The 72,089-nt window shown below is 43.0% G+C and overlaps 1 long non-coding RNA gene across 5 annotated transcripts; it reads left to right on the top strand.

Moving 5' to 3' along the window:
• Nucleotides 1-21,226: 21,226 nt before the first annotated feature.
• LOC132348195 (uncharacterized) lies at nt 21,227-55,931 on the top strand. Of its 5 annotated transcripts, none has more exons than XR_009497376.1 (5): nt 21,227-21,782; nt 24,259-24,368; nt 32,360-32,407; nt 33,147-33,246; nt 55,789-55,931. It is a non-coding gene; the product is annotated as an uncharacterized LOC132348195 (long non-coding RNA). The 5 variants fall into 5 exon arrangements; XR_009497375.1 differs by lacking the exon at nt 55,789-55,931 and adding an exon at nt 44,775-44,823; XR_009497374.1 differs by lacking the exon at nt 55,789-55,931 and adding an exon at nt 39,743-42,233.
• The last annotated feature ends 16,158 nt before the right edge of the window (nt 55,932-72,089 follow it).

Raw genomic sequence — 72,089 nt, 5'->3', positions numbered from 1 at the left:
GAGGCTCTACCACCCACCACAGCAACTCCCTCCCTGCTGGATGAGAGCGAGGACCACATCTGGCCCAGGAAGCCTCAGGCCATGACGATCTTAATATATTAATACAAGTACATTCTAGATCATCAACAAGACCACTTTAAGTAACGGAGGGCTCGCCATGATTTCTGGGGCTAAAACTGGTCTTGGTATTCATGATCGAGAGGGCATCGGTAATTCCACTGTGTGTCCAGCTAACAAGACTGATGTGTTTGTGCTCCAGCAGCACGTGGTATAATAGAAGTCTGAATAATGGGAGTAAAGGAAAACAGAGTGAGTAACCACCACCTGGCACGTGGCAGGTCAGGAGAAGAAAACTTGGCCCAGCAGCCAGGACTTCCTGAACACAGATGACAGATGCGGCTTCAACAAATCAGCATCACCTGCCACATTAAAAACCATACAGTTAATTTGAACTGAATTAGGTGGGGAATGGGATGTGTAATGAATCTGTGTGTTGGTTCCAGTGATAGTTATGGTGATAGATGCATTATAAACACATTCATTCCTCCTTTTATATTTGGATATATTTTAAGAAACATTATAATAAAAATAATTTAAGTCAACCCGTGAAGTTCTCATTTATGTCCTTTCTCTCAAGGGGGTGTACTTTATTCAGCCTTTAAAAAAACACTATATAATTTTTGCTTGCTGCCTTCCCATTGCAGAAACGGAGACCCATGATTAAGTGTCCTTCCCAAGGCAAGCAATATTAGAATAAGGTACCCCTCATCGGGAAATCTTGAAGCAGAAAAAAAAAAAAGAAAAAACCTAAGCCCAATCAGGTAAGCACTGGGTAAATAGTAACATTAATATAGTGAATAAAACATTTGTTATTTTTATGATTATTCTTCAATATTGGGTTAAATTTAGAAGTGTTCTTCTAATTGATCGCCCCTTCAATTTTTTTGTCAAAATGTCCTATTACTACTTTCGTGTTATACGTGTAAATCTACATAAGGAATTTGAAAAGAAAAAAACCACACTCGAGTTCAACGTTGTATGTAGTATAATCCAGGCCAGCAACCAGCACACTGTGTAAAGTTCAGAGTCCTCCTTTTCTCCATTTTTTTTTTTCTGATGTTCTATGAAAACATGAACTCCCACTCCCCTAACATAAAGCTGAAGGCCCTGCTGTTTGCTTACCAAACTCCTGCCCTCCTAAGCTTCTGATTTCTAGCAGAATTGGCATCAGATTGGAAGCTGCAGCAAACAGCTTTCCCCCAAAGAAGCATTGCCTGGATGCAGGAGTCCCAGCACCTCTAAGGACAAAGGATCCGATAGGTAAAGGACAGAAGCTGCACCCTCATCCAATGGTCCCAGCAGCCCAACCAAGCACCAGGGCGCTGTGAGGCCAGACACAAAACAGGACTTAGGGTCAACACAAAGACTGTTTTATGCAGAGAAATCACGCCCACAAAAACCTACCTCATCAGCAGGACAGCCTCATTCAGATCACCATCGAAAGACTGTATCTTAAAATGCATAACCTTGAAAATACCGGTAACATGACATTACAAAGAGTTCAACTGTGGAAACCTTGTCCCTAAGCCTCTACTATCACGGGCCACCAAGGAAGGCTGCCTGGGAACCAGATAATAACCATTAAAAGCAGACAGCAGCTGACAGAATTCTAAACCCCACACTCTCTCTTTTTTTTTTTTTTAATATATTCTTTTTTTTAATATTAATTAATTAATTAATTTTTTTTTTTTTTTTTTTTGGCTGTGTTGGGTCTTCGTTGCTGTGCGAGGGCTTTCTCCAGTTGCGGCGAGCCGGGGCCACTCTTCATCGCGGTGCGCGGGCCTCTCACTATCGCGGCCTCTCTTGTTGCAGAGCACAGGCTCCAGACGCGCAGGCTCAGTATTTGTGGCTCACGGGCCTAGCTGCTCCGCGGCATGTGGGATCCTCCCAGACCAGGGCTCGAACCCATATCCCCTGCATTGGCAGGCAGATTCCCAACCACTGCGCCACCAGGGAAGCCCCCCACACTCTCTTGAGCTATCAAAAGCCCTCTTGTCATCCAGACCACACTAAAACAAACTGATTCTCAAAAGGGCTCCTTACCTCTGGCAAATCAAAGTATTTTTAATAGTTCTGCTGTCTTTAAATCCAGAGCAGTCCCGAATGACCCTCCCAATCCCTCCCCCAAGGGATACTCAGTAATTAAATTACTGAGAAGCTGCAATGGTTAATAGGCACAGGGAATAAATAGGGCTTAAAATGATCATTTTCACATTTTATTTTACCTAAATTTAACAGTAGTATTTTTCAAAGGAAAAGATGGTACATATTCATATTTGCAGGAGAAAGCCGACATCTAGACAATGATAACTTCTGTGAACTCCCCGCTGTAAGACCTTCAGGACTGGAAAATCCGATCCTGTGCAGAGCTGCGTATAAATAACCACCTTCCTTCCTGCCTTCTCCAGTCTGGAGCCAGCACTACAGAAAAAAGAGCCCCACAATTCAATGTGCCTCTTCCTTTGCAGCTCTGCAAGGAATAAAACAGCAGGAGAACTGAAAAGGGCACGTCTACACTGGGACATACAGAAGACCCGGGTTCAAATGCCAACTCTGGCACTTACTAGCTCTGTGGCTTTGGCCAAGCCACCCATGCTCTCTAAGCCTTGGTTTTGTCATCTGAAAAACGTGGAAAAGAGTATTTAATAATCTCACATGATTGGTTAATGGATTAAATTAGATAACCACGTAAAACTGGTATATACTAGTGCAGGGCTTCTGCACCTTGGCACTATTGGCATTTCGGGCCAGATAGTTCTTTATCGTGGCAGCCATCCATTGTAGGATGTTTAGCAGCAGCCCTGGCCTTACCCACTAGATGCCGGTAGCACGTCCTAAGTTGTAACAACCAAAAATGTCTCCAGGCACTGCCAAGTGTTTCAGGGGGCAGGGGGCTTACTCCACAGTTTAAAACCATTGTACCAGGTATTTAGTAAATATTTAATTTTAAAAAGGGTTTCTCCCTTCCTCCCATCCAATAGTCTTCTGAAACAAACCTGGGTGGCGGGGATTTATTCTAGACTGTTCCCTTTTTCCTCACCTAATCAATCAGTAACCACATCCAATGCCTTCCGTCTCCTATATACCTCCTGCATTTACCCCGCCCCCCCAGCTTGGTTGGTTCCACTGTCATCACCACCAACTCTGCCCAGCCAGCTGCAGGACCTCCCCCTGTGGTCCAACCTCACATCCATTCTCCCGGTGCTGCGTGGTGAGCATTAGAAAAGCACAGATCTACGTGGGTTCTCAAAGTGCTTCAGAGGATAAAGTTCCAGTTCCTTGACAAGGTCCACAAGGCTGTTCACACAGAGCCACTTCCTCCTGTGACTTGGGCCACCCAGGCCTCCGCTGTCCTTCCTCCCCACTCCCTGGAGAACTGCCCCAAGACACCGCAAGGTGGTGGTTCCACCCACAGGCTCTGCAGCCAGAGTGCCTTGGTTCGAGTCCTGGCTCTGCCACTTACTAGCTCTGTGACCCCCAAGCAAGTTAGCTAACCTCTCTGTGCCTCAGTTTTCCCATCTGTGAGATGGAGATAAAAGTACCCACCTCCAAGAGCTGTTGTGAAGATTCCACGAGTTTTCGTCCGATATACACATCAGCACCTAGCACATGAAAAGTGCCTGAATTTTAACTACTGGCTTATTTTAATCTAAAACTCAGCTCAGATGTCAGTGCTCGAAGCCGGACACCAGTGTTTTCCACCCACCTTCACAGCCCAGACTCAACAGCACCGTCCTGCACAGTTATTGCTACTACTTCACTGACCACAAGTGATTGCTGTTCACATGCCCGTCTCAAACAGGTCAGACCCTCAGAGCAAGGGCTGCGTGCCAGTGGCCATCTCAGTCCCCGGCACAACATCAGGCCCCGTGCACGGCTGCTCCACACGAGCCAGAATCTCAGCTCAGACAATCTCATCAGATCAGCTGGCCCAGAAAAACCCCTTATTTGCTCATGCCATACAGATTACCCCACCTTTTTTCTAGTCTATATCATTACTTACTTAAAATTTTCTTAACTATCCTCCTTCCCTAAAATTCTAAAAGGTCTCCTGCTTCTCTAAACCCCCTGTAAAAGGCAAACACATTCCAAAGAAGAAGGGCACAGACTCACCTTTGATCATTTTACACTGGTTTTTAGTTTCCACAGATTCTTTAAAAGGGCAAAGAAATCCTTGAAACTGCCACTGTCCAGACCAGAGCATCTGCTTGAAACCGTCATTTTGCAGACTCTAGAATTAAGGTCACTTGGCAAAGAAGGGCAATGTCTTTGTTGCCCAGGTGTTAAAATCACCACAACAAGACTGGGAAACTGAGATAAAGTAGGAGTTTGGGATTAACATATACACACTACTGGGTATGAAACAGGTAAACAAGGAACTACTGTATAGCACAAGGAACTATAGTCAACATCTTGTAATAAGCTATAATGGAAAAGAATCTGAAAGAGTGTATATATATACAAACACACATCTATGTATGTATGTGTAACTGAATCACTTTGCTGTACACTTGAAACTAACACAATATTGTAAGTTAACCATACTTCAATTTTTTTTTTTTTTTTTCCTGGCCGCACCGCACAGCTTGTGGAATATGGGATCTTAGTTCCCCGACCAGGGATTGAACCCGGGCCCTCGGCAGTGAGAGCGCAGAGTCCTAACCACTGGACTGCCAGGGAATTCCCTATACTTCAATTTTTTTTTAATCATTAAAAAAAAAAAAAGACTGGGAAACTAAGAAGTCCCTCCTCCCTGGAGTGACAGGATGTTACAAAATTTGGGAGTTACCAACTCACCTCATCCCATCCATCGAATTGTCCATTATTGGTCACTCCTGCCCCTTCCTGTACTTTTTAATCTTCTTTTTGTGTATTAAGACCAGCCTCATTCTAACAAGACTGAAGTTGATTGTTACAAAATAACAATATACAAAATATAAGACTATAAAAGGGCTTCGAATGGAGAAATAAGGTCCGAGGACCCCAGAAAGTGAACTGTGGTTCTCAACCACTCATTAGAACAGTACTTCTCGGGGCTTCCCTGGTGGCGCAGTGGTTGAGAATCTGCCTGCTAATGCAGGGGACACGGGTTCGAGCCCTGGTCTGGGAAGATCCCACATGCCGTGGAGCGGCTGGGCCCGTGAGCCACGGCTACTGAGCCTGCGCGTCTGGAGCCTGTGCCCCGCAACGGGAGGGGCCGCGATAGTGAAAGGCCCGCGCATCGCGATGAAGAGCGGTCCCCGCACCGCGATGAAGAGTGGCCCCCACTTGCCGCAACTGGAGAAAGCCCTCGCACGAACCGAAGACCCAGCACAGCCAAAAATAAATAAATAAATTAGAACAGTACTTCTCAAGCTTGATGCTCAGTTTAAAAGGTTAAAAAATTCTCAAATCTCCTCTCTGTGCTGTCTGAAATTCTTTGATTGATATTTCATTTATAGAAGCGTAAAACTAGGTCTACGGTCTATGGCACTCGCTGCCACCAAGCTGGTTCCTTGGGGTTCCATGTGGCTCTGCTACCAGCTGTGTTTGATGTCAACTCAATTCTCCCACGCCTTTTTAACTGCAAATGGAAACTTCTGTTCACACGGCCAGGCACACGATTATTTGGCATTCACTGGGCAGCAGGACATCGCTGGTGTATTAAGTCAATTTTGGTCTTATTTCCTTAGCTTGAGACACTGAAGGATCACTTACGGTGACACCAAGATGATGTCAAACGTAGGCCCAGAAATTCTGCAGCTGTGATCACCTAAGAGCTGGCTCCTCGGCCTTCACCCCAACCTCACTGCACGAGCAGATCCACTTTCTGCATCGCCTTCTCCCTCTCTGCCACAAACACACACACACTGGTATCTCCCAACTGGAGAAAAGAAAACATCCTCCGGGACCCTGGTCCCTGCTTAGCTGCAGCCACGTCTCTTCACTCCTGTTCACAGCAAAATTCCTTTGAAGAGTTGCCTCTGCATGCCCACATTTCTTTCCTCTCCTGCCTGGGGCATCCCTTCCCCCCGGCTCCTGATCACCAGGGCATCCGTCTAGCCACATCCACAAACACCCGCTGTCCTCCTGTCACCGGATGCCGCTGACCACTCCCACTCCCGCTGACCACTCCCATCCCCCCACCCCCGGCCTTCCCGAGGCCACACGTGGTTAGAGGCCACGCCTCCTCGCCCAGACCTCCAAAGGCTGACAGACCCAGGGCCTGCGCTCTCCTCTCCCTAGTCCTCATTTCTCCGAGTTCCCAGGCCCCACAAGCTAACCACATGCTGAGGACCCCAGCGTCCCACCCCTGCCCCGATAGCTCCACTGGGCTCCAGATGCTTATACCTACCTGCTCGCTGGCATCACCTGGAGGCTGAGTAGGTATATGACTCTTAACCTAATCAAAACAGACCTTTGGATTTCCCCATTTCCCCTTAATCTTATTCCTCTCGAGAGCTTCCTCTTGGTAACAGACCACCTAATTGCTCACACGATAATCCTGGGTGGTAACTCCATATCTGTTTATCAAGACCCAGGCAATTCCTCCAAAATACACGCCAAATCCATCCACGTCACCACACTGCGCCGTGCCCTTCCTCGGACCCCAGCCCACCACCACCTCTCGACCAGCCAGTACTGGAGTTTCCGGACTGGTCTCCTTGCTTTCATTCTTGTCCTTCCCCCAACAGTCCTTTCTCCCCAGAGGTGCTTCAAGTCACAAATCAGATTCTGCTACTCCTCTGCTTAAAACCCTCCAATGGCTCCCCAACTGTGCTGAGAAAACCCAGCCCTCTGGATCGGTCCCCTGTCCACATCCCCGACCACTGCCTGCCAGTACACCCACCCCCCATGCTCCAGCCAGGCTAATTCTCTCTCTGTTCCTCAAGCTTGCTGCCTCTGTGTTTGCTATCCCCACTGTCTGGAATATTCTGTCCCCAAACCTCAAGGAGCTGTCAACACCTCATTCAGGTCTCGGCTGAACTGCTGTTACAGTATATTGTAGGTTCTTGAAGAGCAGGTGCACACCCATGGCACCCGGCGGGGGGCACTTTGCCCCCCTCAAGGACGTGAAATTTGCAAAAACATGTCAGAGCCTCTCCCTGATGCCGGGATGGCAAATGTTCATACCACCCAGCCTCACTGCTGCAACCCTTCATTCACCACGAAGGGCCTGATTCATGCTTAGAGGGGGCTGCTTCTGGGAAGAGGAATGCTGCACTTCCCAGCATCAGACAGCACTTCCTGTGTTTGGGGATTCCCACAGTGTGAGTTCTGGTGGGAGGCTGTGTCCATCTCCCACTAGAGAAACCAAAAGTTTAAAAGGGGAAGAAACAGACTTGTCGCACCCCTCCCCCAGCAGCAAGGGTGTGAGCCCATGGTTGTGGTGAGCTAATTAGAGGCTCCTGCCCGAGTTTTCCCACTAGGGACGCAAAGAGATAGTGGGCAGAAAAGAATCAGTGTAGCGGGCCTGAGGCTGCTATCCTTAGAAAGCCCACTTGCTCTTGGCTGGCTTCCCTCCACTGATATAAACGTTCCCTAAATGGTAAGTGTGCCTCAGCGTGCCCAGACTGTGCAAACACCTGCCTTCCTTCTGGGAGCCTGGAATTTTAGTACATGGTAGGCAGAGGGCACTTACACAATCAGTCCCCAATAAAAAGCTTGGCCACTGAGTCTCTAATGAGATTCCCTGGTAGACAACATTTCCTATATGTGGTCACAGTAGCCGCTAGAGGAATTAAGCACATCCTGTGTGACACCCCTGGAGGAGGCCTCTTGGAAGCTCCCGCCTGGTTTCCTCCGGATGTCACTCCGGGCATCTTTATCCCTTTACCGATTTTGCTTTGTTACCCTTTCGCGTAATAAACTGTAACTGTCAGTGTACCCATTTCTGGGTCTTGTGAGTCCTTCTGCTGAATCATGGAGACTGAGAGTGGCTGTGAGGAGCCACAAGTAGGAAATAAGAGAGCTGATGCAGCTACAGCAGGTGGAGCCCTGCCACACGGAATCCAGAGACGGGTGGGGAACACCGTCGGAGGTGGCATTCAGTGTCTAAGAGCCCTGGGAGCCCTTGTCAGATGCTTCCTGCAGGTTCTCTGGCTGCAATTCTGGGTGTCCAGCCTCCCTTAGTCCCTGACCACTGCCCAGGTTTGGCTTTCCAGCTTTCCAGGTACTTCTGTGCTATGCAAAATGCCTTCAATAAATCCCTTCCTGCTCAAATTCATCAGAATTGGTCGCTGTTGCTTGCAATCAAGAGCCCTAACTATCACAGATTTTGTGATATAGTAGCGTTATAAATAAAATTGGAATGCCCGAAGTGGGGTGGGGTAGGTGGAGGGTCCTGTGAGTCCCACAATACCAGGCTGGAGAAGTTGGTCATTCTGAGTAGGTAAAGCAAAGGGAGAGTGAGTTTAAGTGCCCTGTTGTCTGTTGGACCCAAACTTTGTGCCTCTTCATTGGAGGCTATTTTTCAAATCACCCTGAGGCAGAAACAATGGGATGAGTAGGGCATAGAGACCTGTCACTAAGACACAGAAATTCCCAGAAGCACCGACTTCATCTAGATAAGATCACTGGCTGTCACTACCAGCCCACGGAATTGACTGGAAGCAAAAAAACCCGGAACCTAAGTTTTCATGGGAGCAATACTGCCACGTATTCAGCTCAGATGATGCCAGCCTATGGCTGCTCAACTCCCAGACAAACCACCCTGAAGTCCCAAACTCACACCAAGCAGGACCCAAGAGGAGGCGCTTTGCCAGTTCCCATCCATCCAGGTACGGCTGTAGAAGACAAGGACCAAGGAGGATCCTCACACTGGACATAATGCAGCAGAGCCGGAAGCTGCCGGACTGGCTGACCAAGGCAAGAACTCCTTATTACTCCTGTTCCGCCAGCAACTATACCCTGAGCTTCCCTATTTTCTCCCTCTCCACATGGGAGGTTTATTGTAATAACCTGTTCCTTCTTCACCACTGGAGGCTGGATGGTTTGGGGGGAACATAACCAGTTAAGCCACAGTCACCAGACCAAAAAAAAACCTTCTTTCAGGTGGAAGAGAAGTGACAGTGTATCACCCAGAGATCCCCGCAATACTTAAATGAATATTTGGGTTGCCTCCCTGGGGAAAGGGAGCATGTGATTTCATGAAGTCATGGACATTTCTGAAGGTGGGTGAATTATCCAACAGGTGCACTATGGGCTGAAACAGTAAGGCAATAAAGGTAATTCCACCCCCTCTTTCCCACTGGCTGGTTGAGGGATGAGCAGATCTAAGCTTCCGGGGGCCAGTGAGACACAATGAGAGATTTCCTGGGTGATTATGGGAATGAGATTTCCTTTATCTTAAGCCAAAAGCCACAGGAAGCGATTATCTTTTCTCTGCAAGGAGGAAAAGAGAACAAAGCTCTAACTGCCACTGGCAGCCACCCTCAGACCAATAAGGCCTCTGAACAGGGCCAGGCTGTAGATAGCGGAGGCGTGAAAAACGAACTTGATTCCTCGATGATATCATTGAGCTGGCACTTGTCCTACGGTCCAGGTGGGTACTTCTTAATAGACACATCATAACTGAACAAGAGAGATGAGGTTGGAGTCGCCATGACAACTATCAAGAATCTACCATAACACACAAGTTGAGATTGGCCAACTCAAGTGCCACAATTCTAAGATACCATCACCTGTAAGCTGTAACTTTGGGGAGGATGGGGGATACGGAGGAGATAAGTGTGCAAGGAACCTACCACCACATTAAACACACTTATCAACTGTAAGATGCATCCTTATTTCAGAAACACTAAAAGGCTGATGGAAGGGAGATAGAGCCATGTCCCAGGTTAGATGTAACATAATATTTGCCAACTCTGTCCTTCCGTTCAGGAAGGAACCACCATGAAACATATCCTGGGAAACACTGACACTTGAGGGACGTTACTCAAGGGACGTTACTTAGCTTGAAGGCAAAACAAAGAAGAGCTTCCAGCCACTCTGTTATGTGTCCCTATGACTATAGCTATTCATAGTTATCACCTTGATATCTAAACGCTACTCAATGCTGCAATTAGGTAATGACAAGACCTCTCACTCAAAATCCAAGAAAACAAAATACAGAGAAACAAATTTGAGTTTGATCACAGGCCACAATTTTCATAGTACACACATGAAAAAGTCAGAACACTACTAAAGATTTAAATGACTTTAATGCAACTGTAGTGCCCTGAAGGATGAAAATACAAATCATACGTGTCTACAGTGGAGAAAATGAAACATCTAGTTTGCAAGCTGCTGGTGAAAAAAAGATCAGATTTACCAGCCACTTTTTCTGAAAAAATAACCAACCTTTTACCTCTCCCCTCCACTTACCACCTTGGGACGCTACTAAAAGGCACAAGTGGCAATGCAATGACCTTGATGTCCTCAGATACAAAGCACAAAGCAGGGCGTGGATAAAATGTGCTCAACTGAACAAACACTATAATATCTGGACGGAACAAGTGCTCTAATTTTTACCCAAAGCCTGAAGTACATGCATTTGGGAGGTTTCTTTCTACCTCATTTTCAGACTTATTCTTATGTTAAGAAAACAAAAAGTTTGTTGTAGAAATATAGAAAACATTAAGCAAGCAAAAAAGACAAGAAAAAGTACCTGTAATCCCTTTGCTTAAAGATAACTGCCATTAACATCATGGGTTATATTCCTGGTCATTTTTCCTATGCATAAACACTTTTAACCACAAAAAGATTCTACTGTTTTGGAGAAACAGCACACCAGTGTTTTGTAACCTACTTTTCCCACTTACTATTATATTACTGTCATCTCCATGTTATTAAATATTCTTCAATATCTCCCCACCCCCTCTCCCACCCCTGTGGCTGCACAGTAAATGCCCTTCTCCATCTCACTTCTCCCAGCAAAGGAGGAAAAGCTCTCAGTTCCAGCTTAAATGTTCTCTTTCACTAAGAGTGGCATGGACATATATACACTACCAAATGTAAAATAGCTAGCTAGTGGGAAGCAGCCGCATCACACAGGGAGATCAGTTCTGTGCTTTGTGACCACCTAGAGGGGTGGGATAGGGAGGGTGGGAGGGAGACGCAAGAAGGAGGGGTTATGGGGATATCTGTACACGTACAGCTGATTCACTTTGTGATACAGCAAAAACTAACACACCACCGTAAAGCAATTATACTCCAATAAAGATGTTAAAAAATATATTTAAAAAATCATCATGTTGTAGACCTTAAGCTTATACAATGTTATATGTCAATGATATCTCAATAAACCTGAAGAAATACCATTTAAAAAAAAAAATGTTCTCTTTCACTAATAACATGCACTGACAATTAAGACCTCTATTCCAAAGGCAGGCAGCGCAGCCCATACCCACTTCTCAGTTATCAGCAAAAACATACTCTGGAACTCAAAATCAACAGAGTTCAGCTCACTCTAGTTACAGCTTAATTCAAGAACCACGTTCATTTATCCTCAGGAGTTAACAGGCGAGGAGGAAATACAGCCAGTTCCAAGTTTAAAAACCAACTTACTGTTAATTACAGCTGCTTCCTAATCATCACACACAGTATACAAAGCACAAAAGGAATGAAAAGAAAGGATAGAAGGAAGCAAACTGATGCTCGGTTTTGCTTTTTTTTTTTTTTTTTAAACTTTGGGTTTATTTATTTATTTATTTTTGGCTGTGTTGGGTCTTCGTTTCTGTGCCAGGGCTTCCTCTAGTTGTGGCAAGCGGGGGCCACTCTTCATCGCGGTGCGCGGGCCTCTCACTATCGCGGCCTCTCTTGTTGCGGAGCACAGGCTCCAGACGCGCAGGCTCAGTAATTGTGGCTCACGGGCCCAGTTGCTCCGCGGCATGTGGGATCTTCCCAGACCAGGGCTCGAACCCGTGTCCCCTGCATTGGCAGGCAGATTCTCAACCACTGCACCACCAGGGAAGCCCGGTTTTGCTTTTTTTTAAACCCCACACTCCTTCCCCTTTCCTTATCAAATTGCCAATGAAGATGAAGATGAAGTTAGCACTCTGATGACACCCAAAGATAAACCACTGATTAACTGAGAGAGGGAAAAAATGGAGACTTAGAAAAGAAAGCACAGGATATTTAACAGATTCCTATTCTTCAAGAGCTGAAAGTAGCTGGGAGAGTCAGAAGTATGTAGAGTTTCTAATTGAGCGGGATACACAGCCACCCACTTTTTCTCATGAATAGTTAATATTGAGTGCTTATGAAGCAAAGTAAGTCTCTAAGTGCATCGGCTTGCTTTCATTTTCTGGGAAAACCAGACCAAAGTGACTTCCAGCACTAAAAAACAAAACTTAATACATGTAAATAAAAACTAACCCTTTCGATACAAACATCTTCAGTTAAACAACAGGAGAAGTTAGTAGAGAGGATCTTCGTCGTCTGCTCCATTACCTGGGACCCAAGCCTGTCTTCCCTGGAGTCCCCACATTGGTGACACCTAACGCGGTGACCAATATGTACATTAAAAACTTTAAGTCAGGGCTTCCCTGGTGGCACAGTGGTTGAGAATCTGCCTGCTAATGCAGGGGACACGGGTTCGCGCCCTGGTCTGGGAGGATCCCACATGCCGCGGAGCAATTAGGCCCGTGAGCCACAACTACTGAGCCTGCGCGTCTGGAGCCTGTGCTCCGCAACAAGAGAGGCCGCGATAGTGAGAGGCCCGCGCACCGCGATGAAGAGTGGCCCCCGCTTGCCGCAACTACAGGAAGCCCTAGCACAGAAACGAAGACCCAACATAGTAATCAATCAATCAATAAATAAATCTTTAAAAAAAAAAAAAAAAACTTTAAGTCACACAGATCGCCAAAAACCTGTTTAACTTTGAAGTTTAAAACATTAAAACAGATGCTCAATTGGGGCAGCTCCGTGTGACCTCCAGCCAGGTGGGAGTGCACTGTCCATCTTTCTCGCTGCAGCTGCCTCACTACTATGATAACCCACAAGGGCAAGTCCAGCTTTACAAAGTGCTCTAAAAGACACGAAACATGATCCAGAACTGCGCCTGAGGAGACCAGGAAGAGCCGGGCCTTGAATAAGGCTGAAAATGGGAAATATAATTAAAATATGAAAACTGTATTAACAAAGGCAAGACCAAGAATCAGAGGCACCAAAAAAAAAAAAAAAAAAAGAATCACAAGAGGCACAGCTCAGGCCCTTGTCGCTGTTCCACAGGGTCCCCACCCGGGTCTGCTCCCTCAGTCCGGAGGGACCTAGTCACACAGATGGAACACACTGTCTCCATCTGGAAGACAGAGGTGGCCACGGAGGTGACCTAAGCCACTCAAGTGATCCATCAAAATTTCACTTCAGCATTGTCTGGGAAGCCCTGACAAGTCCCGGGTGATGGGCCACCACCCTAACCAGCAATGGGACTATTCCCTGGGTGTGTTCATCCCCTGCATGGGGCCACCATCCCTACAAACCCCGCCAAGGGGCATCTTCACAGGATGGCTTTCACATCGTAGCATTTTACACTAAAAGAAAAGTCATTTTTGAACGGCCCTTTTTTCCTGGTGCATAGGAAGCATAAAAAGAATACGAAATCTCTCAGTGGATGCTTGCCTGCCAAGAAGTCACCAAACAGTGCATTTGATGACAGCAAGGGAATCTGATAGTCTCATCATTAAACTTGGCCAGTTCTGAATCAATACGGGACTCTGAACTCAGGGACAAAAAGTCGACCAAAGCGTCAAATTTAAGCTCATTACCTGGGACGTGCTTATGTAATACAGCTCTTCTCACCTAAAGCCATTACAGTATAGTCAGCATTCAGGCCACACGGGTTCAGAATAAAACATTATGACTATAAGGAGATCTTATATTTTCATGAAATAAGTGTCCCAGATCTCTACGCACTGCTTTTCTCTCTGCCGGAACCTGAGCCGCTCCACGGTCTTGCCTCAGGAACCAAGAATATCTCCAGCAATCCACTACCCGGGAGTAGCGATGATTGTTAGTTTCTCTCAAAGTCAATGACAGCAATCATGAAACAGTCTGTACAACACAAGTAGAATTATTCAGAAGTCCCTACGCACCCAAGAAGAAAGGATGTGACAGTGGTTCTCAAAGGACCTTTCCTGTGTGTTTGTATGTTTTGGGGGCTTTTCCCCCCAAATCCAAATGCCTGTCCCTCCCCCAAATTTTAATATGTTCTGGATAAGAGGAACCCTGAAAAACGTGGAAAACAGATGATTCCTGATACTGCCCACAATGAGAAATATCACTTTAAGTGCTTTTAGTAAAGAACTGACTTTTTTTTTAGTTAATAGGAGAATATTATTTTCTAAATCTAGTTTCTTTATCCTCATCTCTAAATTATCCTCCCATTTCTATATTCCACCAACAAGCAACTCCCAAGCCAACAGTAACATCATTAAACAGAAACAGTACAAACGTTGCCACCTATAGTCGGAAAATGAAATACATTTGTTTACACTGTGACCTGGAAGAGAAACAATATAAAAACAGAAAGTAACCCTGTCACACTTCTCATGCTCTTCCTTAATCCTACGATCTTAATACTTACCATCATCATATGACTCGTTTATTATTTTAATCCTCTTTTACATGGATTGTCAAAAGATCACTATGTAGTCAGGTTTATTACCAATTCCCAAATCTATCAGTTGGACAGAAACACTTATTCAAAGACCTACCACATCAAAATGCTTAAAAGCTCCAGCTAGGGTCTCTTTTGATTGCTGCTACTTGTCTAGGACCCAAAATTCAAGAGCAGCAATAAAACCTGTTTAAACATCTTCTTAACTCAAAATTAAAAATTTAATATGATCTCAATCTATCACAGAGAAATTCATTTGTTTCTTCCACCAGTCACACACTACCATGTTTTTATGGTATTATATAAATAACTGCACAATACAGGAAGGTTATGAATTATCAATGAACATACAGTTTCTTCCCTTTGGGGTGCGTGCAGAAGCAACGTAGCAGGAATTCTGAAGTATTGCCGTGATGATGTCACATTCCAAAACCATTCTTAACGTCAGGGGTTTCTTCCTTGAGATTATTCATATTTCTCCTGAATGTATACCAAGCATACGGATGCTCCCACAATTCCCAAACAGCTTTCCAAGGAAGTTTCCTGGTGATGTGGGCACTCGCTGCATTGAAGAGACAGGTGCCCAGGCCCCATTCAATCACTTCCCTTTAAATTGCGTTCTGGGGACTTCCCTGGTGGTCCAGTGGTTAGGACTCTGCACTTCCACAGAAGGGGGCACGGGTTCAATCCCTGGTTGGGAAACTAAGATCCCGCAAGCCTCATGGCGAGGCCAAAAAAAATAAAATATAATAAAATTTAAAAATAAAATTAAAATTAAATTGCATTCCGCATGGAAAAGAACTTGCAGTATCTGAGGATTCCCATTTGCCACTCTCCTCATGCCTTTGACCAAAAAATTGTATTCCTTAAGGAAACTACTTTTCAGTGACGACATAATTCAAAAACATTCTGACTATAAAATTCAGCAGACTATACATTAGAATGTCAATTTCTTGCAAATTCCATAGACTCCTTGAAGCAAAGAAAAACCAACAGAGAGGAGAATTTAAAACAATACATAATATTGGCCGATTTTAAAAACTGCTTTCAAATGTCACCATAAAACCTAGGCCCTTTTAGGGTCTGTTTCTCAAATGTTAGCAGTAATGACACAGATGTAACTGGGGTAGCCCGTGTCCTGGGTAGAGAGCTCACCGACCAGCAGGGATAGGCCTGACTCAGGCAGGCACTTGGAGCTGGAATGAAGGGACAAGGCTTATGTTCCTCTGAGAAGTGGCCTCTCGGCATCCTCCTTCAGAGCCAAACAATACCTAAACTGTAATTTCTGAAAGCAATCTTGTGACCATTTTTTGCACAACTGCAAAGATGGCCTGCAAGGTTTCTCAAGTAATCTCTAGAAAACACACGTGGACCACATTCTATAAATTAATGACTATTCTCAATTACTCACACGTGGCTAATCAGGTGGCCCAGCAGCTAGGTTCCCTGTTTCTTCTCTGCTGATGTCCACTTAAGAGCATTTCCCTTATTCTAGCCCTTTTCTCTGAGACAGAAGAGCAGAAATTTGACTAGCAGTTGACTTTAAATTATTGACTGGACTTTCCTGGTAGCACCGTTGTTAAGAACCTGCAGATGGGGTTCGATCCCTGGTTTGGAAATATGCCTTGGAGCAACTAAGCCCGTGCGCCACAACTACTGAGCCTGCACTCTAGAGCCTGTGAGCCACAACTACTGAGCCCATGTGCCACAACTCCTGAAGCCCACACACCTAGAGTCCATGCTCCGCAACAAGAGAAGCCACTAAAATGAGAAGACCGCGCAGCACAAAGAAGAGTAGCCCCTGCTCACCGCAACTAGAGAAAGCCCACAGACAGCAACGAAGACACAACACAGTCAAAAAAAAAAAAAAAATTACTGACTGATGGGGCGTGGTGTTTGAAACTGATGACCCAGGGTTATCCCAGGCTTCCAATTAGAGTAATTAATGAATTCTAACACATCCTTGTTCTCATATTTTAACATCTCTGAAATAATGATGCTTCATGAAATCAACAGTATTATCACAGCTTGACAGCTTTTCTTTTCTTAGTGGTCGATAAAACAGTGGTGCATCTTAAAATTGACAGCATCTTGGAGTAAAGAAAATACTATATCTATGCCAAAGGTTAACCTGAAATGTTTGTTACGAAGCGGGTAATTATATGCAAATGAGCAAGAAGACTCCTAAGACTATAGGGAGAAGACGAGACCGTGGCAACTGTAGCACAGCTGCCGCATCTCAAGGGCCACAACTCAGACCCATTAACTTGCCAGGTGAGAATGTGGCCCCAATGAAGTCAGATTTTTACCATTTTCCATGAAAATTCCCAAGATTTAAAACACTATGGAGACAATACTAAGCAGGGTCCCTGGTCAATTGTGGCCAGAAGCCATCAGTTTACAACCCCTGACATTTATCTCTTACATTATCCTGAATAACTTAGCTATGAAGACTTTTCAAGTACTTGGAAGAGAGGGAGCATGTTAAAAACTAGGGTTGTGGAATCAACAGAACTGGGTTCAAATCCTGGCTCTACAACTTAACTCGCTCTGGGTCCTTATGCAGGTCACTTAACCTCTCTGAGCCTCCACTCCTTACCTGTAAATCATAGCATACCTCACTGGGTTCTTACAAGAATTAAATGAGACAGTAAGTGCATAAAGGCTTAACACAGTGCCAGGTGTAGAGAAAACATATGAAACGTTAGCCAACTATCCTTATTTGCATAAAATAAAAAGGGAGGGTGTCAAAGTACCATCCCACGTCAGCCTGGCCTTCATCTCTATGCCATTTGTCTCATTCTAACCGCCAAAAAATGTAAATGCCATATCTAAGGAAAAAGTTATCGAACTTTCACTCACCAGAAAATCTTTTAAATAAAGGATACCTTTCTGAGATGCTGTAATAAAAGATTTCAAAAGGTTAACAGCAACATTCACGAGTAAACTATGCCAAAATGTGCTGCAGCTTGCCAAAAAATAAACAAAAACAAAAAACCACCAAGGAACTAAGCCAAATGCAGAAACTAGTCCAAACTGTTCTGATTCCAAATCAAATCTGATCCTGGGCCCTGAATCAGAAATTTGGTTACTTTGCTAATCCCTCCAATACCAAAAGCCCTTCGTCTGATAGCAATTTCAAATTTGATTACCTAAATGGACTTAATTTGAATCCGGGTGAATATGAACTATAATTCACCAGAGGAAACCCAGCCAGAAAGGCACAATAAAAAATAAACAGCACATGCACTCACACAAGCAAAGCCCACATTTAATCTCTTTCATTTGACAAGCTGGACAGACCTAGGAACAATGCCCTCTGTCTTGGCATCCCGCGATTTTCTGGGTTAATGCAATGCTTCATCACCAGCAGTACTTAGAGCTAAAGAGTCTTTCTGTGACGGGATACAACTAAGTGCATGCCAAACACACAATAATGCTTTTCACCAACCTCCAATGAAAATACAAACTTTTATGAAATTTGCTAGGTACGAATGCCTATTTAGCTAAGAGGTTTATAAGGTGACTCCTCCACACAGCAATCAAAATATCTTTGTTTGTGATGATCTACAGCACACCAACTGTACGAGCTGAAGTGAACGCCTTGGGAAAACAACCCTGCTGTTTGTTTCATCAGGCATCTACTTTAAGAGCCTGTTAAAATCTTCCATTTGTTTTCTTACACAGACTAATTCAGGAAGACAAAACAAGCTGTTCAAATTCAACAATTTCTTGTTAATATTCCACGAAGGCCATCCCTGATCTTCCGAAGGGCAACCTGACAGCATGAAACCTCCCATAAAAAGCAAATACCATAAAAATGTGAAGTCATCAAAACAGCCCTGCCTTTTTTTTGTCCTCACCACTGGTAGGACAAGCTGAAAAGGGAAGACAGATGTAACCTGTCCTTTGGAATAGTGTGTGGAACTAAATAGTACGACCAACATGGCCACCACTCAATCAATCAATGTAATGTCCTCACCACCTCTTGGTATTCCCTATACAGCCCTAAATACCCCTCCAGCAACATACAGGAGTGAACCCAGTCATACACAAACACACACACTCACACACCCTGATTCTGTTTACATTCCATCCTTCACTTTCGCCCTAGACACCAATTAAGATCATCAGTATTAACTCACCTAGACAAAAGTGGTAAGATGCGCTCTGGGTAGATTCTGACACTAGCTGTAAATGCAGACAAAGCAGAAACTACACTGACATGCATGTGATTCATTTATCCAGCTGCATTTCCCAAAACGCTCTTTAAGAATTCTTTTTTCCGGGGATTTTTAAGAATAATCATGTCATTTTTTAAAAAGACCTAAGATGAAAGGCAGCTGTCTTCATGCCCCTTTGTTTGGGAATGTGTATCTCACCACCTTTCTAAAAGCTCACTGCCTGCCCTCTACCGCTACTAATTAAATGGAGAAGTAGAGAATGAAAGAGAAAGCTCCTCAAAGAGAAAACAGGGAGAGGAGATCCCCCTGGGTAAGTGAAACAATGTTACTTTTCACCCATCCTCAGGTAAGTGCACAAAAGGGGGGGAAATATTTCACAAGAGCCCAGCATGGCAAAATGATCGGAAACGCCAATCACATTATTTGCATTGCGATCATTCTTTGATAAAATAAATACCACAGCAAGCTTTACCTAGCACCATTAACGGGGGGAAAAAAACATACCCACAACACCTTCTCCACCCTAAGACACCTATTCCATTACACACTTACGGAGCGCGCGCGCGCACACACACATACACACACACACACACACTACCAGGGTGGGAGAGAAGCCATAACGTGGTCGTGTCTATTAACCCCACCCCTATCACCAGAGAAAGAGGGGATCTCAGAAAAGAAAGGAGAGGAAGAAAGAGAAACCCAGATATCCTTGAATTTCCAGGCATTAACTTATCATGAAATGCACAACCAGGATAGGAAATACCTCCCCGCTGAGTAATGCCTCTTGGGTTGTAAATTCACCTCTCGAAAGGGGAGCCAGACCTGAACGCGCGCCCCGCCAGACGGTAAACCCCTCCTACCTGCTCCATCCAGCCTGCCCGTCACGCCGCGCCAGCGACAGCCGCCCACCCCCCTTTTGGCAGAGCAACACACTAATAAGAGCCGAGCGTGGCTGGTCGGGAGAGGTCTAAGCAGTGATGTAGCAGGATCTTCTCAAAAGGGGGGAGTGGGAACCCGCGAGGAGAGAGTGAGGGTAAAAACAAAGCCCTTTCCAGGCGAACCGACAGCCTCGGGGGCGTGGCTTACTTAATTCGCTTCATCAATAAAAAGGATCAATTGAGCTTTTGAGCTTTCCTCTCTCCACCCACCCCGGAGGTGCTGGATCCTAGAGAGGAAAAAAAAAAAATGGCAGGGCTGCAAGCTTCCCCCAAGTTTCCAGCAGCACCTGCCCCCATCCTAGATCTCCTCCCCCCACCAAAAAGACCCCGAAATCCACACGCCTGGCTTTAGACTCTGCAAGACAGAGGGTCGGACACGCACAGCTCAGAACGTTTCACTCTCTCCCACCGTAACAAGCACACACGCATCAGAACACTTGCTGACACCATCATTAGAAAGTTCCAGGGGGAGACAATCCAGGTTTTGCCGCGGCCCCGGGCTCCCCCGCGCGGCGCGGGTCTCCAGCCGCGACCCAGACGTGACACACGTCATGGACTCCCGGGCTGCAGGGGTGAAAGGCGGAAAGTTGCCCCACAGCCCCAGGAGACGCGGCTTGGAGAAAAGGAACACGCGGGCCGAGAAGCGCACGCGCCCTCCTTCCACCCAAAGGCGGGGAGCGGCGAGTGAACCCCAGGCTCGCTGGGCGTCGCGCCGCTTTATTTACAAACAATGCGCAGGGCCGGAGGGGAGGGGCGACAGGCGCAGGGCGGAAGAAGCGAGCGCCCCACCGGGACCCCGCTCCCGGACGCTCCCGCCTTTGGGGTCCCCCTGCAGGCGCGGGGGACGCGCACCCAAGGGGTCGTCCCAGTCCCCACTCCCTGCTGCCGCCGGAAAGGAACCTCCCGGGGAGCCCCGTCGGGAAGAGGGCGCCGCTCACCTCGTCTTCTGAAAGTCCGTAGACCGGCTCCCCAAGCCCGGTCGCCATGGAGCCGGCCCCCCGCGCGGGATCAGACGCGCTCCCGGGCTGCTGGGCTGCGGCGCGGGCGGCCAGGTCTTCCCTCCTCCTCCGGGGCCGTCCGGCCCTGCGCGCGTCCCGCCGGGCGCCGGCAGGTGAGGGAGCCCGAGCGCGCGCGCCCCGGCCGCTGCCTGCGCCGCTTCCTCCCGGAAGGCTGCGGGGCCTTGCGGGCCGGCGGTCCCGAGAGCGCGCAGTGCAGCGGGCGGCGGCGGCGCAGCGCCCGCCGGGCTTTCCTTCCCTCCCAGCTCGCCCGCCGCTCTCCGCCCCTCTCCGAGCCTGCTCTCTGATCTGTGGAACCCGGCTCGCCCGCCCCCACATTCGCTCCCTCTCGGCCCCCGCTCTCTCCGCCCCCTCCTCCACCTCCTCCCGCCCCGCGCTCAGAGGGGATCCTCCCCGCCTCGCCGGGGCGGGCACACGCGCCCCCCAAGCCAATCACAGGCCGGGCTGGGGGGCGGGCCGCGGGCGCGGGGGTGGTGGAGTTCGGTCCCAGCGCCCACCCCACCCCCTCGCTCCCCTGCGGCTCCCCGTGGACTCCCCAGCCGTGAAGCGGGTCTCCTCGGAGCTGACCCACCCTCCCCTCCCGCTCCCGCTTTCCCTCCGCTTCGGGGAGCGGGCGGGCTGGGCATTTGGGGCCGCTGAAGGCATTTTCCACAAGTAAGTCCATTTCTCTTCCCCGAGGTCTCTTCACCAAGACGCCTGAGCTCGCCGTAATTGTTAAAGGGGGGAAGATGGATGTTTCTGGACCCCTTTAAATTGTTGGCAAGCCCAACTTGGGTGCTTTGTCGGCTCCCCGGAGCCGATCCGTCCGGCCCGGCCGCCAGCCGGCAAGAGGCTGCCCCGGTGTGGCCGCAAGTCGCCACTGCTTTGTCAACCTTACACGGAACAAAACCAACGCAGCGCCCGCTCTGAGTACACAGCCGCCCACTCGAAAACAGCGTGGTTCTTCGAATAAAAGGCAGCTCTTTTGTGAGCCGCAACGTGAAGTCTCAGACTCAAGTTTAAGGTAATCCTCTGCATATGCAAACCATTAAGACGTCCTATTAGGCACGGTAGGATTCTTCCCACATCCCAGCTACTGTTTCTCTAGCAAGCAGTTCATTTAATCCATCAGATTTATAGGAACGCCAGAGACTAGTTTAAATAAGAGAGAAATTCGTCACTCGACTTTTTCAGGTAGCCTTTCCTTAAATTTAGATGTTAAGTACAGTTGTGGGTTCAAAAAGAAAACAGAAACAACATGCATTTGCCTCTGAAAAAACATCAAAGTGCCCTCTTTGGTATTCACAGGGTGCCTTTAGGATTTTCATTCAAGTTAGTTGTTTCAGAAAGCAGAACTCACGTGATCCAAACCGCAGCTACTTTGCTAAGTATCTGTTTGTGCCCATCTAGATCATTTTCGAAAGAAGGGAAACACCCATCCTCTAACGTAAGCTCTCCTTTGCCTCCCTGCGACATTACTGTGGCTTAAATGTGTGCCATACTCAAGATTTTCTTTCAAGACAAAGCCTCTTGAAGTCAACCCCGTACTCAGAAGCCTTCCCCACCTATCTTGAGCCATTTAAGTCCACAGTACTTAGATGCCACAAAAGCCCAAATGAGAAAAAAAATCATCTTTAGGGAGGCACAGTTCAAAAGACAGTTCTCTGTACATTCTGTCCAGACCAAAGTTTTTCAACCTTTTCAGGCCTAGAATATCTTTCTTTTCATAAAGATTTACAAATACACACACACACAGGCGCACACCCCAATTCTAATATGCTCTTCACCGTGCCTGTGACTTACATAGTATAGGAGTCCTTGTGTCTTTATCCTCGCTAGCCAGGTCTTTGTCAAGTTCTGTCCAGTTTATATTATGGGAGGGAGGGTAATCTTTTTAAAATTTTTCTAATAGAAAATTATAATTTCTAATTCCACAGGACACCCTTCCTACAGCCCTAGAGGAGCACAGTTCTGGACTTTACCTTTGGGTGAGGCTGTATCATCTGGGAGCTGTAGGAGGGTGTCCTACTTCCTCTCCCTGTCCTGTTGCCATGATTCTGCTCCAACAACCCCACCAGGGCAGTCTACACCTGCCTGCGCTCTGGGGTCATGCCCTTGGCTTTCCCTAAAGGATGATTATGAGAAACTACACTATGAAACTTGCCTTATGTCATGTATCGTAGAGGTGTTTATGAAATCATGATCTTTGACGTTCAGTGTTTCCTGTAAGAAGACTCAAACAAGACATTTATTTCAGACCTAGGAGGAAAAGCTTTCTTCTAAGGAACTGGTAAGCTTTTCCATGACGGATGACAAGAATTATTTCACCTAATTTTGTTTTTCTATTAACTTTAACCACCAGGAAACTCAGGACCCATTTTATGGCCCTAAGTCATAAAAGAACCCCGTAAACAACAAAATCAATCCCCTGTGTAATTATGTACCAGCTTTCCCCCAGTACAGTGGTTCTCACCCCTGGATACACATTGTTATCATCTGGGGAGCTTTAAAATGACCAGGCACCCAGTGGCCAGCCTAAGAGAATATGATTTCATTGGTTCACAGGACCGATGTAACTTTCATAGGAGCACAGGCAATGGTAGTTTCAATAGCTTCCCAGGTGATGCTAATGTCCCTGTAAGATTGAGAATGGCAGGCCTGGCCAGTGGTTCCCAAACTTGGCTGTACAGAGGAACACCTGGGGATGTTTAAAATCACTGCTCTGTACCTCCCACCCCCTACACACGCTCATTTAATTGCTGCGGGGTGCCATGTGGGCATCAGTTTTAGAAGCTCCCCAGGTGATTCTAATGCACAGCAAAATCTAGGGATCTCTGGCTTAGACTGATATTCTTTACGTTTTCCATGATCCTGATCTTTTCATTTTTTTTTCAGTTTAGAGGTAATTACATGTTTTAAACATACTCAAATCCTTTGTGGATGTAAACAAATATACTTGGTGTGACTAGTATCAGGGAGCAGTTTTACCCACCCCCTACCACTCTGAAGTCTCAGATTAGTCCAATTTCTTGCAGGGGGGTAGTTCAGGGAGCACAACCCTTAAGAGAAACTCTTCTGCAGTCTTATCCAAAGCAAAACTGTCCTTTCATCCTCCAGTCAGTTTCACGTCTACTTAACAATTATACAGAACCTAACTTGTAGATTCATCTCTGGAATTTCTTCCATTTTGTTGCCTTTGGAGGCTCCCTTTAACATCTTAGATTTCATACTGTGGGTGCTTGGTAAATGCTATTCACTTGGATCACCAGAAATGAAAAATTAGCAAGAACAATTTTAAAGTACAATGGGTAATCACAAACAGGGAACATTTTAATGCTAAGCCTCTACAAATGACTGAGTTGGCTTAGCAAGCTATGTATATCTTAAGTCTGGGAAGTGCCCAAAGAGAACACACAGTGTCACATATCTGCGTGTTTCATATAAATAACACTGTATTTTTTTTTCTTTTCAATTTTTGGTATTTTGTATTCTTGAAAAAGAAAGCTCATGAAGCAAACATTTTGAAGATGGACATGTGCCTGTAAAACCCGGTGTCATCTTGGAACTTAGAGACATTCATTGATACATAGAGGAATCTCACAGATTTAAGGTGTGTATGATTATACAGGCAAATAAACCATACTTCAAACTTTTGACAAATATAAAGGTGGGTAGCAAAATTTACAATGACTTGTAAATAGCTAATCATTTTGTATAAAAATAGCTAGGCTTTTTAAGAAACACATTTTGAACACCTGTGTGCTATTCATTCTAGCACCCTAAAAATAATAAAATAGCTGAGATATAGGTACATGATTCCAGTTTTTTCCAATCTAACAAAATACCTGCCTTTTATCTGACTATATTAGCTATTTACTTTTATCACTTATTAATATTTCTGAAATGTTTGTTTTCACATTTTTACTGTTTTTTTTCTTATTTTTCATGCATCTTTTTATTGAATTATGCTGTTATTGTTCTTTATTTTCTTATTATATTTGGGATGTTAATCACTGCCTTTCTGTTCTTTTCCTGTTTACCTTGGACATTTTACATGCATACCTTACTTGACAAATCAAAAGTTAATATCTTAATCCCCCATCTGAACAATACAAGAAGCTTAAGACACTCTTTTTGATCATCAACTCCTTCCGTGGTATTACTGTCCAATTTCGTTCTGTACTTTTTTTAAACCACCAAATTAGATATTATTTTTATATATAATTTTTTTAGCTTTACCAATATATTTTGTGGTTTTGTTTCTAAGAATTCCTTGTTGCTTCTTAGACGTTCCTTTGAGATCATTTTCTTCTTTAAGGACACCCTTTTAAATTCCTTTAGTAAAAGTCCATCGGTGATAAACTCAGTTTCTTTTTATCTGAAAATGTCTACCCTCATTCATGCAAGATGGTGAAAATTATGTATTAGAAGCAGACTGAAAGCCGTTGTGGAATGTAGAAGGATGTAAATCAATGCTGTTAATGTGACTAGTGTCACTAATTTTACCCACCCCTACCATTCTGAAGTGTAGGTCTGAAATTAATTTATTTGGGGGGTTTTTGGGGGAATGGAACTACCCTTAAGAAAAACCACTCAATAGTCTTGCCCAGGGTAAATGGTTGTCTCATTCTCAGTGCTTTGCAGATGCTATTCTTCTGATTTCTGGCTTCCATTGTTGATGATGAATGGGCAGCTTTTAGTCTAATTACTGTTCCTTTGTAGGTCATCTGCTTTATCTTTAGCTGCTCTTTGTTCTTGATGTCCTAAATTTTCTATAATTTGTCTATATGTGATGTTCTTTTTATTTATCCTGTCTAATTATACTTTGCACTGTGATTTAAATCTTTTATCCTTTCTGGAAAATGCTCAGTTGTCATCTCATCAAATATTGCCCTTTCTCCATTGTCTATATGTGTCCTTCTGGGACTCCAGTTACTCAGATGTAGACCTTCTAATTCTGTTGTCGGTATCTCTTAACCCCTTTAACATACTGTATGTCCTTGTCTGTCTATGCTGCACTCTGAGTGATTTCTTCAGATCTCTCTTCCACTTTGTTAAGTATTTCGTTGAGTCTAATCTTCTGTTTAACCCATCAGTTGAGTTTTTTATTCAATGATCAAATTTTTCATGTCCAAAAGTTCTACTGAAATTTTTTCAAATCAGCCTCGTCATTCTTTCTTTTTTTAAAATATTTTATTTATTTATGTATTTATTTATTTGGTTGTGCTGGGTCTTAGTTGCGGCAGGCGGGCTCTTTAGTTGCAGTTTGTGGGCTCCTTAGTTGTGGCATGCGAACTGTTAGTTGCTGCATGCGTGTGGGATCTAGTTCCCTGACCAGGGATCAAACCCAGGCTCCCTGCATTGGGAGCACAGAGTGTTAACCATTGCGCTGCCAGGGGAGTCCCAGCCTCGTCATTGTTTATAGTTTTTTATTTTGTGTTTCCAAATTTTATTTCATTAAACATTTCATAACTAATTATTTTATATTTTGCTAAGTCATATCTAAAAGTTTGGAATATGTCTTCCTTAGTTTTTGCTGACCCTTGCTCATTGAGACTTCATTCCACGTATGTTTAATGTGAATTCATTTGGTCGTGATTTTATTTGGTTAATCTTTGTCTCTGGAAATCCAAAGTGGCTTTGTGTTTGTTTCTGCTAAGGGAACACTACCACCCTGGGACCACTTTAGCCCCATTTGGGAGCCTCGGTTTCATATAGAAGCCTGAGGTTCAGTCACTAGCCCCCCAAATTAGTCTCCCCTTAATTGCAGTGTTGATACAGCACTTACTTGCTGCTTCCTGCATCATTCTTTGGTTTCAGGTAACTTTTTTTAGGGTGGAGGGGTATGGAACACATTATAACTGTTCAGCAGATATACACTTCCTCACCTCCAGGAGGAATAAATGTTCCTGCCCCAATGACAATGCACTTGACCGTGTAACTTACTTAGTCCAATGGCATATGAGCAGAAGTAGCAGTGTGACTAGTTCAAAACAGAGATCACAGAGGCTTTGCAAGTTTTTGACACCTCTTCTGTGCTCCTGCCCTACACCATGAGAACATTCCATCCCAGGTGAGGGTCACTCCTTAAACCTGGGTACCATAAGGACACACAAGAAACAGCCCTGAACTTGACCTGCAACCTGGAGCAAGGTCACCCAAATTACAGCTGCCAACATGCAGTGTGAACTAGAGAGAGGTATTTATTGTTGTAGCCACTGAAGTTTTGAGATTTTTGCTACACATCATTATCATTATCCAAGCCAAAGCTGACTAGTATATGAAACCTCCGGGCCTTAATTTGTTACTTAACATAAGCCTAACAATACATTTAAAAAGTCAGGATAGTTTACAGCAGGGAGACCCTTCAGGGTAGCTAGACTGACCTTATTTACAAGTGCGGCACTTGAAATGTAATGCAGTTATGTTCTTCTACCTAAAAGAGGCAGTCATATTTGTTCTTTTAAATAATGCCTTTACATTCTTATTCCTCTCCATTAACTTACTTAGTAAACTTTAAAATCAAACACCAAATTCTTATTTCCTAGAAATTTGGAAGTGTATAAATTAGTTTCCTATGGCCACTGTAACAAACCGCCACACACTTGATGGCTTAAAACAATAGAAATGTATTCTCTTACAATTCTGGAGGCCAGAAGTCTGAAAGCAGCATCACTGGGCTGAAATCAACTTGTTAGCAGCCCCTCCGGAGGCTCCAGAGGAGAATCCATTGGCATCTAGACCTGCATTCCTTGTACTTCTCTGCTCAGGGCCCCTCCCTCTATCTTTAGATCTCTCTCTCTTCATTGAGGTCGTATGACCTTCTCTTCCTGTAGTCAAATCTCCCACTGCCCTCTTATAAGGACACTTGTGAGGTCATTTAGGGCCCACCCAGACAATCCAGGATAATCTCCTCATCTCAAAACCCTTAATTTAATCACACCTGCAAACCCTGTTGCCAGACCAGGTAACATTCACAGGTTCCAGGGATTAGGACCTAGATATTTTTGGAGCCCATTATTCAGCCAACCACAAGAAGTGCGGTGGTGAATTTCAGTCTATACTTTGCTGGATGCCACAAACGCTCAATTATTTGAGTCCAATTTTTTGGTAGAAAGGGAATGATTTTTTTTTTCCTCCTCACATTGTATTTTCATTTGCAAGAAGCAATAAATTATGTCCTTCAACTCTGTGATAGAAGTTCTGAAACAGCTGCTTTAATGAACAGTTTTGACAAGTTTATTGATTTTTTAAAAAAATAATAATCTAAGTGACTTGAAAACTCTCTACTTAAAGGGTGAAATGTGTCCTTTCTTTTCAGAACTCCTTTACTCCACTGATAAAATTTTGAAAGTATGCTTCTAAAATGACTTTCTCTACTTTTATTATTTGTATTAAAAATGGGAAGATTGGGCTTCCCTGGTGGCGCAGTGGTTGAGAATCTGCCTGCCAATGCAGGGGACACGGGTTCGAGCCCTGGTCTGGGAAGATCCCACATGCCGCGGAGCGGCTGGGCCCGTGAGCCACAGCTGCTGGGCCTGCGCGTCTGGAGCCTGTGCCCCGCGACGGGAGGGGCCGCGATGGTGAGAGGCCCGCGCACCGCGATGAAGAGCGGTCCCTGCACCGCGATGAAGAGTGGCCCCCACTTGCCTCAACTAGAGAAAGCCCTCGCATGAACCGAAGACCCAACACAGCCAAAAATAAAATAAAATAAATAAATAAAGTAGCTATATAAAAAAAAAAGAAAAGTGCTTTAAAAAAAAAAAAAAAAAAATGGGAAGATTGAGGCAAAGTTAGTAAACAGCGAACAGTTGTGAAGCTTTCCCTAACAATGTTGAAATAGCTTTCACTTGTGTGCTGGAAAAGGGATGAAGTGGAGGTGGGGGCATTGAGATGATTTAGTTCCCAGAAGATTGGAAAAGAGAAAGATTTTCACACACTAGAAATCCTCTTTAATTATTAGTGGCTTCACACTTCATGAGTTAGCACTTGAGATAAACCAAACCAACTCACACAGCTAACAGCAGGGGACAAACACCCTAAGTGTTCTCTACAGTTTTTCCCATCTCTCACCTCCGAATGCAACCCCCATACTGCTCACTGCGATCACTCCCCCCACCTCTACCCCTACGTCCTTCCAGTGTTATGGGCTATTCTTTCAATGTCACTGATTATGTCATAACTTGATCCCCAACAGAGATGACTCTTCCACCTAGTCTAGATTCTGTTCACTAGCGTCTCCAGAACAACCCCACTGAATGTTCCCCAGTCTTATCAAGTCAATACTATGCATGTTGGTGAGCAGCTGCTTTGCCTTGCCAAGGAGGGCAGAACTTAACAGAACAGGATTAAAATACTGGAAAGGAAAAAAACCAAAGGTTTGACCACATACTCTGTGAGCAAGATACTGGAGAAACAAGACTTTCCCATATTGCTGGTTAGAATGCAAAACAATCCCTGTGGAGAAGAATGTGTCCATATCTGGCAAAAATTACACTGGTACTTTAATCCAGTCATCCTACTTCTAAGGCTAACAGCATTGGGAAAATATGAAGTGACATGCATTTGAAATATCAGAAGGTTGGAAATAACCCCAGATGTCCGTCAATAGAGAAGTGGTTGAATCAATTACTGATCCATCCACACAATGAAGTACTAGGTAGTTGTAAAAATAAATGAGGATGCTCTCTCTATCTATACTGATATGGAGTATCTCAAGGTTATATTGTTTAACTAAAAGGCAAAGAAAGCAAAGTGCAGAACCATGTTTATCCTGGGCTACCATTTGGATGCAAATAGGAAAACATGCCTGAATCCAGAAGTACAGACAATATCATCAGGGCTCTGGCACTGGGCTCTGCTTGTGCGTACTTGGCTTCATTCTACAGCCTGATTCTTTCTGTATAATAAATGAGAAGATTGCTTGCAGCCCAAGCTGTTCTATCAAACCAAGGTAGGTTCAGCCTGGGCCACTGTCCCACCCCAGTGCAAGGGGGAGGGGAGGACAGAGTAGAGTAGTTGACAGTTATATGGCATGAGAGCAGGGAAGGACCGCAAATGAAATGGGGCCATTGAACACACAAGGACAAGAGATGCCCACACAGGTTCAGACCTTTAAGAATGAGGTGATGGGAAGAGACAATCTCAGAGTTTGTCCAGATTTCAAAATTCTGTAAACTGTGTAAGATAGTAGATAATCAGGAACCTTCTTCTCTGGGGTATCAAATGGAAGCAGCTGTAAGCATTTCTTAAAACTTCATATCCAAGAACTCAGGGCAATTTACTGAATTCATGTTTGGATTGCACCATAGTCTGCTTCTGGTCTCTCTGCTTAACCTACTAGATTTTTCAGGGAATCTGAAGCCCATCACCTGGAAACAAAGCAGGAGTTTTTAGAAGGTGATTCTGAACTGTAAAAGTGGAATAAGATCACCAGGACTCACGCCTGTGCTACGACAAAACAGCTCTTGGTGTTATGTTTCATGCCCAGAGAACTCTCCCTGTGCTCCGGGCAGCGTGGATGCCTCTGGAATTCTCTGGGGCCAGCCGTGATGGAGAGCTGCAAGAAAAGGGCAGGTGTTACTTATTGAAAGGAGGCTAGTGACCAGAGAAGCACTTTGGGACAAGCATCAAGCCTTGTACACACTGGCTGCCTGGCCATTCTTAGCATTTACAGAGACTGGCAAAGCATCCAAGTGAAAGCAAAATTTCTGGGCATCCGAAGGCTGTGATGGTGAAGAACTTCAGATTATCTGAAGCCTCCCCACCTGTTTCAGCAGGAAGATTTCTAAGACCATTCTTATTAACTACCCTTAGGGAATGTCACAAAAACAATTTCTTTTCCTCTCTTTTCCTTTCTCCTAGAACCGAGTATCTTTGGACCACGGGGAAGGAATCTTCTCCTTCTCATGGGTGAAACAGAGCCTGGGGAAATGGTCTTGTTACCTTCTGATAGATAATTCCAGTAAGCCCTGCTAGCTAACGGCCACTCACTCTGCATGGTCTGCAGGATCTGCCCCATGAAGCCTCGACTCCAATTAATATAAAACAAACAAAGCTCCTATGCTCTTATAGTAACAGAAATTTCTCATAATCATGTAAACTCAAGTTCTTTATAAAATAATCAGAAGTCTTTTTTATTTTATAGCATTGGCTACCCTATGTTAAAACTGCAGCACATTAAAAATACATTCCATTATATTTTTCAGTTTATCATTAAAGTTTCAGTTTAATAACTGTAAAGCACTTCTTTGAGGCTTGTGGCATCCTACCTCCTCCTTCTTGCTGCCGCCTCCTCAGACCCCCACTCCCCACACACACCTATGCTGAGTGAAGACTTTGGTGCCTGATTCCGTAGAGGTGGATTATTCCGTCCACCTCTATTCCTGGGATATAGTGAACAGATGCAAAGATGTCCATCCAACCTCCCGGCTTCTCAGGCCCTTGACCTCCTCATTTCCAACTGCCTTTTCCTCTTCTCTACATCTTAGACTTTGTCAACATCCAAATTGCTCCCATCTCCAGAATCAATGGTTTAAATGCCAACTCTGATCACAGACTCTCACACCCCAATTTAGAATCCCACATGTCCCTTGTCATCATCAAGACCATTATCCTCTCTGCTGTCTTCTAATTCTGAGACCTCTTGGTAATCATGTCACCACCCTCCTGGTCTAACAAATTCCAGTCTCTCATTTCAGTCCTGTTCTTGCAGTTACTCCCCAATTGTGTTTCCCTGTCTTCTGCTGTTTCTCTTTTATCTGAGCCTGAACCTGGGTAGCTGAAAATCACTGAAGAAAATAAAGAAGCCCAAGAGTTTCTGCCCACTGTGAATTCATAGTCTCCAACTCATCTGTGCTCTCATATTCCCAATGCCCCTTCTACTTCCTCACTCTCAGTGGATGGCTTTGATTCCTGGTTCTAGAAGAAAACAGAAACCATCAAAAAGGCCTCCCATGACCGCACCTAGAAACATCTCCTCAACCACAGCCGCATCCTACTTCTACCTACTCCTATTATGGATCAGTCATCCCAAGGGGGCCTGGACCCCATTCCCTCCCCTCTCTAACCCACTGGATCCTTTCCAACAGGACCAGTCTGTTCATTACATTCTGGAACACCGAGATGAATACCCTCTGAAATTTAACAGAGGTGGTTTTAGACTTGACACCATGGACAGTAAGCTTGTGAAGCTTGGCCCCAGAAGTGATATAGCCTCAGAAGGAAAATGAATTCAAGACAGTGTTTAGTTAAGTCAGTGGACAATAGATTCAGGGAGGGCTCGTACTGTCCGTCCTCGCAGCAAAGCCACAACCTTTGGGGGGTCTCACTAGGACCCATCAACCTTTGGAATTTTACACCATGAGGGCAATTTCAGTGTCCCACGATACAGCCCCCTCAAGCCACCATCAGGATATGGGCTTGGTTGGCAGTGATCTGACCCAGTGTGATAAGCTATTTGTTCTTGCCCTTCAGCTCTGGCTTTATAAAGGATATTTTATGAATGATTTGTCATGTTATTATGAAAGCTGTAAGTCTACACAAACCATCCTGGTCTTTCTCTTAGATCATAAACACAATCCTTTTCATGTTTTGCTCCAGGCTTTCTGAACTGGCTCTGTGTACATACATGTACGTGTGTGCCTGAAGGTAGGTGTATTGTTTCTTCCCACAAATAAGCATGAAGATATAGGTAGCAGTCTGATGCATTTCCTAGATTCATGGTCTCAAAAGCCAATTTTGGGGACTTCCCTGGTGGCGCAGTGGTTAAGAATCCGCCTGCCAATGCAGGGGACACGCGTCCAATCCCTGGTCTGGGAAGATCCCACATGCCACGGAGCCACTAAGCCCGTGTGCCACAACTACTGAGACTGTGCTCTAGAGCCCGCGAGCCACAACTACTGAGCCCACGTGCCACAACTACTGAGCCCACGAGCCACAACTACTGAGCCCACGTGCCACAACTACTGAAGCCTGTGCACCTAGAGCCCGTGCTCCGCAACAAGAGAAGCCACCTCAATGAGAAGCCCACACACCGCAACAAAGAGTAGCCCCAACTCGCCACAACTAGAGAAAACCCGTGCGCAACAAGGACCCAAAGCAACCAAAAATTAAATAAATAAATTTATTTTTTAAAAAAGCCAATTTTGCACTTTTCACGCTTACCCCACCCCCACACCCATGTCATCCAGTTCCAGGATGGTTGTGAATATCTCAAAACAAAATTCATTTCTTATTTTCTGTGGTTTCGCAAAAAGATACATGACAAAGATTGCTCAGGATCTAGGAGGAACACTCTATCAGAATGAAATAAAACAACGTGTAGGTGTCATGGGTTCAGGCATGAATTAAGACAGCACCTTCAATCTCCCTCTTCTTACCCATTCAGGATATGAAACATTCCTGCTCGGAGCTGAATTTTGTGATCGCTCTTGCACCACTGTGTTTAAACAAATTCACAGAATGTGATGCTTAACTGCTACACTGAGGTAAGTAAGGAAGATGTTTTTGTTTTGAATATAAAATCACGTACTGGTCAGATTCCCTAGCCAGAATGAAATGAATGACTGTATCCGTTAATGAAATCATTTGGTTAAAAAGCAAAAAACAAACCTGAACTGCTTGGAAAATATCTTCTCTTCCCAATGTTTGGGGTAAGTAGTCTCCAAGAGACACCATGGGACTTCTAGTAAACAGATCTTCATTTTTATTAGTCGATCAAAATGAAATAAAATAAAAAAGACTTCTGCATGGGAAAGAGCAATGGATTTAGTGTATCTGGTGTAGAAGGAGGGAGAGAGCTAAACCAGTTAGGATAAGAAACCATGGTTATAGAGCACAGCCAAGCCTCGAAGATTTCTTTTATTATCTCCTTATCCTGGGAAATGGACTTTGGAAAAGTTCTGTAACGTGGCCCGTTAGGAACCTCACTTCCATCATAAAAGACTTTGCTGGACCTCAGTCAATCTGCTTGTTTATGACCTGTTCAGATGTAGGCTACTGGAGGACATAGGAAACCGAAATATTTCCATGACAACAGTTTTTAATAAAGGGAAGGAAATGCTAGATTTCTTTTTTATGATCAAACTGTTCTGAAATAAATAATTGGTTCAAAAAGGTTATTCAAGAGGTTTTTTTTAGCCAAATAATGTTCCAATGATTAGGTAAAAATTGAAGACTGAGATCCAAGACTCCTGGCTCCTGCTTAAATACATGGATCATGTAATCACTCTACCTTTCATTCTCCTGCAGGGGATACAGATCATAAAAATAAAGTCATGAGGGGTAGTTTTAAGATTAATTAGCTCATGATTGTAAAGTGTGTTTTGAGGTAGTAAAATGAAAAATATTATATAATTTATAATGTCATTATCACAATTAAAAAATAAATAAAAATAAAATGTACTTTGCCCCCATTATGTCTAGAATTTATGGACTTCAGCTATTAGTTCTAAACTTTTTTCTTTTGGCCACTATAAGTTCATTTTGAAGGGATTTTATCAGTATCTCCAGAATCCTAGTTTAAGAAACATACACACACACACACACACACACACACACACAACCTGTCAGCCACAAAGACACAACACACACGTTTCCTGATCCTTCCAGGGAGATGACCAGAATCCTTGCTCTGATTACATTTTTTGCTTTCACTCCCATTTTTCACTGATTTAGAACATGGGACCACATCTGCAACCATGAATTCTTCAACACAGTTTCAAAATTTGACTTTCTGATTAATTAAATATCCAGATAAGCAGAAAGACTTCATATAACATACTTAGATTATTAATTTTCTAAAAATGAGAATTCAATAGAAATACATCAATTCATAAACTACACTAAATACCCTTTGTATTGACAATTCGGAAGGTACTCTCAGGGTTCATAATTAATATTAATTATCTTCAGATTCCATTATGGACTTATTCCAGATAAGACGCAGAGTAAAAGGAAGTTCACTTTGTCTTTTTTTTGTAAATCTCTTTTATTTATCTCAGTACCAAATACAAAAATCTATGCTGAGAGAATGTAATGAGTGTTTTTTTGTATAAAATAACAGTAGCAGTTGGGTGAAGGTGGTCAAAAGATACAAACTTCCAGTTATAAAATAAGTCCGGGAGATATAATGTACGACATGGTGACCATAGTTAATAATACTGTATTGTATATTTAAAAGTTAAGAGAGTAGATCTTAAAAGTTCTCATCACAAGAAAAAAATTGTAACTATGCATGGTGATGGCTGTTAACTAGACTTACTTGGTCCTCATTTCACAATATATACAATATCGAATCGTTATGTTATATACCTGGAGCTAATATAATGTTATTATATTATAATGTCAGTTACTACATCTCAAAAAAATAATAGTAGCAACAACTATCCTATACAGTCTGTAGTATTTTACAGATAAGGAAACAGAGGCTTGGAGAAATTAAGAAGCTAGCTCAAGTTCACACATCCAGGGTTAGCGCCTGGGCACGTCTGACTCAATACCACATCTATGCAGTCAGTTTACACCATGAAAGTTTCTGTCTCTACGTCCAGACAGAGGAGTGACTGCATTCAGTGAGGCACGCCTTCCCAACAATTCACAGAACTTATATCCCAGCGCCAGGGCAGCACGTCCAGAAGTTCATGCTAGAGGATGAGTAACAATGTGTACTGTCCCATGACTGGCATCTCCATGTCGAGAGGTCACCAGCTCTCCAAGACTGGGTTTGTCTACTCAGGATATGATCCTCACTTTCCTTTAGGTTCCTTGATAGGCTGGTTCTTTCCTAAAGGACGGTGATATTGTCATCCAGAACTGTAACCTCCTTGATAACAAGAGGCTAGGTCAGCAGTTCTCAGCCTTGGCAGCCTGTTATAACAACCTGCAAAGCCTTAAAAAATACCAGCATCAGGGCCCTACCTCCAGAATACTGATGTATTTTGATCAGGGGTAGGGCCTGGGCATCAGAACATTTAAAGATCCCCCAGGTTAACCTCATGTGCAGTTAAGGTGAGAAGCACTGCTGTCAGTTAATTTTAAGGACAGTTTATTCTCATTTGGTTTGAATATGATGATACCTCCATTTAAATGAGCATTTTTTTTAATTTATGCAAATAACCACCAGTGTGCTGCTTCTTCCCTTCAGAGATGATTGACTGCACATTGGCAGTTACCACTGCTGGCCGACACAGCGTAGAGGGGCATTATTCCAGTAGGAACAAAACATGTTTTCATTAATTTTTTTTTTTGGCTTTGTTGCTGCTTATTTCAACTCAGATAACCACCGCACTCTAGCCTCAATATAGAGCGTTACTCATTTTGGAACATTATTTCTCCTTTGGGCTTTAGACCATGAGATAAGAAAAGCTGGCCTAAAATATACCTGAGGACCAAACTCACTTCCATAACATCCGTGAATCGGGCAATATGATGTATAAGCCTCAGTGGGAGCTGGTAATATATAGTGATGGCAACATTTGAAATGATGATGAATGAGGTCCTCACAAATGGAAATCAACTGTAACCTAGATTTGTACGTTTATAAGGCCTGTCAGAAGGCTGATACCCAAAACATCCACAGTATTTCCAGCTGTATTTGGAATGCCTTGGATTTTATTCCTCACAAGCCCAGGAGGCATGTATTCCTCACCTAAGAAAATTGATTCCCTTCCTCCTCTTCCTCAGGACACTCCATTACTTTGCTCTGGTGACTTTTATAAACGTTTATAATTTATTTCACTAAATGTAAATCAAATGGTAAAACCTGACGGGGGTATAGGAGCCCAGAGCTCTTTCTATAAATGTGTGTACATTTTCTCTAGTTAAGTGCTACAGTAACACCCTAGAGAATGGAAAGAACAGGGCAGGCACGGTGAGAAGCTCTTTTCTGCTTTTCATCTAAACACCGTGTCATACACATTTTCAGAAAGCAGAAAAGCTAAAACATCGACATACTCCACTTTCCACATGATCCCTGGCCCCTATTTTTTTTAGCCTATGCTTTCTTTCTTTTTTTTTTTTTTTTTAATTTATTTATTTATTTATTTATTTATGGTTGTGTTGGGTCTTCGTTTCTGTGCGAGGGCTTTCTCTAGTTGCGGCAAGCGGGGGCCACTCTTCATCACGTTGCGCGGGCCTCTCACTATCGCGGCCTCTCTTATTGCGGAGCACAGGCTCCAGACGCGCAGGCTCAGTAGTTGTGGCTCACGGGCCCAGTTGCTCCGCGGCATGTGGGATCTTCCCAGACCAGGGCTCGAACCCGTGTCCCCTGCATTGGCAGGCGGATTCTCAACCGCTGCACCACCAGGGAAGCCCAAGCCTATGCTTTCTTGAAGTGGACTGTTTTCAGGAGAGTCACCAAAAAAAAATAAAATAAAATAAAATAAAATAAAATAAAAATAGTGGAAATAATTGCAGCTAGCATTTACTGAGTTCTTACCACGTGCAGGCTCCCTACTAAAGTGCTTTATTTAACCTACAAAGTAGGTGCTATTGTTATCTCCGTTTCACAGGAAAGGAAACTGAGATACAAAGGTTAGGATATTCACCCCTGACCCAATTCTAGAGTGTGCTTAACCAGAGTTAGGAATTATCCATTAAGCCCTCTCCACCTAGAGAGAGTTTACATTCTGTTTGTGCTCTCTTAAAAATGTAGAAATACACATTTGTTTGTTCAGCAAATGTTTGGTAAGTGCCTAATATAAGCCATGTCATATGCTAGAAACTAGGGATACCGAGTTGAGTGACAGACATATCCCACCTCTTTGAGATGAATCTAACTGGGGAGACAGATGTTACCTAATAGCTACAGAAATCATGATTTTAAGTTCAACCGTGACAAAAAGCCAAGAAGAGAAGTAGAGTGAGAACAGATGACAGTGGTGGCCGGGCTTATGGGAACTTGGAAAAGCAGGGGTCACTTACTATGTGCCAGGCATTGTTCTAAGCACTATACGTTTGTTATTTTATGTATGTTTCACAACTGTTCTTTGAGCTAGGTATCAGGTTAGCCAAAAAGTTCGTTCGGGTTTTTCTGTGAGATGTTGCGAAAAAGCCGAATGAACTTTTTGGCCAACCCAATGCTATTATTGTTTACATTTTTCAGAGGAGCAAACTGAGCAGAGGTCAGTTAAGTAACCTGCCCAAGGTCAAACACTGAGATCAGACTTTCACTGCCAGTACTAAGACTAACTAGAAGGTCTGACCAGCCTTCCTGCAGAAAACAACTAAAAACAGCCTAAGTCAAATATGTATTTTTTAAAATCTTCTTGAAAGCATTTAACAACTGACATGATAGGGTAATAAAGAACTATTAGGCTAAAATCCAAGTAAAGGCAGAAACCCAGATAAATAAGTAGAACACTAAGGATGCTTTTTCATCGAGGGTGTTTTCTGAACTTGAACCTCAGTTGTCAAGGCCCCTTGGATAAAGATCCACAAAAGCCAAAGACCAGGAGTCTAGTAGGAGATCTTTCACTCATAAAGTTGGGATCCTATTACTCAGCCATAAAAAAGAATGAAATAATGCCATTTGCAGCAACATGGATGGACCTAGAGACTATCATACTAAGTGAAGTAAGTCAGACAGAGAAAGACAAATATCATATGATATCACTTATATGTGGAATCAAAAAAAATAATACAAATCCACTTATTTGCAAAACAGAAACAGACTCACAGATATAGAAAACAAACTCATGGTTACTAAAGGGGAGAGGAGAGGGGAAAGGATAAATTAGGAGTATGGGATTAATATATACACACCACTATATATAAAATAGGCAATCAACAAGGATTTACTGTATTGCATAAGGAATTATATTCAATATCTAGTAATAACCTATAATGGAAAATAATCTGAAGCTGTACCCTTAATGTCTAATGATGAACCAGAAATAACCTAACCCTCCCTCCTCATCCCCAAGGAAAGTCTTCTTGGACCTGAGTATATCAGGAGGAATTAAACCCCTGGCCCAGATAATCTGTAATAGAAAACAAGTCTTCCTGTGGATTTGTGGCCCCAATTCACTTCCTGGGTAATCCAGGAAAGCTCAAGCTATGACTTTATCTTAAAGTTGTCCCAGACTGTTAATATCTTTAGGAACCTGGCAGAAACGAATTTAAATCTCAGAGAACCACTCTTTCATCCTAGGCCTCAAGCAATTCCCTCAAATAATTTCTTAAGGAAAATGCATAGCTCACAGTAATAAATGAATGGATAAATAAATAAATAAACATTCACGCAAACTAGGTACCCTGAGTGAGAACAATAAAAAAAACAGAGCAGAACAGACCTACAAAATTTCAGATGTTGGGCATAACCTGGCGGTCCAGTGATTAGGACTTGGCACTCTCACTGCCAGGGCCCCACTTAGATCCCTGGTGGGGGAACTAAGATCCCGAAAGCCACATGGTGTGACGAAAGGAAAAAAAAATTCAGATGTTGAAATTATCCAAAAGAAATTATTTTTTAAAATACTAAACTTACTAGATCAAAAACAAAGAGACAAGCTTGACTATATCCTCAAGGAATAAGAAACAATACCAAAAAATGACATAGCAGACTTTTTGTTTTCTCTTTTTTTTAATTAAAAATTTTTTTTTTAATTTTTGACCATGCTGCACAGCTTGTGGGAATCTTAGTTCCCCAACCAGTGATTGAACCCGGGCCCTCGGCAGTGAAAGCATCCTAACCACTGGACCGCCAGGGAATTCCTGTTTTCTTTTTTAATTGAGATATAATTGACATATAACATTGTATAAGTTTAAGGTATATAACATGCAGTAGTAAGTCCCTACATACGAACCTTCAAGTTGTGAACATTCAAAGATGCGAACATGCGTTCGCATGTCCAATTACGTACGTTAGTTCACGTGTCTGGCGTACATTGTCATGTGCATGCATTCTCTACAAGTGGTTGTGCTTTTGTGTACTTCACAGTACTATATAGAGTACAGTAGTACAGTATCTTTATTTCAAGCTAGATCTGCAGGAGGACGACTTCATTGAACTCCTTGCTCTGCAACATGAGGAGCTTACTAATGAAGTACTGATGGAATTGGAGGCCCAGAGAAAGGACGAAGAGAGACAAGAGGAAGAAGTAACTGAAGAACTGAAGAGATTCACAGTACAGGAAATGGCAAGGGGATTTTCTGTATTTGAGGAGTCAGTGTTAGTTTTTGAGGCAAAGGACCTGAACGTAGAACGGTACACGAAGGTTGCAGCAGCCATTCAGAACTCAATCCAGTGCTACCGTCTCATCTATGATGAGAAAAAAAGAGCTACTACCCAGATATAGAATTGAATCCAGCAAGGAACCAAAACCGGTGCCATCAATGTTAGGCATGAGTGAAATTTCTGCTTGCCCTCCGTCTCCTATTGCTGACGATCCTTCAGCTCTACCATCTCCCACCTCCTCTCCCTCCTCCAGTCAGTAACTCTTCTTGCCTGTTCACTCAATGCCAGCCCCTATATGCCAGCTATTGTACTGTACTACTGTACTTTTCAAGGTACTGTACTGTAAGATTAAAAATGTTTATTTTTTGTGTTTGTTTTTTACGTATTGTGTGAAAAGTATTATAAACCTATTACAGTACAGTACTAATAACCAATTGTGTTAGTTGGGTCCTTAGGCTAACTTTGTTGGACTTACGAACAAATGGGACTTACCAACATGCTCCTGCAATGGAACTAGTTCATACATAGGGGACTTACTGTATCAATTTGATACATTTATATTACAGTATGATTGTCATTAAGCTAACACTATCACATCACATAAATATAATTTTTTCTAGTGGTGGGAACAATTAACATAGCAGATTTTTTAAATTAGAGCTTGTAGAAATAAAAAAATTCAATGACTAAAATTAAAATCTCAACGGGCATATTAAGCATCACTGAAGAAAGAATTAATGAACTGGAAGACAGGTCTGGAGAAATTATGCAGAATATAGCACAGAGATGGAAAATATAAATGGGAAATTAAAAGATACAGAAGACAGAGTTAAAAGGTCTCACATTTGCCTAATCAGTTTCAGAAGGACAGGAGAGCGAGATTGGGGCTACAAAATGGAACATGAATTTTATCTTGAGAGCAAAAACAAACCATTAAAAGATTTTAAGTAGAGCATTGAGTCAGGTTGTTATGAAAGATGATGCTTTTTCACTTTTCAAGGGTGTCTGGCTGAGGGGACAAAGGGGCTGCAATGGAGCCTGTGTTCTATTCACCAGGACATGTGCCTGATGAGGGGTGGCATCTGCCTGGAGAAAGGGAAGCATTCTTCTAATGCCCACGGAGACACCATATGGCTCGTCATAGTCCTGGCCCTGGCATAATGGGCTTCAAGTTTTTCTCTTTGGATGTAGTGTAGAAAATGGCTTTTCCCAAAGAAAAGTGTCATCAGATCAGTTTTTTCATCATTTCTGCAAAGGTCAGCTTTCGAGACTTTTCTTCTTCATGTGCAGCCAAAAGGTCACACTACTAAGAAACACACATATCCAAATTTACTTGTTTCCTGTGAGGTTAATTAAAGCCATTTTGTCCTTGATCTGGACTCTGCCTTAGGCAGAGTTCTGCTATTGTCTTCCTCCATAGCTGTTTTTTTCTCTTCTCATCCCTCCTGAATACATTTTGGACTAGGAAGAGGAATTTCATCTTCTTTTCCTGGAATAGGTAATGCAATATGGGCATCACTGCATTCTGAAACATGTAAGCTATTTTCTTTACCTTCCATATCCAAAAGGCAATCACTGTTCATGACCTTGTGTATTATCTGAAGTCATTAGTTGAAAGAGCAATTTGATATTTCATCAGCTGACACATTATATTACATGTGTTTTAGTAAGTGAGGGACAGTGGTGAATGGCTCAACTTGAAATATTAGAAAAGAGAGACTGTTAGGGTTGAGATAGTTTACAACCCTCAGAATAGGAATTAGTGGTAGAAAATAAAGAAAGAAGTTAATGTGGTGCTAAATATACTGAAGGAAGGTAAAGCAGGGGGCCGGAGTTCACTCTGGTGTCTATTAGGAGGGAGACGCTGAGATCTGGGTAAGGAGTGGGTCCCTCTGGAGTTGAAATTAGCAGGAATAGTGTTAAATATGCATAGTCCTAGATCTTGGGGAAGGGGTTTGAGAAATGTCTACTGAGCTAGATCAAACATCCAAATCATCTGGGCTGCTCTCCAGTAAAAGAGCCAGGAGGTCAGCCCCTATTCATAAAATCAGAAAGACAACAAACATTTGCATGTCAGAGAACCAGCATCAGGAAATGAAAGCATCTTATTTGCTGCAAATCAGGACAAATGTACAGTATCTCGTGGAAACTGCAGGGAAGGGAGATGTTTCTACTGAAGAAGGGATGGTAAATTGAATTAATTACATAGCACCCATTAGTACTAATTAAAAGATGTGTAATGAATGCATCATTGGTATTTTCTTATTTAGGATACTCTTGGCTGTTCATTTTCTTTCCCTGAACACAGAAAATATTAATAAAGGCTTTCATGGAATTGCTTTGATGGGAATCCAATTCTTATTTTACCATATAGCTGAGAGTACTTAATCTCCTAGTTTTCCTTTTATGAGGAAATCCTCCGACTTACTCTTTTAGTTGAGGTCTTGTATTTATATTTTTAAAGAAGAGCTTGTTAACTTCATCACTAAGGTATTTGTAAGAGGGTTTATCCTGCTTCCAGCCACCACCCCACTTACCCAGAATCTACAAAAGAATGAGCCAAACCTATGACCACTAGATTTTGTACCAAGTGATGGAGAAACACTGATGAATAAGACCCAGACTCTTTCTTTAAAAAGATGTAGCACTGAAAGGGAAATAGACATAAATAAATAATGCAGTTCAATATGGTAAGTGCTCAAATAGATGATTATATATAGCTGAAGCACAATGGAGAGAGTAATTTATTTCTTTTTATCTTATTTATTTTTTAACATCTTTATTGGAGTATAACTGCTTTACAATGGTGTGTTAGTTTCTGCTGTGTAACAAAGTGAATCAGCTATACATATACATATATCCCCATATCTCTTCCCTTTTGCGTCTCCCTCCCACCTTCCCTATCCCACCCCTCTAGGTGGTCACAAAGCACCGAGCTGATCTCCTGTGCTATGCAGCTGCTTCCCACTAGCTATCTATTTTACATTTGGTAGTGTGTATATGTCCATGCCACTCCTTCACTTCGTCCCAGCTTACCCTTCCCCCTCCCTGTGTCCTCAAGTCCATTCTCTATGTCTTCGTCTTTATTTCTTTTTAAAGTATTCTATTTAAAGTATTTATTTGCACATGAATGTTTATAGCAGCTTTATTCACATTTACCAAAACTTGGCAACAACGAAGATGTCTTTCAGTGGGTAAATGGATAAACTGTGCTACACCCAGACAATGGAATATTATTCAGCACTAAAATTAAATGAACTATCAAGACATGAAAAGACACGGAGGAAAGTTAAAAGCATATTACTAAGTGAAAGAAGCCAATCTGAAAAGTCTGCATACTATATGATTCCAACTATATGGTATTCTGGAAAAGGCAAAACTATGGAGACAATAAAATCAGGGGGTGTTGGAGGGAGGGGAGGGATGGATTGTCAGAGCACAGAGTATTCTTAGAGCAGTGAAAATACTCCATATGATAATCTACTGATGGACAGGTCATTATATTATACACTTGTTCAAACCCATAGAGCGTATAACATCAAGAGTGAACCTAATGTAAACTAAGGACTTTAGAGGACAATGATGTGTCAATGTAGGTTCAGAGATTGTAACAAACGTACCACTGTGATGGAGGATGCTGATAAGGGGGGAGGCTTTGCATGTGTGTGTGTGTGGGGGGGAGGGTATGGGAAATCTCTGTACCTTCATCTCAATTTTGCTGTGAACCTAACATTGCTTAACAAAATAAAGCCTTTAAAAATAAAAATGTAATTAAATTTTTAAAAATATTTATTAAGTACCTACTGTGTACAAAACACTATATTAGGCAGTGATATAGGGAGAGAGAACAATTCTTGCATCCTTTGTGTGGAGGTGGGAACAAGCTTGAGAATTTTTTTTGAGGCTCTTGGGAAGGGTTAATGACAGTAACTGTCATTATTTGAAAATCTCCTAACACAGATCCCACTACCTGAGGCCCAGTGGTAGAAAAGAGGAACTGAGGAAAGAATTCCCTCTGCCAGCACTACCAGCCCGGATCACCCTCTTGCTCCAGTAGCCAGGATGTGTTGAGTCAGGCAGTTAAGTCTCCCGACATCCCAGAGAACTGCAAGCACACGTGGCCAGATGAGGTTCACTTTTATCAGAGGTCAGGGCTTTCAGCAAATGTTTAACCAACAGGTTTGCTTTTTACCAGCAGCATAGTTACCATAACCTCCCCTTGCGATCAGATTTGCTGATCAGAGGTCAATAGCAGCTTTGAGAATAGTTATTGATTTATGAAGTCAAATATTCCTCTGTCCTTGCCAAACATAGATTCCACCCCTCACCCAGAATAGCTGGTGTGATGTATCAATAGTTACTACCTGGAGACAGGAATTCTTCAAAGCCCTATTGTGTAGTAGAATTTGTAATCATAATGTCTAGGTCGCTGACATCTGATTTCATTCAACACCCAGATTAATCGCCTTTCAAAGAATATGTTGATTTTGCAGGCCACCTTAGTCAGTGTTTACTTTGGGATCAATAATGCAAGCCAAAACTTTAAGGGTGGAGCTGAAAGCCTACAGATTAAAGAAGCTTCAGACAGGGAGGAACTAAAGCAATGTAATGAGGAAACTGAAAAATCACATGTCGACTTTGAGCAGCAACACTTTTGCTTTGGAAATCTGAGTCAGGATTCCTGGTGACGCAAACACTGGCGCGACTCTTGGGATTTTTTCAGAGGGAAAATCAGACTTCGGCTGCCCAATTCAGTGAATTGTGCAATGTGTACCATTTCTCCCCTGAGACGGGAAGCAAATGGGAGTAAAATTTGTGATTCACCTTTTTTATTAATAGCATTCATCGCACGTACCAAACGTGGGATACGCATGTCACTCAACTCTCATCACACAAACCATCCTACACAATTTGGACTGCAAAAAGCTGTCTGCCAGAAGCTCGCTACAACAGCCTTTTCAACCAAACCTTCAGTTTATACTTGAGGAAGCTGATCCTCAGAAAAGTTTGGTTAAACTTTCAAGAGCCATGCAAGGAATAGCAGAGCTCTGAGCTGCCAGGCCTCCCATCTACTCTATCACCTTTACTGCTGCCCACTGCTCTGTTCATTAATGGAGAAATAGTACCGTAGACCAAGGCTTCTCAAACTTTACCTGCAGGCAATTCCCCTGGGGATCTTATGAAACTGAAGATTTGATTCAGCAGGTCTGGGTGGACCTAAGATTTGCATTTCTAACAAGCTGCTCCTGGTGCCGATGCAGTTGGTCCATGATCATACTGAATAATAAGGTTGTAGATGATTATGTGCTCCATGTTGCTCTCCCGGCTTATTACTGTCATCATTGGTGGTGCCTTTTTTAAAAATCTCATCTTATATGGATTTTGAACTAGTTGTGATATTATATCAAATATTGAATCTGCTGCAGGCTCTTGTGCTTTGAGATAATGTTTAAGGGAATCATTTATAGACCATCCTCTTGGGGAGACTTTTAAAGTATCTTTAAGCCATTTCCCCTTTTATGTCATTCCTACCCACTGTTGAGACATGTCACTACGTACCAGGACTAAGGTCCAAAGGGTGAGAGCTAAAGGCTCAACGCTGTCCTGGCACAAACACACAAAGGTTAGAAAAAAATGTGACCAAGTCTTTAAAATAGATATTTAGGTCAACACTGAGATGTAATTTTCGGAGATGCTAGCAGAATGGAAGTGGTCATGAACTTGGACTTGGGATTCCTGGATTCCAGTGTCCCTCTGCCTTTGCCCCGTAGCCTTGTGAGCCTGGACTTCAACCCTCTAGGCCTCAAGTTCCACATCTGTAAAGGGAGTGGTTGGAAGACATGATCTGAGAGGTCTCTTAAATTCTAAAGCTTTATGGTTGGTGATAATTAACTTTTTTTTTTTAATCTAGATTGCCTACCCAAAAAATGTGATGGAAATTTTTACCAGAGAAAAAGAAAGCCATTTTTCCATTTGGGTAACCAGGAAGATTTTAATGACAAAGACTGGAAAATATAAGCTAAGTACTGGTTCCTCTCAGCTTGCTTATTGCTATAGCAGAAAAAGTTGTGGATTTGAAGAAAACAGATAGGCTGTGTGATATTGGGAAAGTGACTTCATCCCTCTGAATCTTGGTTTCATCATCTGAAGAATGATGGGACAGATGTTCTAAGTCCATTTTGGTGCTAATGATCCATATAACAAGTGGAAACAGTTACAAAATTCTTGAACCTAGTTTTCCCTTCTCATTAGTCTTCCATCTTTACCAGTGATGGAGTGGGTCCCTGACCACACCTGCTATCCTTATGAATGGAGCAAGTATAAACTCCTGAAGAACAAAGTACCTTTTGTTCTATCCTTCCCACCATCATTCTTTGAATAGTTGGTAAAATGAATGAATGAATGAGTGATTGTGTTACCACAGGACAATAGGAAATAATAAGAAACACTAAATTCCGTGCGGCCAATGTGCAGCTCCAGGAGCAGTTGTGCAGGTCTACAGCAGATGGCACAGAAGCTGTTGGCCAGAGGGGTAGTGAAAGGCGTTTTCAGCCAGCCCTGGATGCAAGATGAGTCAGGAAAGGGTGCTATTAGCAAAGCTGCAATGGTGCTAAGGACCCCAAGAGGGAAGAAAATTAGCAAATTTGGGATCCCTCTCTAGTTTTTATTTGAATCCCCAATGTTAAATTTTAATTTGAGTTGGGAATTAGATTTGATCAAAAGCATTTCCACAGGGAACAGAACCTGTAAAATTAGAACAAATACATGGCTTGTCTAGGTAGGTTTCAAGAGAAAAATCCAATCCTGTAGGGAGGCTATGAGCATTTGGGGATTGTGGGCAGGAATAATTAATAGAACCATAGATATTCAAGCAGGTAAGATCCGCATCAATTCGTCCTACACTTTGTGAGCTGTTCTTCTCAGAGGCAAACCTGGGATATGGAGACAAGAAAAAAATTTGCTGGGAGGCTTCTGATGGATCCCTTCATGCACATATTCTCAGTGAGGGGCCTCGGGGTTTCACCAAGCTTCCTAGGTGATTCCAAGACACTGTCAAATTTGAGAATCTAGCTTTGAGCAATTATCAGTCATTCACACATTCATGTAAATAGATTTTGATTTCTGTCCTTACTGCAGGTTGTATTTATTTAAGAGGAAGAGGAAGGAGAACTGTGGTTAAATACAGGACGATATTTTGTAATGGTTCTGGGGAGAGGTAAATTTGGAAAAAATAACTGAAATGGAAAGGTCAGATGCACTGGGAAAAAAACTTTTTCTCAAAGCTCTGTTCAGGGTTAGCTTTGATTAAAAAAAATTTTTTTTTCAATACCTCAGAATCGAAACATCCCTTTAGGGACCTCCCTGGCAGTCCAGTGGTTAAGACTTCGCCTTCCAATGCAGGGAGTGTGGGTTCGATCCCTGGTCAGGGAGCTAAGATCCCACATGCGTCACAGCCAAAAAACCAAAAAAAACATAAAACAGAAGCAATATTGTAACAAATTCAATAAAGACTTTAAAAAGGGTCCACGTAAAAATAAAACCTAAAAAAAAATCCCCCCAAACAAAAAAAATCCCTTTAAAGATGATTCTATGCAATGAGGAAACGGACCTGCTCTTGAAGCCATCTCACCCGTTTAACTCCTCCAACTAGAAACTACTTCCCCTGGGGTTGGTCAGGGAGCGGGGAGGCCCCTGAAGACATTTTTCAAGACTAAACCTTCCGTAGGGTGGTCCATGTGTAGGTGAGCACAGCCAAAGGCCTTAGGATATTTCTCTTTCCTTTTTCCTGCTACTCCTTGTGGAGACAGATTCCTAAAAAGAAGACATTTCATTGGACATTCAGCCGACTTCTCAAAATCACACTGTGTTTCTTTTTTTTTTTAACATCTTTATTGGAGTATAATTGCTTTACAATGTTGTGTTAGTTTCTGCTGTATAACAAAGTGAATCAGCTATACGTATACATAGATCCCCATATCCCCTCCCTTTTGCATCTCCCTGCCACCCTCCCCATCCCACCCCTCTAGGTGGTCACAAAGCACCAAGCTGATCTCCCTGTGCTATGCGGCTACTTCCCACTAGCTATCTATTTTACATTTGGTAGTGTATATATGTCCATGCCACTCTCTCACTTCGTCCCAGCTTACCCTTCCCACACTGTGTTTCTTGATGTAAAAGGCTGTCGTCTTTGTTCTTCAGGAGTTTATACTTGCCCCATCCCTAAGGATAGAGGCTATGGTCAGGGACACACTCCCTTCATCATGGGTAAAGATGGAGGACCAATGAGAAGGGAAAACTAGGTTTAAGAATTATGTAACTGTTCCCATTTATTATATGGATCATTAGCACCAAAATGGACTTAGAGCATCAGTCCCTTCATCCTGCAGATGATGAAACCAAGACTCAAAGAGATGAAGTCACTTTCCCAGTATCACACAGCCTGTCTGTTGTCTCCTAATCCACAATTCTTTCTTCAAGGTTGATAAATAGACATTTTCCGGTTAGACTTTTCCAAGAATTGGCAGTAATGTACACACAGAGGCCTCAGGAGATTTGAGGAATTCATGTATTTAGCAGGGACGAGCTGAGTCCCTCCCTTGGGACCAGCACTATTGACAGAATATAGAAGACACAAAAGACAATGTCTCTATTCTATTATAGTTTTGTCAGGGAGATAAAAACAGACACACCTAAAGCAGAAAGCAGTACCAGACTCTACGTACCCGGTGTTAACGGGAATATCATTCATCTAACAAGCTCCTACATAGCAAAACCAACTCCCATTTCAAAGTTCACCTCAGATGTAAAATCCCCCTTTTGAAAGGTTTTCTCCCAGACTGTGTTTATAATTTTCTTCCACTTGACTCTTAACGTGTGGCAACACTCACTCGTGCCATAGCTTGGTAAGCAAATCAAAGACTGGGGGAGAGGAAATAAGTGTATTTTGCACATGGGAGGCCTGTGAATTGTTGTGGCCAGAGGGCAAACAGTGGCAGATTCTAAGTTCTGAAGATGGCCATGCCAACAGATACCCATTCCCACATGCTTTTCTCATAATGTAACAGATACCCCTTCTATTCACATGTGGGATCTATGTTCCTTCCCCCTGATTCTGGGCAGGAGCTCAGGATGGCCTCCAGCTGACAACCAGCTGGAAGCCAGACCTTTTAGTCTTATAGCTCAAGGAAATGAATTCCGTCAAATACCCGAAGGAGCTTGTAAACGTGTTTTCCCCCAGTTGAGTCTCCAGATGGGAATGCAGCCCAGCCAACACCATAATGCAGCCCTGTGAGACCCTGAGCAGAGGACCCAGTTAAGCCATGCAGCCCCACAGAAACTGTGAGATAAGCATCCTAAGTCACAAAGTGTGTGGGAATCTGCTGGGCATCAGTGGATCACCCGGATAGAGAGACCACATGGAAAGGTCACACAAAGATAAAGAGGCAGCCCAGGGAGCCCCAGCTGTTTCCGCCCTCAGCTGTTTGAGTCCTCCCAGCATCAACCACTAGACATGTTAAGTGGCCTTCAGATGACTCCAGTTCCCAGACTCTGAGCCCCATCAGATGATAAGCAGAGATAGTAGAGCAGAGATAAGCTCTCCCCAGTGAGCCATGTCCAATTGTAGATTCATGAATAAAGCTTAAATTGTTGTTGTTTAAAGCCTCTAAATTTTGGAGTAATTTGTTACGCAGCTGTAGTGACCAAGCAGGTTTAGTTAATTTCCCAGCTCAGCTCCTCACTTACCCTGACCTGCCTTTCCTGGTGTGTTTCTTCACTTTCTATAACTTCTGATGATAGCTTCTAGCCTGTTGGTATTGAACACCATCAGGTCTTGCTTTCTGGCTGCGGGACCTTGGTTACCACTCTGGCAGACTTCTCTGTGTGTCCCATACCTTGTGTGTGATTCCTACTTTGATCCAACAGAACCATTCTTAGAGCACAGGTAAGATTCAGACAGACCACAACACTCAGCCTCACCTCTTCTATGTATTTAACATAATGTATTTACCTATTTCCGTATCTACAGTATTAGCCCCAATCTAACCATAAGCTCCTCCAGCTCAGTGCCTTTGTAATTCTGGATCTAACTCAGGATATAGATGCTCAATCTGTGAAGTGAATGACTAAGTAAATGGATACAAGGTATTTTGCTGAATGGAAAGTAAAGATCTGTATGACATCTTTGCCCTTAAAGAACTTAAAATCCAGTACTGAAATGTGAGGCCCCAATTATAAATGCTAGGAAAGGAAACAGAGAGTATTGGCTTGGAAGACTTCAGAGAAGAAGGGAAACTTGAACTTGACATTAAGAAGGAATTTATTGGATTTGGGTGAGAGCAAAGGAGACAGAAAGGCATTTCAAATTGGAGAACAGCCTGACAAAATTATGTAGAGGTGGGGAGGAGGAGAGAGAAGATTGGCATTCTAAGGACCTTAAAGAGATGATCCTGTCAGCTCTCTTCTGGGGAGAAATGGTAGTAATGTCTGTTGATTCTACTGTCTTTTCATGGTTACTGGATTTCACAAGCACATGCTTATCTGCTTTGTTCCAGCTCTGTAATCTAGATATATTGCACATTGAGTACCCAGATTTTTCATTAGTAGAAACAATGTTTATTAACTATTGTGTGGGTTATCTATTAATCTGTTGTGAGGTTGTCACCAACTCATTCCATATCAATCCATACTCAGTGAAACTCCAATTCATCACTATGTAGATTAAATTGATTTATGAAGTAAGGTCTACAACTGTAAAGCCAGAACACTTAGATTTCTTAAGCATTGAGACTTCTGAATAAAGCTGAATACCATAACTAAAGACTTCCCACACCCCTTGGAATTTAAAGTTCACGTAATCCTAGGTGTTATAATGTTAATAATTCTGACCTCACCAGAGCCAGTTGAGGTATAGTGAGAATAGCAAATGTGTGTGTTAACCTGAAATATCTGAGTTGCACGGTTGTCATGGCAACTAGTATTATACAACCTATGTCAGAGGTTTGCAATGACATAAAAAGGGAAACAAGACCATCATCATGGAATCTAAATATGTTCAGCCCAGTCACAAAGCAAAACTCTTAACATAGGAAGAGTGACCAAGGCTCATGATATGGACGCAGGAAACTGCTCACCAGGGGACGAACGCGGGAACTGAGTAGAAGGAGTGGAGTCAGGTTGCGTGAGACAGGCAGATATGTACACGTGGCCCTGGCCCTTTGCGTCCATGGACCCCACCTCCTTGGATTCAAATCCACAGATAGGAGGGCCGGCTGTACTCGCCATTTTATGTAAGGGACTTAAGCATCCTTGGATTTTGGTATCTGCAGGGGTCCTGGAGCCAATCCCCTGCGGATACCAAGGGACAACTGTACTTACATTAGGATGGCGACCAATCAGTCAGGGTAACCTGAGTTATGCTGTGTAAACAACACCAAATCTCAGGGGCTTAAAACTACAGAGTATTGGTGACTCAGACTGCTTATCTGTCATGGGTCATCTAAACGGGTCTATTCTGCTTTATCCTCATGTAAGGACACAGACTGAGGGAAGCTCCATCTTTGTGTTTCCAAGATTTCCCAGATGGCCAATGTAGAGAAAAGAAAACATGGTATTTATGCACTGGTTTTGAATGTTTTTGCCTTGAAGTGATACACATCACTTCCAGAGACATTACGTTGGCCAAAGCAAGTCATGTGGCCACCGAACTTCAAGAAATGCAAATTCTATAAGCAACAAGGTCCTACTGTATAGCACAGGGAACTATATCCAGTATCCTGTGGTAAACCATAATGGAAAAGAATATGAAAAAGAATGTATATATGTATAACTGAGTCACTTGGCTGTACCGCAGAAATTAACACAACATTGTAAATCAACTATACTTAAATAAAATTTTTTTAAAAAGAAATGCAAATTCTACCATATGCCTGGGGGAAGAACTTAGAAAACTGGGTGAAGAGTGTCTGTGACTAGCACGCCAACTTACCCCAGCAAGCCTCTCGCCCTCGGCACTACTGACATTTGGCCTGGATACTTCTTTGTTGTGGAGCTGTCCTGTGCATTATAGGATGTCTAGCAGCACCCCTGGCCTCTGCCCACTTCATGCTAGTAGCAGCCCTCCCGGAGTTGTGATGACTAAAGATGACTAAAGATGTCGTCACATTCCATTTGGAGTCGGGAGCGTAGCACTGGCTAAGAACAACGCACATCACGGTCTACCCCTTTATGGGCTCTGCGGTTTGACTAAGCTTTGAATCTCAGCTCTTTCTCTTACTAATTGTGTAAACTTGGGCAAGTTACTTAACCTTTCTGGGCCTGTTTCCTCATATGTAAAATGACGGTACTGAGAGTACCTCTCTCATACCATTGTTATAGGGATTAAATAAGGTAATACAGTATTTGTAAAGTGCTTAGAACAGTACCTGGCATATGGAAAAATATATAAAAATATGCCTCAGATTACAAAACAGAGTGGCCTGCGATCTGCAGCAATATCTCTGGGTTCGGGTTTATTTATGTTTTAGGTCACGTTGAATATGCCATTTAAACAAATGAGTCATCAGGACTTTATATTAATTACACGCAACGAATCTTTAGTACCGTATGGGTTACCTTGGCAAAGAACAATCCAGTTCAACCCTATAGGGTTAGAAATGAGAAGGAATCAGGGTGACTAATGAAAGAGACACAACAGACTTAACATTTAGCATACGCTGCTTCTGCCCTTTCCTTCATGTGCTGTTTGTGGAAAATATTTTTGGGGGCCAAGAATTCAAAATCTGTTCTTTTTCGTTCGAACGCTGGGTCGGGGCAGAGCGCTAAAAAGGTTTAAGGCAAATGAGTTTGATCCTGAGGAGCCCAGAACTTGTAAAGGCTGCTGCCCATGAAGAGCAAGTAAAGCCATGGGGGGCATGGAGTGAGCAAGAGTCAGGGCTGACTCAGAGGCCTGGGGACCTCGCCTTAGAACACTCACGTCGCTGCAGTGCAATTCAGGGAACCTATCCATTTGGATGGCGCGGGTTAGAGACAAGTCCAGGGCTGACGCATGGTACCTGCTCTATAAATGTTTGTGTAATTAAAGGCACTGTGCTTGGGAACCAGCTGTCTTCAAGAGGGGGAGGAGGAAGAGAGGAAACTGCTTTTCCATCTGGCACAGACAAGGAGGGGGGATTTATACATCTATTTTCATTGCCTCTTGAAACCTCACTAAAATGACAGTGAAGAGGTTCTCAAAAAGACATAAACCCATAAGAACGGGGAGCATGGGAGAGGAAACAGCAGCTACCAAATTTTGGAAGCTGGAGAAATGGCTGGTGAAGGGGCTTAGCAGAGCCAAGAAAGCTGAATTCGAAGCTGGCAGCGGGGAAAATAGAGACCCGATCTGATTTATAGCACGGAATGAATGCCTCAGAGCTCCCAAAATTGGCAACAGCAGCCACTTTTGAAATTGAGGAATAAGCACGGGTTTGCTAAAGTAAGGGGGCTTGTCTGAAGTCTGTCACAAAAGCAGTCAGATCCATAGATCTTCCCCCACTATTCCCTCTCTTTGGCAGAAGACTCAGGGGTTTTCTCTGAAGGTGGTCTCTGGATGAAGAACACAGTATTGAACTGAAAAGCGTGGGGTGTTAAGTAAATCCAAGCATGCTGGACCCCCTGCTCGCCTCCTCTGGGACACCAGAAAGTCAGCCCCCAAGCCAAAACCTTCCTGGCAGGAGACTGGAAGAGTCTGCTGTGAAGAACCTCTTCAGATGAAGAGGAAACACCTAAAGGCACAGATAATATCAGGTTTCCCAGTGTAAGGGTCCAGCCAGATCATTCCGCAGTGAGATTAATGGTTGATAAACCCCAAGCACATTCCCAGAGCTTTCTAAGAACATTTTAGTCCACAGTTCTTACATATGAATCAACACCAAATACTACTGCCTGCCAACAAAAGCCTCAAACAAGACAGACCAAAATGAATAAACAGAAAAATGCAACCTGGAGGAAACAGAAACTATGCAGGTAGAAGAAAACTTGTTTGTTAAAAAAAACTATCGGGACTTCCCTGGTGGTGAAGTGGTTAAGAATCCGCCTACAATGCAGGGGACACTGGTTCGATCCCTGGTCCAGGAAGATCCCACATGCTGCGGAGCAACTAAGCCCATGTGCCGCAACTAAGCCTGCGCTCTAGAGCCCGCGAGCCACAACTACTGAGCCCGCGAGCCACAACTACTGAAGCCCCCACGCCCTAGAGCCCCTGGTCCACAAAAAGAGAAGCAACGGCAATGAGAAGCCCGCACACCGCAACGAAGAGTAGCCCCCGCTTGCTTCAACTACAGAAAGCCCGCGCGCAGCAACGAAGACCCAACACAGCCAAAATAAATATATAAATAAATATTTTTAAACTAAAAAAAAAACTATCGATATTCTTAAAGAGTTAAGGAAGATTTTGCAACCATGAAACATGAACATGATGTTATCAAAAGAGAACAGAGAACAAATATTTTCTTAGAAATTAAGAATATGAGGACATCAATTAAAAACTCAATAGAAGTTTAGAAAATATAGCTGGAAATATTTTTCAGGTGGCAGAGCAAAAATACAGAGATGGAAAGAGGAGAAAATATAATAAAATTAGAGAATTAGTACAGGATGACCATAGGAACAGAGAACAGAAAAAATGAAGAGAAGATAACATCAATGAAATAATTCAAGAAAATTTCTCAGAACTGAAGGATATGAATTTCCAGATTGAAAGGACCCATCAAGTGCCCAGGACAATGAATGAAAATAGATCCACAACCAAGGCACTGCATCAGGAAGTGCAAAACTACTTGGGACGATATGAAACCTTAAAACTTTCAGAGGCCAAAAAAAGACCACAATCAAATGATCAGGAGTTAGAATGCCTTGTGTATCAACATGGTAAGTCTCAAATTTTAAACAATAAAAGCAAGTTTCAGAAGAATACATACAGTATACCATTGAAACAAGTTAGAAACATGCTAAACTATATGTTCAATTCATTCTTCATATACATTTATGTATCTGTAAATACATGCATGGAGTAATAAACCTCAAATTCAGAATAGCTGCTACTTCTGGGGGAATATGATATTACAGAGAGGTACATGAGGTACTTCAAATATATATATATGTATTGATATATATATATATATATATATATATATGTATTTTTTTTTAAATAGACTTTATTTTTTTAGAGCAGTTTTTGGTTCACAGCAAAACAGAGAGGAAAGTATAGAGATTTCCCATTTACCTTCTACCCTCACATACACACAGCCACCCCCACTACCACCCCCATTATCAACATCGCCACCAGGGTGCTACCTTTGTTATAATCAATGAATCTACGCTGACACCTCATAATCACCCAAAGCACATAGTTTACCTCTGGGTTCACTCTTGGTGTTGCACATTCTGTGGGTTTGGACAAATGTATAATGGCATGTATCTATCACTATAATATCAAACAGAGTAGCTTCCCTGCTCTAAAAATCTTCTGTTATATTTTACTTATTAAAAAGAAGGGAAATCCAAATTATATATGGCAAAATGTTAACATCTGACAGCTGGGTTAAAGGTGCATGTGTGTTTAATAATCAATTCTCTAAAGTATTCCAAAAATCTTAAAATAGTTCAAAATAGAAAAGATCATGCTTATCTCTTAGGTGACCTTTTGAAAAACACATGAGGATTATATATATACATTTGTTTCAAAATTTCTCCATCACCAAAGAAAAAGCAGATAGGACCTTTCCTCTCCCTTCTGCATCTCTCAGCCTTTATATCAACTTGATTTCATCAGCATAAAAATGCATATAGGATCATTCCCTGTGGCTTGTCCTAGGTCCTGATCTCCCCTAGAAATGGGAGCCTGAGACAGGTACATGGATGGATTGATGGAGCACTAGGAACTGATCTTTGCTGGAAAATCAGCTTAAATATGAAGCCCTTCTGATCCTGAGTCAGCAAATACTACAGTCTCAGTGTTCCAGGTATGACTGCTGAGCCGTGTGACTCATTTATTAGGGGTAAGCAAACCTCCTTCTCGTTATTTTTTTCTTATTGCTTTTTAATCACAGGGGGTCCTCAGAAGAGTGCCATTTAGTGGGCCCCAGGGACCTAAAGGAGTTCCTTAAACCACTTAATTCTCAAGGTGAAGGGGGTTATATCCTGTAGGAATAGAGCTTATTAACTGGTTTTACCCCTCCCTAACACATACCACACAAATGCATCTGATTCTTCTTTTCATATGGGAGAAAGCATCAGCAGTACCAGCTCTGTTGTTACCAGGTCATTGGCGTACAGCTACACAGGGCACAGTATCCAACAGGGTTTAATGAAACACCTGAATCATTCACACCTAAGCCTTTTTGATTTAAACATGGTCTCTTCAGCTGCCACACTCCAAGACTCCTCTTCAAGACCACTCCTCAAGCTCACAGCCAGTGGCAGCTTTGGAATTACCATGTGGGCAGGGCTTAGGGGAAGCAGTCTGATTGGCTGTGAGAGGGTCAGGGGCAGAAGTGGATTTGTGAGGTGCGGTAGTCTAACTAATCACCCCCAAAGATGTCCATGTCCTAATCTCCAGAATTTGTGAATAGTTACCTTATATGGCAAAAAGGACTTTGCTGATGTGAATAAGTTAAGGATCCTGAGCTGGAGAGATTATCCTGGATCATCTGAGTGGGCCCTAAATGTAATCACATGTATCCTTACATGAGAGAGGCAGAGGGAGATGTGAACACAGAATAGGAGTGTTAGAGTGTGGGGAAGACCTGACTGATGTTAAATGACTTCAACAAAGAGGTCATTAGGTTGAGGTGGCTCGGATGTCTTAGTAGCCTATGTACGCAAACCCACATCTAAGCCGGAAATGCCTCCGGGGAAAGAAATCAAAACCTAACCGATCACAAACAGCCAGCTAGTCTTTTCCAAATAAGGCAACTGCTTAAGCTACAGCCAATCAAATCATTTCCCTGCTTTGCTTCTGAACCTTCTCTGTATGCACCACGCCCCCTTCTCTGTCCCGTCCTTGGAGCTCTCCTGATGCTTCTGATGTCTGCTGGTTTGGTGCTGCCTGATTCCAATCGATTTTTCTCAAAATGGCTGCTAGTGCTTCTGACACTGCAACAGAACTACATAATAGGGAGCTGTGGAGGAGGGGCAAGGACTAACAGTAAAAGAACTTTCCCTCAAATGTTTCTCAGTAAAGGAAAAAGTTTTACAGAAGATTTTGTCACATGCCTCTTTTTAGCTCATTGACTGCACATGATTGTCTTTAGCTGCAAGGGTGGCTGAATAAGTAGATACCTCACTTGTCAGAGACTGGACTGGCTGTGTCTTAGCCAACTGACCATACGTATCATAACTCTTGACACTGATAAAGCTCTTAAATCACAAAAATTCTTAACTTTACCTCTACTCAAAGTCTTTAAGGCATCAAAAGGTAGAAGACATGATAAAATGGGAGGAAAGATGTCTCTGGCATTGCCCAGTTCCTCTCCTTACGTATCTGGCTCAAGTCTCACCTCAACGTTATGTTGATTCCTAGAAGGTTGGGATGGGGTCAGTGATATCCAGTACCGGGCCGCTTATTTATCAGACAGATTCCTGTGGGCAGGAATCTATGATGAGGACCCTGGTAGTGTTCTGTGAGTGCCATTCCTGAAGTATAGACTCTGTCTCCATTCCAAGCAGAAATAATCTCAACAGCTCATGTAATACACATAATTGATTCTGTATTAGACAGTCTACAGCCAGTGAAAATTTACCAGAAAAGAGAGATCTCATTTACTGTGACTATTTTGGCACCAAACAGTGGTTGGAAGGGAGGCTCTAGGGGCAAAGGCTTGTCTTAAATAATACCCAGCAGACTTTGAAAAGGAGGAAGAGAAGAGTATAAACCTTGGGGAGGTATTAAAATGTACGACCAGGAGGGCACAAAGATCATCCTCTGGTCAAGCTGGGTAATGGCCCGAGTTAACCTCAGACCTTTCAGGTTTCAAGTGTGGAGGTAATAATAAGAATGTTTTGTCATTTAAGTCTGAAGATAATATTGGTGACTCACACGGGTAGGGTGTCTTTTACTAATCTTTCTCGTAGGAGCAGTAGATTTGTGTGGGCTGTTCACTCTCTCCCTGTCCCCTCCCAACAAAAAAAGAATGTTCTTTGAGAGGACTGAGCAGGGTAGGGCAGACTGTGTCTTTGCACAGAGCAGGTAAGCAAGCTGCCTCCTCTGTAATCCCCTTAGGCCCTAGCTTCCCTCGGTCATGTCAACACTGCCTGAAGTTCCTGACCCTAAAGACTGTTCCCAGCTTTTCTAGCCTTGTGTTCTGTCCCCAGAACCTTCTCCAACACGACCCCTCTCTGATCTGCCTTTAAGCCCCGTTGCCTCTACCCAGGCCCTTCCCAGCCCTGGATGAACTTCTTCAGCTCATTTTGGTAAAATCAACCCATTTGTCAAAGCCTCTGTTAATTGTCACCTCCTATGTAAATCCTCCTAGGGCCTCATCCAGCAGAACGAGCTGTTCTATGCTCTGTGTGCCAATGACATCTTGCACGCATGATTTGCATGCACTTGAACTTTAAGGCTTCAAGAGGTACTGTCTTTTTTGTGAACATGCATATTTGGGTCTGAGACCACGAACTCCTCCAGGTCAGATATTGAATCTCAATCACGATGAATACTTGCCCCAGATGAATACATGATGAATACATGTGCTTGCCCCAGAGAAGACACCCACTAGAGAGTTGGTGGATGAAGAAATAAATGTCTCTAAGCCAGAGAAATTAACCCATGCTGAGGCTTGATTACAGTGTGGTTTGATCTCAAATTTTAAAAGTTGAAGTAGGAGTATCCTGGTATTAATGATCACTTTATCACAAAACAACAATTTTGAAAAAGGAAAACAATGTTAAAGGACTTATGCTATCCAATTTCAAAAGTTACTATAATTACTTGGCAATTAATTAATTGACAATTAATTAAGACTGTGTAGAATTTGGGTAAAAACAGACAAATAAGTCAGTGGAACAGTATACAGTCCAGAAATAAACCTTACATTTATGGCATTTATGTCAATTGGTTTTTAACAAAGATGCCAAAACACGTCAATGAGATTCTTTTCAGCAAATGGCACTAGGACAATAGTATATCCATATGCAAAAAAAGAGTGAATTTAGACACTTACCTCCACCATACACAAAGCATCATAGACCAAATACAAAAGTTTAAAATACGAAACATCTAGAAGAAAACATAGGAGAGAATTTTTGTGACCTGAATTTAGGCAAAGTGTTCTTAGATATAGCACTAAAAGGTGAGTCCGAAAAGAAAAAAATTTATAAGTTAAAGTTCATTAAATTTAAAAAACTTGTGATCTAAAACAGCAGCCCCCAACTTTTTGGCACCAGGGACCGGTTTTGTAGAAGAAAATTTTTCCTCGGCGTGGGTGGGAGGTAGGGGGGGAATGGTTCAGGCGGTAACGTGAGCAATGGGGAGCGGCAGATGAAGCTTCGCTCACTCTCCCACCGCTCACATCCTGCTGTGCGGCCCAGCTCCTAACAGGTCACAGAGAGGGACCAGTTGGGGACCCGTGCTCTAAAAGATATCATGAAGAAAATAAAGACAAGCCATATTTATTTACAAGAAATTTACAAGAAAATATTTATATAAACCATATATCTGATGAAAGACTTGTATCCAGAATATATAAAGAACTCTTACAACTCAATAAGAAAACAAACAACTCAATCAAAAAATGGTCAAAATACTTGAATAGCTATTTCACCAAAAAAGACATACAAATGGATAACAAGCTCATGAAAAGATGCTTAACATAATTAACCATTAGGAACACGAAAATTAAAGCCACTTTGATATATCACCTCACACCCACTAGGATGTTTATAATAAAAAAGAGACAATACCAAGTACATAGAGAAACTGGGACTCTGATGGTAAGAATATAAAATGGTACAGCCACTTTGGAAAACACTTTTGACAGCTTGTTAAAAAGTTAAACATAAGCATACCTAGTAAATCTACCCAAGAGAAATGAAAACATATGTCCACATGAAGACTTGTGCATGAATGTGCATACCAACATTATTCATAATAGTCCCAAACTGGACGTAATCTGAAGGTCCATGAACTGGTGAATGGATAAAACAAAGTGATATATCCATAAGATGGAATCTTATTCACAAATAAAAGGGAATAAAATACTGATACATGCCACAACATGGATGAATCTCAAAAACATTAAGCTAAGTAAAAGAAGCAGACACAAGAGACCAAATAGTGGATGATAACTGACATTGGCCATGAGTTGACAATTTTTGATGCTGGGTGGTGAATATTTGGGGTGAACAATTCTCTAAAATTTTGTATACATGCTTAAAATTTTCCTTTATAAAAATTTTTAAAATCCCCTCCTCACTTTTTTATCAATGATGTTTCAGAAGTACCAAATCTATTTCAGAATTTATCTGCCATCACTCATTGTACTGCATGCTACTTTTATTATTTTCTCTCTCTCCTCCCTTGACCTGGCCAGTAACACATTCATAAGCATGCAGACAAATGTACACGCCCAAATATACTATGTTCCCTATCTTAGTTACTCTCAGCTCAGAAATTTTATTTTTCCCCCAGGTCACTTCCTCTCTGAATGCCACCTTCCCTCTTCTTCTCTCGCTCGTTTTTCCCAGATGGGGTCCATGCACCTTCCTGTCTGTTTACACTTGGCACAAATGATAGTTTCTGCTGCTTGGCCTATATATGGTTCAGTGGTCCATTTATACCTGTTTTGGAGCCTGCAATCTTCACTTGTGTTTTGGAAAACCACTCCAGAGCTTCTTCTACACTTTAAAAATGCTGTTACTTAAGCTTCCTTCCATTTATCTAGGGACATCTACCAGGCCAGGTTTTCTTTTTATATGTATATCCTTTGGGTATCTTATGGTATTTTATGAGTATTTAGTTCACATGCACACACTCACACACACACGTCACGATTGCCACCATTTTACACATGCTCCCTCACTCCCTTGCTCCCAGTGATGAGTGTCAGACTCAAACCCTATTGGACAGACACAGTGTTTACCCTAATGACAAAATTGAGAATTCTTGCTTGTAGTAGGTGTTTTATATGCAAATTCTCATTTAATCTATGCTTCACAACAACCTTAAGAAGTAGAGTTATTATCTCCAGCTCATGGATAATAAAATGGAGGCTTTGGGAAGTTCAGTAACTTTTCCTGAAAATGATACAGGGAGGAAATGGCTGAGACGGGAGGAAACCCAAATTTGTTGCCGATAACCATAGACACTTCTGCTCATCAGCCTTGAATGGGACCCCACCCCTGACACTAGGGGTTGGGAATGGGGAGGAAGCAGAAACACTAACGTTGCCACCTCAGCTCTCTACTATGCTCTTCAACCAGCTAGAAGGACTGGGGAGTGTTTTAAAGAACAGACAGCCCAAAACACCCAACTGGGGGCAGGAGGATACAGCTGTGGTTTGAACTCAGGTTCCCATGACTCTAAAGTGGTTCTCTTTCTGATGTAATATGCTGTCTCTCAAGGAGTCACTTAAACTAGGAATGACATTGTCAAAGCACAGAGTTAGATGACAACCCTGGCAACTAATATTTAGAGACTCCTTGTCTGAAGGGGAGGAGATGCTAATAATCCCGGTGAGAGGACTAGCCCTAGTCATAGGCCGAATAACTGGTAGGGTGATTTTAGATCTTCATCCAAAATGACCTTCTGCATACATCTTCATTAAATTCCAAATAACAAGGGTAAAGAAACAATTCTGAAGACTTCTAAAAAGAAAAGTAAAAACAAATTACTTAGAATGGAAATCACATTGATATCAGATGATTTTATGCATGACACTGAATAGTAGATATCAATGGAACAATGCCTTCAAGGTCCTGAATCTAGAACTTAGAATTAAGTATCCAGACAATTACCTGACATGTCTCCCTTTGGGAGAAAACATATTTGTAACTATAATAGAAAAGAATGAATTTTCTATTGATGAAATAAAGTTCATATTTTCTGGCAAGACCAGAAAAATGTAAATGTAAAATTTTTCTTTGCCTATTTGGGCCTTCCTCCTTTAGTGTGTGTTGTGCATCTGCATTAACCAGACCTCTTTAGGAGGTAACCTTCCTTAATCTTGTAATGGGCCATGATGACCCATGACCCACTACTCACTTTGTACTTGTAGATCTGGATTGTGTAAACTGTTAATAATAACATCATTTAATGTACAGCCCTCTGTCTCAAAAACTTATATAACTGTGCTTTGACCTGTAACAGGCAGAACAGTTTTCAGAGCTTTCTGAAAGGCTGTTCTCAAATTATAATCCTCATTTTGGCTCAAAAAAATTTCCATTTCTCTCTTAGATCAACTGATTAATTTTTTGTTGACACTATTCACGCTTAAAATACTACTCTTCCAGTGGCACAGGTATAGAGACATAAAATCACTGTTCATTTTCTCTGGATGGAATCCCACTACTTTTATTCAAGTAGTAAAGAGTATTTATATTATTAATTTATTTATATTTATATAGTATTATAAATGCTGCTTATTGGCTCTTAATTTTCAAACTCGACTATAGACACATCATGAAATTTTTGTACTTACCGAAAGGGATAGTAATAGTGTATTATAAATTTTTATATCATAAAAATAATGCTGTAGCTGGCAGAAGTTGGGAAGTGGAGGGACAGAGAGTAGAAGATGGTGGGGGGCATCTTACAGAATGGGGAGAAAAAGATACTGTTTACAGTTTAAAGATTAAAAATAGAGGTTTAATTCTATTATTTAAACTTATTAAGTTGTGAGAGACTGAATATACAAACAGACAATGGCCAGGCCGTATACAAAAATAGAAATTTGATTCACAACCTGCAGCAACTTGCCTAAGAAATGAACCCCTTATCTACAATAAACGACCCAGGAAGCCAGCCTGCTGTTAAATCAGACTTGCAGGGAGCCGGAGTCCTATCTCTAGAGACAATCCAGGATGCTAAACAATAATTTCTGTAACAATCAGCCCCAAATGGCCAGGACTTGATTAATAACTGATGGCTTCCCTAACTTTGCCCCTCCCTCCAACTTAAGACCAACCAGAGGAAGTCAATGCACCCCTGACCAATCACATGAGACACCCCACTTCTAGCTGGTCCGCCTACAGCGTCCCAGGCCAACAGCCCCCAATCAGGACACGTCTGAGTCTTTCCTTTTTTCTGCTGTAAACCTTTCCTGCTCCTCTGCCTAATGAGTCTGCTTTTGAGTCTCTGCTAAAGCGTGACTGACTGACACTGACTCCCTTGCTCTAGCAAGCTCAGAATTTACAGCCCTCGGGTTTCTCATTTAATTGGTCTTCATTTATTTCCACAGTTGACTCATAGAAGAGGCAAAAGATTAAAACATAATAAACAAAAGTTTGGTGAAGGAAGGAAAGAGGAGAAGAGAAGTAAATTTCTCGTTTTCGTGGTGTGAAGCCAAGAGATACCATTTAAAGAGACAAGTCAGGAAATAGGGGCATATTTTATTTAGAGTTATGTACAAGAGAAATGATTGAAGGCAGCCCTCCTGAGGAGTGGAAGCCGGAATGGGGAAAAGGGACGAGGGTGTTTCCTCTTCACCTGAGAGTCTTCTACAACATTCTAACTTTTGTTTTCATATTGATTTGTTACTTTCATAATTAAATACATTTCTGGATCGTTGCCTTTAACTCCTCTGGATAAGAATCCCACTTTCATAAATGTAGATGCACTAAAGAAGTCAAAAGTCCTTGGCACTGACCTTGGCAGGGAAGACCCAGGCAATGGGAAAGACAAGGAGGGAGAGAGCAAGTAGTCCCCGGTGCTGTCCGGGAGGGACCTGGGAAGTGTTGCCAGATGGGTGTGATGTTGGACATGGCGGTCCTGGTCATGGTCATGGTCATGGTGAAGGGATATCAAGACATCCAAACTTTTCTACTCCGCACTTTTCCTGGGTACATTTGTTATCTAGTCCACTAACAGACACGCAGGGTCAAACCTACAGCAGTGACTGCAATTGAAGAAGAAGGCATACCAGGGGGCAAAGCAGGAATTGATCTGAAATTCTCAAATAAATGTTTTCTAAGGAAAACATTAATCCACTTTCACTTACAGCTTAAAACAAAACCGTCTGTTCTACTTCATATTTTTAAAAAATTGTGATTATTTAAGGGTCTTTGATTATTTTCCTTTTATATCATTTGTGGGGTGGAGTGGATGATGAATACTTGAGTAACGTCTGAAATGTTCCTTGCAGCTCTAAGTTAATAATTGAGTTGGTGGCAAGAGCTGCCTGAGAAGGGGGAGGTCACAAAAGGCTGCTGTATTATTTAAGAAGCCATACAGCTTGCTCCTGTCCATTAGTGCTAAAGAAAGGACCGAGCGTGGGTACATTGTTATCTTTAAACACTCAGCAAATGGATGCTTGCTACAACCCCTCTGCCAGTGGTACTGAAAACATGACGTAAATACTCACACTGGAGGAAGGCCCCTGCATACCAATGCAGCAAACTGTTGGCATCACCTCAAAACTAAGGCTTTATTTTTAGCGTTGGGTATAGAGCTGTGAAAGACCAATCGCTCTGGCCTATATGATTCTTAAACTAAGATTCATACAAATACTCGTTCATCCCCGGCGCCATTGTCCATCGGGATGCACCAAAGGCCATGCTGTGAACAACTCACTGCCTCATTCTAATTCCTGTGGTTCTGCTGATGATCTGGTGTCTATTTCCCCATCAGACTGCACAGGAGGCTGGAAGCATTTCAGGATGCTTGGCCTCTTGGCTCTGGGGGTTCCTGCTCTGGCCATTCTCAGCTCCTACCAAGAAGTTTATTGAAAATAAGACCACTTTATAAAGTGCGTGGTAGAAAGAGAGCTGGTTTGGTTACCAGCTCACTGGGATCTTCAGTAAATCACTGAGCTTCCCTTTGCCTGGCTGGTAAAATTCTGCCAGGACTTTCTACTCTGTCCTCCCTCCCCTGCCACGGGAAGTTTTCCTGGTGAACTTTATGGTTTACTGTACATCATAGATGTCATAGAAGCATAGAATCCTAGAGGTAGAGAGAAACACAATCAAAATTACACAAATAAAAGTTAAGGCTGAGCATTACATGGAAGCTGAGATTCCTGCCTCTTTGGTATGATTTTGGGGATTCAGCAGACGTCTGTTGACTTTGTTACCAATCTGGGTTCTGGGACTCCTTAATAGAAATTGATAAGAGGCCAGACAAGAAATTCAGGCAAGGCTTTATTGGGACCGAAGCATGAGGGAGAGAAAATAAGTAACATGTTCCCTTGCTCACTCCCCGAGGGCAAGGTGAGGGTGAGGGTGGATCGGTGGGTTGGCTGGAGGGGTGGCATATGTGATCTGCCCACCCCCTTGGTGGTGCTGTGTGCGGGGATCGTGCATAGTACACTGCTTTTGTTCCCAGCACCTCAGAAGTGGCAGTTGGGTTTTGCCAGTTTTGTATGTTATTGTTCATACTTTGCCCCAACTGCCATGGGTGCAGTCATTTTTAGTCCCTTATAGTTTCTTCGTATTCTGTTGATCAAGGAGACATTTGTCCAGGTGCAAGCACTGTAGTTAAGGGTCCCAGGTCCCAGGTCTCAGGTTCTAGCCTGTCTCAACTTTGCTGCCCAACAAAATCCTTCCTTTTGATTATACTGTCTTTCTGGGTTGCTATTTCCCACCCTTTTCCCATCAACTAGAATCTATGCAAATTGAACAGAATTTCTAATAGATCTAAATCAAACATAATACAAAGCCCACTTTCTTTGAAAAGGCACGTGAGAAAGTCATGGTTAACAGGTTCAGTGAGATGGGGACTGATATGGATTCTTAGAGGTTGTTGGCAACCTTTAAGAGGGCAGTTTCATTAAATTTATTCTTTTTTCTCCCCATGACAAATATATGTGGACTACATACTGTACAGATCTGTCTGACTTGATGAATTGCTGTCACAATTTAAAAACCAAGATCCACTCCAGCAAAATGAGTTCCCTGCCCCTTGCCTTTTCCAAACATAACTCAGTCTTGAATCAGAGTCTCACCTGAATGCATTTGATTGGCAGGGCCTAAATTAATCATGGAAACCATGATTAATTTGAATGTCATTTGAATGACATTGAATGAATTTGAATGTCATTTTTCTGCTTTCTGGCCTCTGCTGTGCTGGAAGACACACTGGTTGAGGATTGGAAGAGGCTTCAGCAAGGCAGCCCACAGTGTCTGCCATGTCCTCTCTGGGCTAGGACCTCAGAGGTGAATATGGCACTGACTTGTCACTGAGGACCCTCCAGTCCAACTCGGGTGATCGTCCTATAAATATGTAATTATATTTCCACGTGAGATATTCTATCCACATGCCAGACGCCATGGAAACACACAGGAGGGAACAACTCACTGCCATGGGGAGTCATAGAAGGCTCTACAAACCAGGAGGTGACACTAGCATCTGAGTCGTGAATGTGAGATGAAGGTGTAGGAGTATCACAAAGGATGCAAGACATTCAGGGATCTCAGCGACCAGGACTGTGGGAAGAGAAAGGCAGCTGGGAGATGCAGCTGGGGATGTGACTGGCTGGACGTTGATCAAGCCCAGGTCCAAGCAATGTCTACTGCACCCAACATAGCAAGCTCGGCCCTTGTGTTCCCCAGGTGCAGGGCTGCTGAGTGGAAGCTGTGTGGTGGTTAAGAGCTAAGGGCTCAAAGCCCAGCTCTGCCACTTACTATTTGGGATCAAGTTATTTATACTCTCTAAGCTTCAATTTTCCCATTTGGAAAATGTTGCTATTATTGGTACCTACCTCATAAGGTAACAGTTAAGGATTAAAAGTGATGATCGTGCAAAGCATTTGGTCCAGGGCCTGGCACTTTGTGCCAGTACAATATGGTCCTTATTGTCATTATAAGGGTCAGCATTCAGATCCACTGAGGATGGAGGGACAATAGGAAGGGTCTAGACAAAGATGGTGGCTGAAGTCACATCAGTGGCATGTGAGGTGGACAGTCGGTCTATCCATGGAAGGCCCCAGGTATGAGACGCAAGACTCAGCACGCCAGAAAAGGCAGTTGGCAGGAGCAGGGGTCTAGAGCCCATACCCGCAGCCTTTCCTTCCTCAGTCATAGAGATAAAGCTGGTACTTCTACTAGGGCAACAACTGAAACAAAGTTCACAGAAAATATACACACAAGATCCCAATGTCTCTGATGCTGCCCTGAGATGTTCAGATAAGATGTAAGGTCTTCCTCAAGAGCCCTTCTCACTGGGTAACAAAAAAATGAATGAACTTTCCTTCTAATCTGGTAATCTAAGTATGATGCGATAATGTTAACAGCTCTCTTTACATAAAAACGGTGAGCATCTCAGAAATCCTCCATCCCCTCCTCCCCGCCCCCTCCTGAGATGGCACCCTTGTGTTTGGATTATAAGCCCCTGAGGCACTGGGGAAGGAGGGTAGATCTGGTGGGATCTCCGGACGCCTCTGGTCCCCGGGGTGATGCCCCCTGTTCACCTGGCCGCTGCTCGCCCCGCTGGCCCTCACGGCGCTGGTAACTGACCATCTGCTCTCTCAGCTTGGTCCAGGTTGGCTGCTTCCTCCTTACACTCCAGCCCAGTCTAACTTCTGCTTTTAGTTTCACCATGGGTCTGGCTGAGTCTCTGCTGTGTTCTCCTTCTGGCCTCGGCTAGGCGGCCTATGGTGGGCTCACGGACTTTCATCCAGCCGTCTCCTGAGCTCCCCTCAGCCTCACATACAGGAGGGACCCTCGAGGTTCCATTAGTGTCACATGAAGCTGATACCGACCAGGGTTCTTGGCCTTTCCCAATCAATAGAAATTGACTAGAGGCCAGACAACAAATGCAGGCAAGGCTTTATTGGGGCCCCTGCTGCAGCAGCGGGGAGCGAGAACAAACAACAGGTTCCCTTGTTTGCTGGCTCCCCCCGGGGTGCGTGAGCTTGTTCCTTGTATGGGGTGAGGGTAGGGGTGTGTCCAAGGGTCAGGCCAGAGGCGTGGCTGAGGTGGTCTGCCCACCCCTCTGCTGGTGTTGAGTGCAATGGGCATGCTCAGTACGCTGCTTTTGTTCCCAACACCCTGTTTTTGCTCCAGGCTCTTCAAAAGTGGCAGTAGGGGTTTTTTTTTTTGGTCTTTTGTATCTTCTTGTCCATAATTTGCCCCAACTGCACATGCATGCAGTTATTTTCAGTCCCATATAGTTTCTTTGTATTTTGTTGCTCCAGGAGAGGTGTGTCCAGATGCAAGCTCTGCAGCACTGCAGCAGAGGGTCCCAGGTCCCAGCCTGTCTCAAAGCTACAGCCTTCCTCCCTCTGCTTAACCCTACTATGTGGCTGCGTTCACTTTGGCGGAGATACCTCCAAGCTGATGCAAGCAGGCAGCCTAGAGCCATGAACAGGAAGCACGACTGATGCCCTGCTGCCTTCTAGTTTTTAAGACCTTTCTAGATATTTCTAAAACTGCCTCCAACCTACTCCTTGAGGGGGCAGGGAGAGAAAGTCAGGATCTGAGCATCTGCCTTCCCCTCTGCCTTTGCCTGTCCCCTTGCTTCTCCCCACATTGGCTGGGGTGCAAGGTCCGGCTTTCTCCTCTCCCCTGTATATGCCACTGGGACCTCTGTAATCCAAACTTTTTGGTCCTGGGGACTGGGCTCTTGATATCTCTTTCCTCAGAGGAGATAAAAAGAAAATGTAAATCATGTTTCTCAACAAAGCGTGGCTTGTAACACTGTATCTTTGGGCACAAATCCTATTTTAGATGCCAGAAGCTGAATACAAGCTCTCTTTCTCTTTCCACTCTGTTCCAACACCCCCTTCCCTGCTTAGAATTCCCCCTCCGCCTCCCCCGACATGCATGTACAGACAGGCCCATAGGGAGAAGGCCATGAACAAACATGCAAATGAGGAAAGCACCATCCTGTTCTTGAAAACATTAATATTATGAGCTAGAACATTCACTGAGTGGGATCTGATAAGGAGGTCGGCCTGCAGACAGGACATTGCCGGGAAGGGGTAGAATCCAAGGCTGAGCATTTCAAGGAGCGCTGAAGGTGTCTTTAGCTACCATCCCAGTCTGACCCAGGGCAGGCACTGGCAGACCTCTTGGGCTCCCTCCCGCCCGCTAAGCAGGGCTGAACACGCCAGTTGCGACTGCGGCCACGTGGCTGCCACACCTGCCCCGCTGGCCTGCTTCCTGCCTCCAGCCCAGAGCTTTCCCATCAGCCACTTTGTTGTCTGTGTCTTTGTTGATCCTCCTCAATTTCCTGACCATGTTCCATCGGTGAGAATTTTATTTTTAAATGACTTTTAAATATTTCATCCCGGACAATTTCAAACAAGTATCGAGTGTAGTATAATGCACGCCCGTGTACTCAGCACCAGATTCAACAATGATCAACTCTTGGCCAATCTTGTTTCATCTATGTCACCGGCTTCCTACTCTTCTCCCCTCCTCCCAGAAGGAAACCTCAGGCATCATATCATTTCTGGAAGCTTTTTAATATCCCCATGGCAATTTGCCATCTCACCTAAATGGCACTAGCCCTTCACTCAATACCTAGACTAGATCCTTAGACAGCTGTAAGCAGCTCAGACTTTGTAACTCTAATTCCACTCACATGTCATCTCTCTAGGATTTTAGCATAAATCTTTAGTAGTTAGAATAGTAATCCCAAAATGTATCTGAACAAAATAATATCAGTGCACCAATGACTTTAAAAGAAGTCAGTGCTTCTTCTTTTCTTTTTTTTTTTTTTTCAGGAAATAACTTTTAATTTTATACTGGAGTAGAGTTGATTAACAATGTTGTGTTAGTTTCAGGTATATAGCAAAGTGATTCAGTTATACATATATATGTATCTATTCTTTTTCACATTCTTTTCCCATTTAGGTTGTTACATAATATTGAGCAGAGTTCCCTGTGCTGTACAGTAGGTCCTTGTTGGTTATCCATGCTTCTTAAAGCACTTTAAGGGAATTCTCTGGCTGTCCAGTGGTTAGGACTCTGCACTTCCACTGTGGGGGGCAGGGGGTGGGGTGGGTTCGATCCCTGGTTGGGGAGCTGAGATCCCGCAAGCCACGTGCTGTGGCCAAAAAAAAAAAAAAAAAAAAAAAGATTAAAGGTTGCTTCTCTTTAGTAGTGAAAAGTCCCACCCTCCTCCTCCCCACAACTTCCCCTGTGCTATTTACCTAATTAGCTTGCTTAGCAAAACCTGTTTGCATAGGTAAGTCAAAAAGCTGTCTACCCAGCTCTGGTCTGAGTGAATGAGGTTATATATATTTTTGGTAACTTTCCCTTAAAGTGGAGAGAAAATACATATAACTTGAACCAGCTTTTCAGCTCTAGCTAGTTAGGAAGGCTAGGACTGCAAGGAAAATCAGAGAATGACCACTTCATTTTGCAGTCTTGAACTTGCTCCTGCACAGGGACAGATTTTACTGAGACAAAATTATACTCTCTGCTCTTTCTCAGTGCCTTCTCCAATAGAGACTGTAACATGAGAGTCAGTAATAAAAGCCTGGACTCTCATTTCCCATAGTGTAGAATTGGCTCCAGCTTCACTGCTCACTTATGCCAAAGAATCACAGAGGCTTGCTTTTTGCTGAAACATTCCAGTGTTCTTAGGATGATGAGCATATCAGCTTTGCAGTGACCAAGTTCAGAGCATGTTACCCCAAAATATGGTGCCATATTGAATATTTTAAGCTGAAGGAATTTGAGAAACAGTAGGTGCAGGAGGGGCTCATTGACCTTCCCCTAAAGCAGGTCTTATGACCTTTGTGTAGAGCTGCCTTCCCTGTACTCAGAGGAAAGGAACATCATTATCTCCAAGAAGGAGGGACTCCAAGAAAAATCCAAATGGACAGGCCTTGCTTAGTTTCCCCAGTTTACTCTATTACACTCATACCCATTTGTCTATCACATTTCCCCAGAACTTTCCACTCTTCATACAACCTAGTATACAAATACTCAGGTTTAACCATTTCTTTGGGTCTTCATTTCCCTATGAAGGCTCAGTGTCGCATAAAACTATATTAAGTGTGTATGCTTTTCTCTTGTTAATCCATCCTTTGTTGCAGAGCCCCAGCTGAGCACCTAGAAGGGTAGAAGAAAAAGGTTTCTTCTTCCCTACAGTAGTTTGTCTCTAAATTCTCTGTGTAACATTTGCCAGCCTGATAGCAAGTGGTCCCTGTATCTTTGCAGTCAGAAAATGACTAGGCAGGTGAGTTGGCCTAAGTGTTTAGTGTTAAAATATGACATATTCACAAACAGCCTTGTAGGTTTAAGTGTTGAGTGTTGCCAATATTTTGGCAGATAGTCAACAGTTTTCCAAAACATTTGCAGGCAAATATTTTTATCGCTAAAATTGCTCAGAATGAAATATCAGGTGCTCATTCAGAAATAGCATTATATGAAATGATGACTTTATATATTAATGAACCATGTTGGAGAAGTATATTTTCTCTCATTTATAAGGAATTCCCATTTAGTTTTTCACCTAAGATTTTTTAAACTACTGTGTAAAGGTCAATTTCCAAATCTTAACTTCTATTTCCTTTTTGAATTATTTAGTAGCTTTAGGACCAATTACAAATTTGATTCCTGAAATTTTTTTTTTAGAGTTTTGGAGTTTTGGTAAATACTTAAGGTGATTGCTAGGAGAGAACATGAAGATGGTTTGGTGAAGCCCAAATCTCTCACCTAATGGATGAGAAAGCTGGGCCTTCCAGAAGTTCACACTGCCAGGAAAGAGGAAGACCAACTTTGCAATCTGCATATCCTGACTGCCATCAACTCTACTAGCCCCCACATTCTGTTTTTAAAACATGATTTCTGGGTGGTTTCAGCGTGATTTTATAGCTCAGTTGCCCTTTAGCTAACTTAAACTAGGATTACACGCTAAAATATATTTAGGTTGTCTAGGATTCCCTTCCCTTTATGGAAATAAAATGTGACAGAGCCAGCAATCATTGAAACAATGGAAACTCGGGGTGGGTAGAGCCAAGCTCATACCTCTTATGTTCCCTGAGCACTTGGAGTGAGAGAAAGGATCTCTAT

Source organism: Balaenoptera ricei, chromosome 14, assembly GCF_028023285.1.
Source record: "Balaenoptera ricei isolate mBalRic1 chromosome 14, mBalRic1.hap2, whole genome shotgun sequence".
Lineage (NCBI taxonomy): Eukaryota > Metazoa > Chordata > Mammalia > Artiodactyla > Balaenopteridae > Balaenoptera > Balaenoptera ricei.
This window is presented reverse-complemented; position numbering and strand designations above follow the sequence as displayed.